Raw genomic sequence first — 60,948 nt, 5'->3', positions numbered from 1 at the left:
AAATCAGGTTTCCCTGCATGTGTTACTTATGTATACTCCCAAAAAACCACCTACTTCATCTTCTACTACATCCACGTCTTTTTTCTAAACTTAAAAAAGGAGAATTGCATTAAGTGTTTTCCATACAACTGAGCTGTTCTCATGCTTACTAGACAGCTGGAGATTAATAGGTAGAAATTTTAGGAACTTATGAGCCAGGAACCTACTCTGCAGTTGTTTTATTTATGTCATTACTTTTTCAAACATCAAAGTAGGACTCTCCTAAAGATAAAAACCTAAGAAACCCACAATTTCTCTTAGGTAACCTATAATTATGTTATTAAAGATTTGGATAATGACTCCAGCTCTCATCATTCTAGACTCCCCCTTTAACAAATAAAGAGCTTAGTGATTGGGATTTTGTATTTCCCACCCTTACCAGACTTATAAATTCTAGAAACACAGTTCACACAGGGGGAGGGGGGGGAGTAATTTAAGATTAACTCTATTTCCTTCTAAGAGGAACGTTTGAACGAATTTTACAGGTAGTTAACTCTTGTTCACATTGGGCACACATCAAATCTAGCATTATGGGAGTTTTATTTATTTGGAAGTGAACTTTTAACTATCAATACAAATGCCAAAATACTACACAAAACATCCACAGGAACTTTTTTTCATCGTTTTTTGAATTGTTCACAAACATTTCCTACATAATCCAACATACAACAGAGAAATGGTACATCTTTTTCCTTCAATTTGCATACAATGGAAAAAAACAAGAATATATATATATATATTACAAAGTTTAACTAATAGACACTAGCAGGCTGACAGTTTGTCTATAGGTGAGAAATCATCTAATAAAAAATAATAAGAATTTATTTAGCATCAGTCACTTCCATAACCAAGTATTATTTTGATTAATAAAACTTGCTGCCATTAGGCTTCTGGCATATACTTATACCATTACTCAATTTGTAGTATTGCTCCCCACCTTGGTTCTCCTTTACAATTACTAACATAGAAAACTGCTGCAGAGTAGGGGTAAGCATTTGCAAACAAACAAACAAAAAATCCCCAGCTTATTATAAGCATAAATGTGTATGACGGAATTTCTTCCCAAGCAATGGACTTTCAAATCAAGAAATCACCAGAATGGAATTAGCCAAGATATTATGCCTATTTCCAAGAAGAGATACATTTATTTATATCCAACAGAGGAGCTGAAAATCAAACTTAGTGTTTAGTTTGGGGTGGGTTGAGGATCCAGCCATTTGAAAAATGACTGTCTTTAAAAAAAAAAAAATGACCACCAAAAATAGGTTCACTAAATTTATTTTAAAAATCATAAAACGTTTCTTACAAAAGAGCATTACATTCTGCACACTGCTCTGAATAGATGCCAGGGACAAATGGACTATTGTTACTTTTCCTCCCTGTCCCACCCCCCCAAAATGTTACAGTGACCACAAAGCAAAGTGTTCACAATAATTACATGGGGGGAATTTTTTCTTTTAAACCACCAACAATGAACAAAAATTAAAATTCACTCACTCTGCTGCTGTTTCAAAATTTCAATGTTAGTTTTTGCACGCCCTTCCCCCCCCCACCCTGTTTTTAAGGAACTAAAACATTACATCTGGTGAACAGCAAAGATTTCACTACACCTCAAATGCAGAACACCTATGAAGCAGAGGAATGTTGGCTTTTTAAACAGAAGCAGATAAAAAAAAAAAGATGCAGGACTCCTTCAGTTCTTCACTAGTCTTAGAAAAACTTTCCAGAATACTGCTTCACACTATAAAAAAGAAAAAATATCTTGCATTAGAATCCTTCAACATCTGCATACTGCTTCACACTATAAAAGAAAAGAAAAAAAAGTACGAATTAGAATTTTTGTTCGTAACATCTTAATCAACATTAAGACAATTTCAATGCTAAATTCAAATGATAAACATGTCCATTACAATTAGAAATAAGAATTAAAACATTAGCAATTAAAAAATTAGAGCAATGTAAAATTCCAGAAAAATGATTAATAGTAAATCAGACATTAGTAGAGCAGAATTAGGAAAATGAAATTAAAAGTTGTTAATACTTGGTAGAAAAGACAAAGAAATGCCAGTAAGGTGTGAAATGCTGCATTTTACAGCACCAATCATTTGTCCTGTAGAGGCATGGCCTGTGCCATATGGCAGACTGTGATTTGTTGTCGATTTAGTTATCTAAAAACAACAAAATCACTAGTCTTCCACACAGAACTAGACCAACATCCACTGAATCTTCTATATTTTCTACAGGCTCTGTATAATTTATAACAAGTGGTTTTGGCAGCAGTTTTCACCAGAGAAATGAGAAGTTTGCTTGGTTAAGGCTTCTTCCAGCAAGATTAGTATTGAATGTCTTCATTTTTAGTAAGAAAGCAGAAGAAAATTAAAGCAAAGCTATTAGGATGTTTAGAAGTTAGGTCCCCAAAAGGTTGAGACACCATGGCTTCTAAAAGAAAAATCAATTGAGAAGAAAAGCTTTTTAAAGTTTTAGTATGGGTATGCTAACATAAAGCTAAACTCAAACTGACCTGTTCTGCAGCAAATACTGTGCATTCTGTATCTGGTCCTGTGTTCCTGTAATGGTAATGATCCGATCTTCAGACCCTTCTAGAGGTTCATCAATTTTGATCGAAGCTCCTGACTCATGACGGATTTGTTTAATCCGCTGACCACCTTTGCCAATAATAGATCCAGCCAACTGAAAGATTTTTAAAAACAAGTGTTTATGATATACTTTAATAATAACTGTATCACTGGTATTTTCAGTGAATATCAAATATTAACAATACACAGTCCATTCTAGGATTAAAGACCTCCAACCCATCAAGGTTTGAATTAAAATATATTTATGCTGCACATCCACGTTTCCTTTAATAAGCAAATCAGGGGCTCAGAACCCTCTGCTTCAAAAATAGTACAAGAGTCAAACCAGAGAAAGACACTTCACTGAAGTCTGTAAAACACAATTTTAATCCTAACATAAATTTTTAAGACCTTTTAGTTAAATGTCAGGGAATTTAAAGAAAATGATTCATTAAACATTCCTTGTAACATTACAAGAACGTAAAAATTTAAAGAATACTTACATCTTTGGGAATAGTTACTTGTGTAGTAATAATAGGTCCACCAAGATCACCATATGAGCCACGACCCCCTGCATAGGAATAATCTGATTTAAATAATGAGCATTAAGTTCATTTAGAAAGCATGAAATAATGTTTTCATTTTACAAAGGAAAAAACTTACCATATCCGGAGCCACCCTAAAAACAGAAAGAAAAAATAAAAAATTACTTTGCCTTCAAAACTATTCTCTAGGTCTCTTAATATTCCTAAAGTCTTAGTTTAGGAAACTAAAGTCCTCCCACATTCTCCCTAGTACGTTTTGGAAGACAATCCTTAAGGGAAGAAAACCCTTCAGGTACATAGCACAGAAGCAAGAACATTACATGAAGGGAAGTCAACACTTACTGGCAAGTAGGGAAGCATTTGTTACTGATATGAATACAAAAACACCCGTGATACTCAACCTGTGGTTCATAAGCCATCTGCCATTCTGATGGGCTCCATGTATCTATTGCAGAGTCCCAAGTTTCATCCGCACTGAAACCAACCTGTGTCAAAGATAGAACTATTAACATAACCCGCACTGTTTTGGCCACTGAGCTACCGATTTTTCTATGTCTGATTTCTACTTTCCATCATTAAAATATTGGCAGAAATAAAATATTCTCCAAAAACAAACAAAAAAAGGGCTAAATAAAGTCTTAACATTCCAGCTAACAACTGAAATGACTTAACTAGCTGTCTACGAAATTCATTTGTAAAGCAAACATTCCAATTAATAATCATCTTCAACAAAATGTCAGCCATGTGACATTAGACTCCTAGAAGCTTTCATGTATACACTGATAAATAAAATGTTCTTACCATGCCGTCGTAGCGGTCTCCGGGTCTTCCTCTTCTGTCATAGGCCATTAGATCTCTGCAAGCATAGTACTTGTTGTAATCTCAGTTTGCTTACATGTCACACACACCAAATAAAAACCTACTCTAACTACCCATAAAGTGAAGCCTCTTACAGATCAGCAATGTGTGTCAATGGAACAAACTTACCCTCCTCTAGGTGGTGGTGGTGGAGGAAGAGGAAGATTCCGAGCTCTGCTACCACCCCGGCCACCTCGTCCAGGAGGAGGAGGTGGAGGTCCCCGACGAGGGCTCATATCGTCATAATCTCTTCTAGATGGAGGCATAGGACGCCCACCCCGGCCAGGAGGCATTCTGTCAAAACCACCTCTTCCCCGCATGGGAAATCCCACAGGGCGCCCACGGCGGTCATCAAACATCATTGTAAAACCACCATAATCGTAGGTTTCATCGTAAAAATTGGGATCATAAGGCTGTGCACGTCCTTTGATGGGAGACTAAAACAAAAATGTAACAATGTTACAGAATGAAGGAAAAGAGCCTGGTTACATATCAAATGATAACAAGACAAACATTTCAAGTCCTTTATTTCTCCTGGGAGGTACTTATAGCAGGAAAAGGAATGCAGGCAAAGGTTAAAAGTAGGAAGAAAAGAATTTTAAAAAATGCATTATTTTTGCTGAGTCCTAAACAAAGTTTTAGCAGCCTGCTTTTACTGTTCCATCTCAAGAGACTAGAAACGCTGTTCACACATTTCACAATGGGGTCTATAAAGAACTTGTCCCCATCTCAAGGACTGGAGCTATCACTATCTTATGTAAGCATATAACTCATACTGAAGCATTATCGGTTGGGAAGCTGTGCAATGTGGTACTATAGAAAAACTTACAAAACTACACAAAACTTCATTTGAAGGATCAAAGGCTATTAAAAATCCTCACCAATGATCAAATGACCACTCTCCCAAAGAATTTTTAAATTACAGTGATAACTAAACAACTAGCTAAGGACAAATAAAAACCATGTCTCAACATTGTGAAACTAAGTTAAAATAAAATATGTCTGTTTCATGGAATTAAATAGTAAGTACAATATTCCAAAGGTACCTCTGATATAAGATCAAGGATGATCTTGATGCACTCTACCACCCTATCAGGTTTTCCTCCAATAAGCACGACTCTGTCAGTGGAATGAGGACAGCATTCCTGGAAAAGCTTGATTGTTGTCTGTGTGTTCTGTGGTAAGTTATAAAAAAGAGAAGCATTAATCAGAAGGGAAAAAACAAAGTTTCCTGGTTCACATTCAGAAACCTGCCCCCACTCCCAACATAAAAACCCTATTAAGAACTCCAGGACTTTGCCATGGTAGGTTAGGACAAAAACGAACTTGTCCTAACATGCCCAGGCCTTTCTGTTATATTTTAAAAGTGAACTAGATAAATATAAGTGATTAAGATTTTAGGGAAAGAACTCAAAAAGGGGGAATAAGAACACCACTGACCCAGCTCTATAGGAAACACTACTGTCTAGTAATATAGCAAACAAAACAAAACAAAAAACTGCCTTTACCTCTCGAAGTTCTTTGATTTTAGCACCTTTGACCCCAATAATTCCTCCTGCCAGACTCTGATGAATCAGCAGTCTCAACTCGCAGTCAAAGTCACTTCCTTTATAGTGTTGGTACTGCAGAGGGAGAATTATAAAATTTTAGTTCCGTATCAAGGAATCCCCAATAATACACTTATCTGCTATAAGCATGACAATATACTGTTGCAGTGAGCAACCTGAATTTATATTTCAATAACTTTACCAGTTATGTGCTTATTATCCTCAATAGCCAGGCCCAAAAAGGACATTCTGCACCACCTTAAAAAACTATTTTATTTTCAGGTCCTGCAACACCATACCCACACTGCAGCCATTTAGCATGTCGCTGTTACCACAAAATTATTAATAACATTCAAATAACACCATAATAAAAATGACTGCAAAGCACTTTGCAAATGTAGTTAATTCCCACTGCAGCATGGAGCAGGGTCAACAGTGAGTTGTAAGACCATTCACTTATCATGTTTTTAAGCCTTTTTCTATAGAGACGGGAAAAGTACACTATGTTAAAAATAAAATTGATCCTATGGGCCAGGCTCCATACTTCAGTGGGGTTCAATGGCACTATGACATACATTTAAGCATTCCACAGCATCAGATTCGAGCGGGAGCTGGCTGGTTGCAGTGGGTGATGGCAACTGCAGGCCCTGAAAGTAGAAAAATAAGAGTAATAGGTTAAGTGTCTAGTGTGATCAGGCTATTGTCGCATATATTGGTAAAGCTACTACAACATATTTCATTATCTATATCTATACCATAAAATGGAAAACTACATATCTACTCTTAAGAATCAACACGTAACCTTTTCCTATATACCCAGTAAATACAGGATTACACAGAATTCAAACAATCCTTGAACTAGATCATAGTCCTCTCCAACACAGCCCCACAACCAATATTCTAATAATAACAATAAAAAAACCCCCACACCCCCCCAAAACAGAAAAACAAACAAACAAACAAAAAAACAAAAAAACCCCCAAACCCTCCCCTGTAACCACAGCCCATAAAATACCTGCTAAACCCATGTGCATGACCACAGAGATAGTTCAGATTTACTCTGGAGTGGCCAGGCTACATTAAAAAAAAACTTAAAAAAAAAAAAAAAAGTTTTAAAACAAATGATGTCTAATTGTAACCATGCACATTATGTAGTGCAAGATGTTGCTGCTACAAACTGTTAGAGTCACTGTCTCTCCACCATCCCCATATTAAGCCCCAATAAAACACTTCCAACCATCCCCCCTCAATTGCCAAATACGTTAAGAACAAAAAGAGAGCCTACCTCTTCCAAGGTAGGGATGATTTTCTTCAGAATTTCTCCAATTGTTTCAATATCAGCACTGATACTCAATATGCTGTCAAACATCACAAATACCAGATAGTACAAAAAAGGTGGAAAAGAAAAATGAGTTTTGTGTTCATCATTAGTCATACAAACTTTTACAGAGAAGTAACATACAATTATTTAATCTCCCCATTTAAAGTAGCCTATTTATAGATTTTTCACATGCATTTTGTTTTATGCCCAATACAGACATGGTAACAGTATTAGGAGACTTGCAGAGAGACAGAGAGAATGGGCTCTTGGAAGGGCTCAGATTAAGTGGGCAATAAATTGACCAGAACTGAAGCAGAGTTGAATATTTATGTTCCCCGCCACCACTAAGTTAATTAAGGATACCCTCGCTGTTACATTGGTAAAACTGGCACACCTTCTCTTAGGCAAAAGTGGGGGAATATGCAAGTGGTGAACATTATATCTGGAGTAAGGTTATGGATACCAGTTAGAAATTAGATCACTAATGGGCTCTGCAAGAAAACAAATACAAATGCGAGACAAAACAAAGACAACACAAATGAGAAGTGAAAGAAAGTGAACCAGAGTTAGCATTTCATCAGAAAAAATTATGAACAGGCAATGTTGGGAAGCAAGGTGGGCCACAAAGACAGAGCGAGAGACTATTTTGGTAACAATCTGATTTACAATGCAGCAAATATGCAACACTTGAAGCTGTGCTCCTTCCATCGAAATAAAATTAGTGGATCGTTTGGGTGGGCAACTCACGGTAAAAGTTCAGTGACAAAAAGACTTAATGGGGAAAATAAGACAGAAACTTGAAAAACAATACACCGTCTAAAGGGGATACTATTTAATTATATAAAAGGCAGGTAATAAAATACATTTCTCTCTTTCTAATCAGGCAGTGAGGCATAAACTGTTGGGACATACCGCTCGGGGCCACTGCTGTCTGGGACTGAAACACTGGCATTGTACTGCATTGGTCATTGGCGTTCGTGGATGTTGGCATTGGGCATGGGCATTCAATCAGAAGTTGTCAAGTATGGTACCCGTTTGGCAACGAGCACATTTTTGGGCATAGCCAACCAGGGTTTTCACATGGGCGTTCAGGGGCGGATGGGCCAACGTCATGGTGGGCAACGCAGGGGTAAGTCGATCCAGTACATGGGCAACGGAGATATATGGCCAAAAAAACAAGGAGAGGGAAAAGGGGGAAAAGCAATAAATTTTAATTTAATACAAACTATACTCATACTCTCAATTAATGAAACAAGCTTAAGTTGTTCTGAAGACTAACACAATAATGGACTTCTCTATATCTGACTGTGGCTTAACATTTAAGGACCTTAAATGATGGTACTAGCTATTTTTTTTTTAAACAAACGATGTTTCAGTAGCAGGCTGGCTCATGAGGGTAGACACAAAACCTGTCATGACTCAGTTTACTGAAATTCTTGAGGAAATGGGGAAATTAATAACCCAGATAATTATATAAAACATCTGGATTAAGAGGAGAGAGGTTTATAAAAGACAAAACAAAAATTCCCACACCACCAAAAACCCTAACTCTTAAAAAAGACCAGTTTGGTTTCCTGGAGGTTTAAAACGCATTCCTAGATCCTAGCAAGGCAAGTAAAATTTTAAACAAAATTTCAAGTTCAGTTTACAAGAGGAACATACAAAGATCTGCGACCAAGAGAGAAATGAAATACTATCAAATAAGTATTCAACACAAAGTTATTATTTGCCTCAACTTCAGCAAGGAAACATTAAAAGAGTGTACACTATGAGAAAAAAAAAATTTAGGAATTTGGGTGTAGCCAAGTCCTAGAAATATGCTCACTTCTGGTGATACCAACATTTAGTGTGTCTAATCACAAGAGTCAACCCACTATAAAATATGAAGACTCAAACAAATCATTGGCATTGACAAATGGTTTCCCATGTCTACTCTATTCTTTACCCATATTTAAATCATGCAACCTCAACATTAATCTGTGTTCCATGTGCAAGCTGTTAAACAGATGGACGGATTAAAAAAAGAAAATAAAAATTTGAGTTTAATCAGCCACCTGCAATGTTTTTGATATACTGTAATTGACTCACACACAGTAAATGGTGCTATTAAGGGTTTTTACACTGTTATTTTCTAATTAAAATGTTATCTTGAAGTGAATAATTTGGTGGAAAGTTATCAGAAAGTGAAGAGGTTTAATACAGACCCTTCCCTCCCCAAACTCAATCTGGGCTTTGTTAAATCAGAATGGCAAACCTTGAAATCATCTATGTAATCGAATATTACAAATGGCTTGTATCTAGGCTATTAAATGATTTCTATGACACAAAATCTTTAAATTTCTACACACACATAAACTGAAGTTGCTCCAGTAGTAGTTTAAACTCGTTAATACTTACGTCTGTACGGAGAGCCTTAATATTCTTGCCTCCTTTTCCAATCACTGCCCCAGCATTCTGGAGGAGAGAAAAAGACAATAAGCTTACCTTCCCCTTTCCCTATGTTAAATGTCTTCCTACGCGCTCAAACCGTAGCAAAAAAAACCCTAAACTAAAAACGAAAACCCCTAACCTCTCTTTTTTGGGTCATAAAGCTAAAAATCAGAAATGATAAACTCAAAAAATCATCAGGTCAAAAAAAGAAAAGAAAAGAAAAGAAAAACGAAAAATCAGGGAATTTGTGCTTTGGGATATTCCGCATGGGAAGAAGTGCATGGAGCATGAAAGTTAAGCACTGATTAAATTTATAGTTTCCTTCTGAGAAACAACTTAAAACCTATCCGTTATCTTTACAAGGTGACATGTAATGGGATCCATCAAGTAAGCAGCCAACTAGATGTTTCCCCCACAATGCAATCAAGGTATAAACTTTTATCCATCAATGCTTTAAACATTACCTACACCCTCTCTGCTACTTTGACCTGCAATGACTCACTGTATTAAGTACTTTCATTTGATCAAAATAACCTGGCCTACAAATCTGTTTTGAAAGAGCCACACAAACCTTTTTTAACTCTTCAATCTGTAAGACTTAGAATGCTTCCCAGAGGGCCAAATCAGAACTCACTTTAATTTCTACCTTAGTTAAGAACCCCTTTTAAATTTTCAAGAATAAAATTTATACCTTGCTCTGAAGCAAAATGCGTAATTCAACCATCTCATCAGTGTTTCTAGATCTTTTAAAAGCTTGTTCCTCTTCCATATCTTCTGCAGGACGTTTACCTAGAAATTAACAGTTCAGATTTCAGAGCAAGCACCCGTTAACAAGAAAAAACACCTTTAATTAAATTACATTTTAGTTTCAACCCTTAGGTCAGAGGAAGTTAACTGTTGTTTGGAGATTTGTTGCTAAGTCAATTAGAGCATGTTCTCTTCCAATAATACTTTCTAAACACAAAACAATGTGACAAGATGCTTGCAAGGATTGAACTTATTAAAATGCAAAGAAACAATATATTTACTGTCAAGATATCTTAAGTTTAGAGTCACCAATGCAAATTAGTTATCTCTAGTTCATAAATGAAAGTAGAGAAAGCTGACAGGGATGTCAGACTAAACAGTTCCAAACAACGAAAGTAACAAAACGGAAAATCCAGAAATTGTTAAAATTAAAATGTCTTCTCACCAAATTCACCATTGGTTTCGGTGTTGGGGAAGGTTTCCTCTGGCTGTTCAGTTTCCATTTTCTTGTATTAAATAGACACACCAATCTGTTGAAAGATAAAGAGACTAGTACATTTGGTTTACTGGAAAGTAAGCGTTGTGTCTTGCTAATTAAAAAAAAAAAAAAAGAAAAAAAAGAAAAAAAAAAAAAAAGTCAAGGAAAATGACTCTGCTTCTAGAACGTACCAGGTATTATATATCCTTGCAGAGCAGAACTGAAGTTCTGGGCGGGACCAACTGACACCCTAGTGTTGCAGTAGCCTATAAAAACCAACATAAATTGAGTTTTGCTTTTTGGTTGCTTATTACTGAATAGTAATTTAACAGTGATGTAAATACAAACTAAACATCTCTAAAACTGGGTCTTACACTCTCAAACGACTGCTTTAGGAAAAACAAAAAACGAAAGGACCTATCTGATTTTTTGCAAAAAGAAAACCATGCAGTTTTTAGCCACTGGACGGAGTGCCCACCATGATAACTAATTGTTTTCTACAATACAATACAGACCAAAGGTCTGTAAAACATACATATGCCATAAAGCCTTCAATTTTGTCCTTAAAGGTACACATTTATAGATGTATAAAATTATACTGATTTTTAAATTGCGTGTGGGCTTCCTGCCGTTGGACTTGAAATGCCATTCTCTGAAATCTCTAGAAAGTTTACAAACATGAAGGCAAATTCAAGCTATATACAACAATAAGGTCAATGTACTTAAGATTAAACCGTAAAACCTCATACAGGAGCAGACCCCAACTGCCAATCATACCCGATTATTCCAACAGAGCTAATGAAGCCCTAGAATGCTAATACTGCCACCAAAAGAATATTTTAAGTTAGAAGTCTATAACCTAACAATTATACCTTTAACGCCGGAGTAATGGGACTGCAAACAGCCTTTCACCAGCCCTTACAGGTCTAGCAGAAAGAGCCGACAAGTGGCCTTTGGTAGACAGATGACGGAGAGCTATACAGCCCAGAGCTACCTTTATGGCCCCCGTTCTTCCGTAACGTCTGTCGATAAACCTTTTAACGACTAACTGAAACGCTACCTCAACGCCCATCACTCAGCTAAACGATTCAGGTAAATAACTTGAAGACAGCGGGCTCGGCTTTTAAGGAAAACGTTGCCGCGGTTCCCCGTTCAGGTCCTTTAGTCACCATTCCTCAAATCGCTAAATATGGGAGAGCAGCGGAACGCACACATGCCTCACCCCCCTCCCCCCGCCACAGTACCAGGGATCAGCAACAGCCGAATAACAAGAGCGGAAAAGCTGAAGGAGAGAGAAGCGCCGCGCCGCTCCTCACCCGGACCCGACAGGAAATGGCGGCCCGCGTAATGGCGACTACGTGCTACTAGGCGGAGCCGAGCGCGGACCCCCCCTCCCCCACCCACCACGCGGTCCCGAGATCTCATCCCCCGCACCCTCCCCCCACCGCGGGAGAGACAAAGCAACGGAGGCAGCCTCGACCATTCCATCTGCTCCGCTTTACCTCCGCTCCCGGGCCGGGAGGCCCCAAGTGCAGCGGGACCCAAACAAAGAGAGCGGCGGCGTTCTCCGCTGCCCTCGGGTCCCGCCCGCCGACCGCTTCTCCTTCGTACACCAGGCGTCTAGTTCTGAAGACTACAGAACTCCTGATCATCCTACAGTCACACACCTCGCAATTACCCGAAGCCTCTAGCACCACAACGCGGACTGCGGATATACGCTCAGGGAAATGGCGGAGGTGGGGGGAGGGGAAACCGGGCAACGTTCCCTGAGAATCCGCCAACCACCAAGCAGCCCCCAAACGCCTCCCTCAAGCGGCAAACTTCGTCTCTGACCCTCGCCCCCACGCGCCGTTCATCCAGCCCCACTCCTCACCCCGCGAATCCGCCGTCCCCGTGCCGCCGCGCCGCCTCAGCCGGTCACAGCTAGACAGAGAACGAGCGCAGGCCCCCGCCGCCTTCCCCCGCCTCCCCGCACTCTCCTACCCCGCCGCCGAGCCCAATTGGTTGCCCGGGGTTTAGCGGTGGCGCGAGGGCAAAGCGATTGGCCCAAGGCCGCGTCAATCAAAGCGCCGAAGGAGGCGACGCCACGCCTCGCGCCGGCGCCTCCCTTCAGATTGTGAGGCCGCTAAGGGCCTGAGAAAAGCCGGGCTTGATAGAAGTCAAGGCAGCCTTTAGGGAGGCCAAACCCATGCCTGAATCTATAGTATCCTAGCGCCGAAAACCCCAATTACCTATAGGCCGCAAGAAAGCGGGACGTAGGTAAGATGTCGAGGTTGCAGCAGCAGAGAAACAGAGGATAATGGCGTCTGCAGCTCTTTCGCCTGAAGCGCCCTCCTCCTTTCTCGTTCGCGCACTCACTAGCGGCAGAGGGGAGGGAGGGGAAAAACCTCTCGCGAGAACTGAAGGCTACCCCGTTCACGCGCACGGGGAGGGGGCGGGGAAGGGGCGTTTTCAGGGCCGAGAGAGTCTTTTAGGTTTGGAGGAGGGGCGTCAGCGCGCGGGAAATCGGGCGGGAAGAGGCAAAAAAAAAAAAAAAAAAAAAAAAAAAAAAAAAGGATTAGGGCGCGCAGCGGGGCGGTTCCCGTTCTTACAGTCGCGTGGCCCAGGAACCGCTGTTGCGCGAGGGAAGGCGGGACGCCCAGGTTGGTGCTAGGTCCAGAGGAATGCCCCGTTTCCTCAGTCCACAACTCGCGTCTCCCTCTCGCCCCACCTCGCTTCCCGCCGGGCCTGCGGGGCGAGCTGCGCGTCGGTGAGTGCAGCCCGGCGGGGAAACCCGCTGTTTGTAACGGGTGGCGGCGCCCATTAGGCGCGGCCCGGGTTCGGGGCGCAGCTGGCAATTTGCAGCCCGCCATCCTCCGTCGGCTCGGGCAGGATCCCGGGAAACGCGGGCCGGTCCGCTGGCCTGTGGCGGGTCCGTCTCGGAGCCTAGAGAACCGTACCCCTTGTTTCCGACCGTCAGCCGGCGCTTCCTGGAGATCCCAAGCGTCTTCACCGACGTTCCGAGGAGACTACTCTTTTTTTTTTTGGTCTCTTTTTCTTCTCCCCCCTCCTCACCCCCATTTTTGTTAATGGGGCCTAGGAGAAGAGTGCCTTGTAGTGTTGTCGCTGCATTTTATCTGTGAAAAATTTTCTGAAAGTGTTGCATTCAGTCTCCTCAAATGAATGCAAATCGCACAAGTTGTAGACGTCCGCGTTCTGTTCATTCAGCTGTCTGAAGCTCCGAGTGAGTCGGTATTCGGCAGTGATGAAAACAGACCCAAAACCTCGTCCTCAAATATGTTACTGCTGTAGCGCGTTCAAGTTTGTACTTGCTTTGCGTTCGGTTCCTTCAGAGGCCCTTGTGCCAAGCTTTGATGATTTCTTTTGTTAAGGCCCTTAAGGTCGCTTCGAGTCGGTGACGACCCTGGGAAAGCGCCTGGCCTGGTAGTAGCCCGTATCCAGGTCCTTCCTCTTCGACCATCTAGCCTGCGCTCACACCCCCAGATACGTGTTTGAAGCATAAAGATGTTACAATTTACGTAGAAAGCGAAGTCCACCATTAGCACAACACACACACATAATATATCTTGTAATGATGAATTTGTGCTGATTCATCCTATTGTAGCTTGAATAATTCGGAAAATGGATGTAACCAGCATCGTTTATTGTATGATTGCGTTCATCCATTATATTTTACTTGCCTAATTAGGAAGAAACTCTTGTTCGAGGGAACTGAAGACTTCAGGAAGCGTGAACATTTACTGCCAAGGAGAGTTAAATACTCGTAGAGCATAGCACCTGGGATTGTGGAGTTTGGAGGTGCCTTTAAGTGATAATGTAATTTTTGGCGAATGTCCCCCTCCATGAAGAGTGTATCTCATCAAGAGTCTTGTTAGGAGGTAAAGCTTAGTTTATGTTTTGGTTCTGTGTTACATGGTTCAGGTCTTTATTAAATATTCAACCAAGAATTGATGCCTGTAGGTAAGGGGGAATACTTGGATTATAGAGATTTAATATGCAAGTCCGGATTTGGAACATTTAATTGCTGTTTAAAACATGAGACATTTTACTAACACTAACAGGCACATATGGGATATTGTACTACTACTGCTGCTTTCTTTTAAGCTAGTACTTCTGGTATAGCCATTACTTTCTACCTTGATAAAGGGGAGAGAAGGCATACAAAGTAAACAGCCCTATCTAAGAACTTCCTCCTTCCAGTTTTGCATTCTTCTGACTGGACCTTAACTGGTGAAAGCCGTTATGACCTTTTTTAGATGCCAGGGCCTGATAGGGTGTTTTTTTTTTTTCTTTTTCCTTTTTCCATGTGTTTCTTCCTTAACCTGTTTTAATTTACTTTTTTAGGGTTACTCTTTAAATAACAGGAAAGTCTATCTTTTCACCATATTTTTCATCTGTTGTTTTCAGCTAAACTATCAAATTGCACTTTTGCTTATTCAAGGACTTGCCAACCTGATGAATACATTTAGTGGCTCCTGTCTTGTATAATTAATTTTATGGTCATTTTGAACTCTCAGTGAATTTAGAGCTAGTATTTACTTAACGTTAGATAAGCTAACGTAATTGAGATTGCACACTAGCCAGCTGGATGTTTCAAAATATAACTACTATTTCCTGAGTTCCAAACTATGTGTCCTACCTTGTACTGGCAGTTTAATGCTTATTATAGTTCTGTGAGTAAGTTATGGTTATCTTTGTTTTATGGATAAGAAAATTAAGATTGAGAAGTTAAAGAATGTGTCTGAAGTTACATAGCAGAGGTGGGATTCAAGCTCCTAAACCTTTTTCTGTTTTTTCCTTATAATAGGTTATGGGGGATCCATAAACAGCCCTACTGATAACTTCGTTCTAATTTCAGTCATTAAATATAACTTTCCCCTCTAATTTTCAGAGAATTCTGTCTCAGAATTTTGAAGTTATGCTCAATGAGTTACGACACACTTTTTAGATAAAGCTAGTGTGAACATGGAATGATTATGATTTCAATATTTGTTAATGCTTTTAAATCTCAGCTGTTTGTTGAATGCCACATACAATGTCCAAAAAGATGGTACTTTTACCATTTGTTCAGTTTTTTAGAAATGGAATAGGTAAGGCTTATTGAAAACTAACTTACAAATCCACCATGTCTGTGTGTCTTTGTGGTGAATGATAGGATTTTCCTACTTAATTCTTTCCTGGTCGGTTTCTGCAGTTAAGAAATTTAAGTGTTAATTTTTGTGTGTATAAAATCAGTTTTTTAGAAAACATTTTTTTCATGATTATGAAATTAATGAGGATTAAGATGTGTGTAATTTTGTATCTGGCCTTTTTCCTAACAAAGTAAAATGCGAACATATTTTCATGTTATTAAATAGGGTTTTAGGAATTTTTTTTAAAGATCATAACCTTTCATTTCATGGATCCAGTGTAGTGTAATCCACCCCCGCCACCGTTGTTGAACATTTAGTTTGTTTCTCTTTTTTTTCCATACTATACAAGCAGTGATAAACACTTTGGGTGCATAGATCTTTGTCCTCCTTGTTTTCTTAGGATTCATTTTGGAGAGTAAAAGAAGTGATGGTACGAACATTTCTTAATGTTCAATTTAAAAAACATTTCTATTTTTTTTTCTTTTCTTGGGCAGTGATGTTCATGAGAATCGGGCTGTTCATTTTGTATGAGCAGTTGGGAAATAGTGCTCTCCAGCTCACACCTCCCCTGTAAGTTATTTCTGCCTGCAGTGACTGTGATTGCTCAATTTCTCCAGAAAGAGAGGAAGGAAAACCTTAAGAATTCTCAGGAGTAGATGCAGGTAATACAGTTTATTAAATTATTAAGGGACTTGGTTATTGAAACCCAGTCTTGAACTTCATAATAAATACAGATCTCATGTGATAATACCTTTTCCATTTAATTAAATGTTTATTTATTTTTAAAAAATATTTTATTTATTTATTTGTCAGAGAGAGAAAGAGAGAGTGCACATGCATGGGGAATGGCAGGCAGAGGGCGAAGCAGGTTCCCTGTTGAGCAAGGAGCCCGATGTGGGACTAGATCTCAGGACCCTGGGATTATGACCAGAACTGAAGGCAGATGCTTAACCGACTGTTAGCACTGACACCACCCAGGTGTCCCTCCATTTGGTTAAATTTTAAAATAAAATTTTCTTTCTAACCTGCAGAAGAAAACCCATTTTATATATATAGAATCATCTTTTTATTATATTTGTTATAACATGCAGTTGTGGGGGGTATACTCTGCAGTATACTCTGATCAGTATAACCCTACACTTAATTTGCTTTTAAATGAAGAATTTTGTGTAACAATGTTCATTTAGTAGTCAGTTTTTTCCCCCAAAGTTCTTTTTTTTTTTAAGATTTTATTTATTTATTTGACAGAGATCACAAGTAGTCAGAGAGGCAGGCAAAGAGAGAGAGAAGGAAGCAGGCTCCCTGCTGAGCAGAGAGCCTTATGCAGGGCTCAATCCCAGGACCCTGGGATCATGACCTGAGCCACCCAAATTCCCCTCCCCCAAAGTTCTTGACTGTTTTGGTAAAATATTTGAAATTAGCTATATTTGAGTGCTTGGCCCAATGTTAAGTATCTTTTATCACATTTACTTGTGTTTTAAATATGTCTTGGTTATCTTTTGGGGTTTTAGTCAGAGTTTTTTCCTTTGCCTACTTATGGTAACATCATAAAATTATACTATCTCAGTTAGCTTGAGAAGTGGAGATTTAAATCCAAGAAGATAGCACTTGGAGAGAATTACTAATTAGGACTGCCAAACATTAATAGAAACAATTAAGTTGTGCTTCACTGAGCAGTGTTTCTCAGAATTTGTCCCAACTGTCATTGGAAAGGAGTTGTTACTTGTCATGTTAACAGCAATAACAAGGAAGTGCATGTTTGAAGTAAAGGAAAAAAAAAGGATAAATGTTTTAAAATATTTGTTTGTAATTTTTAAAAAATTTGAAATTGTTTTATGTGGTATTTTTGCAGAGTTATAGCAGAGGAAAAGTAGTAATTAACCATGGCACTGTTGTTTTGAAGCTGTTACAGATAGATGCAGTGGGTGATGTTAAGTTTTTCTTTCACTTGACATTGCAAATGAAATAATTTAGAATGCACTAGATGAGCTTATTTAAATGAGATCTGAGAAAAGTCTGTTCATTATAATAGCAGTGTAGTGCTCTTATAGAATGACTTTTTATGATTGTCTTTTGTATGTAAGTGGGTTTTGTATGTAAATGAGGGACTGGCTATACTTCCTCTTTTCAGAGAAGTCAGCAGGGTCTAGCCGAAGGCCTAGGAATGGATATTAGAAGAACTTACGTTCCAGTCCTGGGTCTGTTACTACATATGATCTTTATGTTTTAATCTTCAAACCTTAGTTTCATTATCTTCAATAGATGACAATACTTATTCTTTCATGTTACTATTTTGAGGTTTAGGTGTAATATTACAGATGTACAAGTATTTTGAAAAAAGCTAAAAATCTTACAGATAAAAAGTTTTGTTTTTATTTTCAGCAAACCCTTATCTCCATCTGTTTATACAGCTGTACCTGCTGGGATATAGGATGGGTATCTCTGAAACTCATCCTCCTTTATTTCATTTTCTGTCTAGCCTTGACCTTTTCAATTCACAGTCGATCTTTCTTCCTTTCTCATTTGTTCCTTTCTCCTCCTAGAAGTATCCATGGTGTTGTCTCCTAGTATTTAACAGATACAGCTAGAAAGTAACATTTGTATTTATGTGGCTGCATGTCATAATTTTAGGTATATATACTGTATCCAGAGTGATTTATAGTACAGAACATTCTGCAACAACTTAATTGTAATTGTGGCATTTACACTTGATAATTTACTTAAAACAGTTTATAACTCAACTGAAAGTACGCTTTGTCCTAATTTCCGTTTACTTAATGACTGTAATTATATTCCTACCACACCTTTGCAAATTATACTAGGTCCATCTGCTAATGGATTTACATTTTAGTGAAGAATATAGGTAACTTATTGAATGAACACACCTAGGAGCCATGGATCTGGCTTAATTTTTGAGATTAAAAAAATGACAACAGATGCAGTAAAACAGCACTTTGTAATCTTAGGTTATGTAAGTACAATTGACCCTTGAACAGAGCTGGGGTTAGGGATGCTGACCCCACGTTGTTGAAAATCCCCTTATAACTTTTGACTCATGTAACTAATAATAGCTTACTATTGATCAGAAGCTTTGCTGATAACATAAGTAGGCAATTAGCACATATTTTGTGTTACATGTACTATATACTGTTTTTTTTTTTTTTTTTTTTTACATTTTCTTTATCTGAGATGGAGAGAGAGAGCATGAGGAGAGGTGTAGGTGAGGTGGAGAAGAGGGAGCGGGAGAAGCAGGCACCTCACTGAGTAGGGAGCCTGTCATGGGGCCAGATCCCAGGACCCTGAGACCTTGACCTTAGCCAAAGGCAGACACTTAACTGACAGAGCCACCCAGGCTCCCATATATATTGTATTCTTACAATAAAGGAAGACGGTAAAAATACTAAGAAAATCATAAGAGAAGTACATTTACAGTACTATAATTATTGAAAAAAATCTGCATAAAAGTGGGCCTGTGCAGTTCAAACCTGTGTTTAGGAGTCAACTGTACAGATCTTTTAGTCTTGAGGATAAAATGTCACTAAACTATGGCTTCTTGGAATCTTGCTTGGAAGTTTTAACAAGCTTTTAATTAATTTCATATTTGATGTTATTTTTGTTTTAGGTCTATCTTTTAACCATACAGCTGGGTTTGGTTTATTCATTTTGAGAGTATCTCTTAACAGGTGAGTTAATCTATATTTATTATGATTGCTGATCTATTTAGACATGTTTCTACCATTTTATTGTTTCTATTTATAGTAGTTGGCCATTGCTTTGTGCCTTCTTTTGGGTTGTTTTTTATTGAGATATAATTTATATACAGTAACATTCATGGTTTTCTTGGTGTATAGCTCTTTGTGTTTTAGCACACACAGCTGTGTCACTATTACCACCACCATCATGATATAGAAGAGTTTCATCATCCCCTCCTCCCCTCTTATATTGGCAACCATTGAACTGTTTTTCATTGCTAATTTTACTTTTTCTAGAATGTCATGTAAATGGAATTTTGCAGTCTTTGTCTTGTCTGGCCTCTTTCACTTCAAATACTACAATTGACTCTTGTCTTAGTCTAGTTCAGGCTGCCATAACAAAATACCTTAAGTTGGGTGGCTTAGAAACAACAGAAATTTACTTCATAGAGGCTGGTAAGTCCAAGATCAGGATGTCAGCAGTTTCAGTGTTTGGTGAGGAGGACCTACTTCTGTGTTCGTGGATGGCCATCTTTTCACTGTAATCTCCCATGGTGAAAGGGGCAAGATAGCTCTGAGTTGTTGGTGATGATGGTGGTGGGGTTTCTTATAAAAGCCATAATCTCTTTCATCAGAGTTCCCACCTCATCATCTAAGCATATCCCAAAAGTCCTACTCCTAACACCATCACATTGGGCATTAGGATTTCAACATATGAATTTTGGGAGAGTTATATTCTAGTAGCATTCACCCAGGTTTTTGTTTCTGTTAGTAGTTCATTCATTTTTATTACTAAATGCTGTTCCATTATAATGAAGTACCATAATTTATTTATCCATTCACCAGTTGAAGGACATCTGGCTTGTTTTTGGCGATTATGAGTAAAGCTACTATAAGCATTCATAGAAAAGGTTTTTAATTAGTGTAGGTTTTCATTTCTCTGGAGTAATTGCTTGGTAATGCAATTGTTGGGTTGTTAAGTTTATGTTTTTCTTTCTAAGAAACTGTGTATCTGTTTTCCAAAATGGCTGTGCCATTTTGTATTCCTACCAGCAATGTATGAAAATTCTGATATTTGGTGTTCTCAGCTATTTTTTATTTTAGCTATGCTAATAGATGTGTAGTGCCACACTGTGATTTTAATTATGCATTTCCTTAAGGTCTGATAATATTGAGCATCTTTTAATGTATTTATTTGCCATCTGCATATCTTATTTGGTGAAGTGCCTATTCAGATGTTTTATTCATGTTATAATAAGTTTGTTTTCTTATTGAATTTTAAGTATAGATTCTTTGTGTATTCTGGATAGAAGTCTTTTGTCAATTTCTCTCAGTCTGTGGTATGTCTGTGTGTGTGCGCATGCGCGTCTTTATATTTTTTATAGTGTCTTTCACAGAGCAGAATTTAAAAATTTGTTTAAGTCCAGTTTATTTCTTTCTTTTTGATAGTTTTTTTGATTATAGTTTTTTTTTAAAGATTTTATTTATTTATTTATTTATTTGACAGAGAGAGAGAGAGAGAGAGAGAGATCACAAGTAGGCAGAGAGTCAGGCAGAGAGAGAGAGAGAGGAGGAAGCAGGCTCCCCGCAGAGCAGAGAGCCCGATGCGGGGCTTGATCCCAGGACCCTGGGATCATGACCTGAGCTGAAGCAGAGGCTCAACCCACTGAGCCACCCAGGTGCCCCTTGATTATAGTTTTGATGTTGTTCCTAAGAAAACTTTTAAGAAACCAAGGTTACAAAGATTTTTCTCTTAACTTTTCTTACAGCTTTAATATAGTTGCAGTTTTCACATTTAGGTCTATGATTCATTTAGAGTTAATTTTTATAAAAGGTATGAGGTATTGGTTCAGGTTCATGTTTTGCAAAAGAATGTCCAGTTGTTTCAGCACCATTTGTTCAAGACCGTCCTGTTTCCATTGAATTGCAACTTTGTATAAGTTGAATCTGCAACTTTGTAGAAAATCAGTTGGTTATATTATGTGTGGGTCTATTTCTAAGCTGTCTTCTCTTTCCATTGATTTACATGATAATCCTTTTATTTATTTTTTTTAAAGATATGATTTATTTGACAGACAGAGATCACAAGTAGGCAGAGAGACAGGCGGGGGCGGGGGAAGCAGGTTCCCTGCTGAGCAGAGAGCCCAATGCAGAGCTCGATCCCAGGACCCTAAGACCATGACCCGAGCTGAAGGCAGAGGCTTTAACCCACTGAGCTACCCAGGCACCCCTTATATGTTAATCCTTTTGCCAATACCTCATTCTCCTGATTGTGAAATTTTATTTTTATTTTATTTTATTTAAAAAAAATTTTTTTTTTTTAAAGATTTTATTTATTTGACAGAGAGAGATTACAAGTAGACAGAGAGGCAGGCAGAGAGAGAGAGGAGGAAGCAGACTCCCTGCCGAGCAGAGAGCCCGATGCGGGACTCGATCCCAGGACCCTGAGATCATGACCTGAGCCGAAGGCAGCGGCTTAACCCACTGAGCCACCCAGGCGCCCCAAAAATATTTTATTTATTTGACAGAGGGAGAGATCACAAGTAGGTAGAGAGGCAGGTAGAGTGATGGGAGAAGCAGGCTCCCCGCTGAGCAGAGAGCCCTATCCCAGGACCCTGAGATCATAACCTGAGCCAAAGACAGAGGCTTAACCCACTGAGCCACTCAGGTGCCCTTGATTGTGAAATTTTATACCAAGTCTTTTTTTTTTTTTTTTAAGATTTTATTTATTTATTTGACAGAGAGAGATCACAAGTAGGCAGAGAGGCAGGCAGAGAGAGGAGGAAGCAGGCTCCCCGCGGAGCTGAGAGCCCGATGCGGGATTCGATCCCAGGACCCTGAGATCATGACCCGAGCCGAAGGCAGTGGCCCAACCCATTGAGCCACCCAGGCACCCTATACCAAGTCTTGAAGTCAGATAGTGTGAGTCCTTTAACTTTGTATTTTGCTTTCGAAATTACTGTGACTATTCCAGTTCCTTTGCCTTTCCTTATAAATTTTATTGTTACTTTATAATTTTTTCCTTATAAATTTTTTTTAATCAGCTTGTCATTTTTTATGAGAAACATATTATATTATATTATTCCATTTTCAATTCTTTGGGGTATATACCTAGAACTTGGTTTGCTGGATCATATAGTAGTTCTATTTTTCATTTTTTTGAGGTACCTCCATACTGTTTTCCGTAGCTGCTGCATCATTTTATAATCCCACCAACAGTGGGTAGGTGTTCCAATTTCTCGACACCTCACCAACACTTGTTATTTTCTTTGGTTTTGGTTTTGCCCATTGTAAGGGGTCTGAAGTGGTATCTCATTATAGGTTTTTTTTGTTTTTGTTTTTGTTTTTAAAGGTTTTATTTATTTATTTGACACAGAGAGAGAGAGAGATCACAAGTAGGCAGAGAGGCAGGCAAAGAGAGGGGGGAAGCAGGCTCCCTGCTGAGCAGAGAGCCTGATGCGGGGCTCAATCCAAGGACCCTGAGATCATGACCTGAGCCGAAGGCAGAGGCTTAACCCACTGAGACACCCAGGTGCCCCCTCATTGCAGTTTTTTTTTTTTTTAAATATTTAATTTATTTATTTGACAGAGAGAAATCACAAGTAGACGGAGAGGCAGGTAGAGAGAGAGAGAGGAAAGCAGGCTCCCTGCTTAGCAGAGAGCCCGATGTGGGACTTGATCCCAGGACCCTGAGATCATGACCTGAGCTGAAGGCAGTGGCTTAACCCACTGAGCCACCCAGGCGCCCCCCTCATTGCAGTTTTGATTTTCATTTGTCATGATGATGATGGTGGGCATCTTTTCTTTTTTTCTTTTTCTTTTTTTTAAAGATTTTATTTGTTTATTTAACAGAGATTACAAGTAAGCAGAGAGGCAGGCAGTGGGGTGGGGCGGAAGCAGGCTCCCTGCCATGCAGAGAGCCCGATGTAGGGCTCAATCCCAGGACTCTGGGATCATGACCTGAGGTGAACGCAGAGGCTTTAACCTGCTGAGCCACCCAGGCACCCCAGTGGTGGGCATCTTTTCATATGCTTATTTACCATTGGTATATCTTTAGAAAAACATGTATTTTTTGCCCATTAAAATTTCTTTTATTATTGAGTTGAGTTCATATATTCTGAATATTAATCCCTTATCAGATAATGGTTTGCAAATATTTCTCCCATATTCTAGGTTGCTTTTTCACTCTTTTGTTTCCTTTGCTGTCTTTCGTTTTTTACTATCATTTTTAAATTTCTAAGAGTTGTTTTTTATCCTATAAATATTTCTTGTTATAGAATCCTTTTCTTACTACACAGATATTATCTTTTTACAATAATAATGATAGCTTTTTTGAAGTTCTTGTCTTTCTCCGTAGTTGCTTCATTGCATTTTTTTTTTTTTGTTTGTTTGCTTGCTGTTCCTTATTGTTAGAAGCTTTTCTCATGTATCTTGTTATAGTAAAGAGAGGGGAAATAGAACTAGAAAGCTGGTTGAAACTCTGAGTCTCTGTCTGCAGTCTCAAATGGGCAGTTTAATTGGAGAAACTCTTGGGTTAATAATATCTTTAGGTCTTTTCTGTTAAGGTAGTAAGATTTCTCAGAGAAAGATTTTCTAGTCTTCTTTCTGGGAGAGTATAGGCCTAGTTGTTGGTATTTCTGGGTGCTTTATAGGGGAAGAGAATAGTATTTGTTCAGCATTTAGGAATTAGGAATTAGGAATTAGGAATTTATATGTTCCCCCTATTTTCAGTATGTCATCTCCATTTCAGCTGTACTCTGGTATCCCTCAGTCCAGAGATTTTTTTTGCCTTCTCTAGAAGCAGTCTCTCTGAGGTACAATAGGGGAAAAAACCATATATCTGTATTCTTATTTTTTTCACTCTGAAAATTCAGGAGTTCTGTAATTATAATGACCTTCTTAGCCCCTCCTTTAAAATGTTATTCATGTAAAACTCACAACTATAACTTCTTTAAATTGTAAGCATTTGTTAAATTAATATTGTGATCACTTGTTTAGGGTCACAAAGTTTATTAAGTGTGAGACAGTTTGGCAGTTATACTCTGAACTCCACTAGGTTATATACTGGCCCTCCTGTTTTGTTTTGTTTGTTTTGTTTTATTTTTGTGCATGATAGTCTTTACTTTTAAATGATTATCAGTATACCCAGTAATAACATGTAATAACATGTAACCAGTTCTTGAATTCTGTCATCTAGTAATTTTTATTAAGAGGAACTTAAAGCAGCCCAAACAATTATACTAGTATGTATGTATGTATGCATTTTAGAGAGAGAGAGAGAGCGCATGCATGTGTGCAAGGGCAGAGGGGAGAGGGAGAGAGAGAATCCCAAGCAGGCTCTACACACACATCATGGAGCCCAAGGCGGGCTCAGTCCCGTGACCACAAGATCACCACCTGAGCCAAAATCAAGAGTCAGGTCCTCAACTGACTGAGCCACCCAGATGCCCTTATTGTTCTAACCCACAGCCAGAAAAGACTATTTTAAGGCTGTCTGCTGCTTAACACAGTTTACAAATATTTTTTTATTACTTTCTCATAGATAAAGCCACAGAACCTCAAGAAAGCTTTAGGGGGAATAAAAATCCATTTAATCCCTTTTCTTTTTTTCAGAACATTTATTTTACATCTAATAAATAAAAAGTCACTCTTGATATATATGTTGTTGAGTTAAAAGATGGGGAACCCATTAAATTTCTAAGAAATACAAGGTAAAAAAATGAAATCTTTAGGTAGGTTCTTTTTTTTGGTGTTATTAAAAAATTGAGGTGTAATTGATATATAGCATTCTAATAGTTTTAGTGGTTCAACATAGTGATTTGATATTTGTATACATTGTGGAATGATGACCACAAGAAGTCTAGTTAACATTCATCACCATATATAGTCACAGAATTTTTTTTCTTGTGATAAGAACTTTTAAGATTTGCTCTTGTAGCAGTTTTCAAGTAAGAAGTACAGTATTATTTGCTATAGACTGCATGTACATGAGGATAAGTTTTGTTTTGTTTTTTTTTAAAGATTTTATTTATTTATTTATTTGACAAGAGTGAGAGATCACAGGTAGGCAGAGAGGCAGGCAAAGAGAGAAGGGGAAGCAGGCTCCCTGCTGAGCAAAGAGCCCAATGTGGGGCTCGATCCTAGGACCCTGAGACAATGACCTGACAGGCTTAACCCACTGAGCCACCCAGGTACCCCTAGGATAAGTTTTAAGTTCAGACAAAGAAGGTAGATTTGTTATTCTCCAAAAAGTGAAAGGACCTACTATATAATACAGAAATAATTTACTGCCTTTTCACAAGAATATAATTCAAGCTTTACTAAAATTTCATATTCCATGAAGGCATCTAAAATTCTAAGCCTTGGAACAGGCACTTCTTTCTTCTTCCCGTGTCCACTTATGTGGTACTTTTTATGGATTTCTGGTTGATGTCTCAAAGTCCAAGAGGTTATCTAGGACTTAATCCCTGTTTACTGGAATTAGGTCTGAAGGATGGTCATTATCTCTCGAGTCTCCTCCATTTCAGTACTGCCCCTGCCATGGGATCTCAGGGCTGCAGTTTCATCAAGCTTGGACACTTTTTTCTCTTTGTAGATTGTACTATTCTATTTCTGCTTGAGCTGCTTTGGCCTGCTTCAGCTTCCATTTCTTTTTGCATGTGGACCTTGGACACTTTCTGGGTACCCACTTCTCAGTCTACAGAAGCTGCTGTAAACCCTGTGACTGACTGGCCATGGTGGTGGGGTTGCTGAGGCTAGCTGGATCACCCCCTCGGGTCACCTGACCCAGCTGCCCAAGATATGTGCCTGTGCTAGTGTCTTGTGGGCCATCCTCTCTCGTATCTTTTTAAACTTTGACCAGTAATCCTATGAGGTTAAGCATATAGACAAGGAAACACACTTAAGAGGGACTGTATAAATTTCTCACGGTCCCTTGCTTCTGTTTCGCTCACTTCAAACCTCAAGTTTTTATTATTTTACCTCCACTCTGCCCTGATTAATAATAGGAACTCCCAAAACCATACCACCAAACTCTTAACACTCATGCAAGTAGACCAGTGAGTCTTTCTGCAGCTTTGCCTTGTAACCCTTACCGCTTCTTGTCCCAGGGCCATTTCTGAACAGTAGAGGTAACAGTGACTCCACTGAACAACCAGTTCCAAATCCTGTCATCAAATCTATGTTCCTGTTCCAAATGGTAAGTTTTCTTGTGGTCATATTAAAACTTTTATGTATTTTAACTTTAGATATTTTCATCTGTGGGAGGAAAAAATAATCTTATGAACACAGGGTTAATTAGTATTTAGTGTTTTGAGACCACTTTTATGTGGAGGGAATCAGAAGTATAGGACTGTTGAGATTTATTTAGCCAAACAAAAAAGATACTGTACATCAGCTCCGATTCTATTGTTACTTGTTATATTTTTATCATAGGACACGTATTTATTTATTTATTTATTAAAGATTTTATTTATTTGACAGAGAGAGATCACAAGTAGGCAGAGAGGTAGGCAGAGTGAGGAGGAAGCAGGCACCCTGCCAAGCAGAGAGCCCAATGCGGGACTCCATACCAGGACCCTGAGGTCGTGACCTGAGCTGAAGGCAGAGGCTTAACCCACTGAGCCACCCAGGTGCCCAGGGCCACATATTTAAGTGCTAGACAGACAAACACAGTTGTAAAAGTTTTAATAGAATATGAATTATGATAGGAAGAGAATCTTATTGACTACTTTTTTTGGACTAAATTTTAAGTGACTTAATCTGATTATTAATTAAACAATAACTGTCATATACCAACTATCTTTCATAGGTTTGACATTAAGCTTCACAAATGTTAATCATATAATCTTGAAAATAACCCTTGAATGTATATTAGTGGTATTGACACTTTACAGTTGAAAAAACTGGGTTAGAGAGGTTAAGAAATTTATATTAGATCACAGAGCTTGTAATTTGACAGAGTTCGCTTTCAAACCTGAATATATCTGTCTCAAACCTTTTGCTTTTCTCATTGTATCTGATGACTTGTGGTATTTGAATTTTGGCCATGTAGAAAGTCAAAGAATTTTAAGATGCTAAAGAGAGAAAAATCTAATGGGTGTGGTTATGCCTGTGGATTGTAGAAAATTGTAGAAACTATATTTAAATGTACTGAACTATTATAATTTGTTTTTGGTTTTTTTTTGTTTTCAGGTAATACATGCATATTATTTCTTTTATTTTAAAAGAAATGAGTGTAACTAATATTGCATTAAGAGTTGAAACCTGGCTTTTAGCTACATGGCATGTTAAAGTACCTCTAATGTGGCTGGAAGCTTGTATTAACTGGATCCAAGAAGAAAATGGTAATGTTAATTTGAGTCAGGCACAAATGAATAAACAAGTGTTTGAGCAATGGCTTCTTACTGATTTGAGAGATTTGGAACATCCTCTTTTACCTGATGGCATTTTAGAAGTTCCAAAAGGAGAACTGAATGGATTTTTTGCTCTGCAGATTAATTCATTGGTTGATGTCAGTCAACCTGCGTATTCCCAGATACAGAAGTTGAGAGGAAAGAATACAACAAATGAGTTAATTACAGCTGAAACACAAGTAACCCCAAAACCTTGGGAAGCAAAGCCTTCACGAATGTTGATGCTGCAGCTAACTGATGGAATTGTACAAATGCAGGGAATGGAATATCAGTCTATTCCAGCTCTTCATAGTGATCTTCCCCCAGGTACAAAAATTTTGATTTATGGGAACATTTCTTTCCGTCTTGGTGTTCTCTTACTGAAACCAGAAAATGTAAAGGTGTTGGGAGGGGAAGTAGATGCTCTCTTAGAGGAATATGCCCAAGAAAAAGTACTTGCAAGATTAATTGGGGAACCTGATCCTATAGTTTCAGTAATACCAAATAATTCTAATCAGAGCATCCCTGGAATTACAGATGTTCTAGATTCTGCATTAGGACCTTCTGATGAAGAACTCTTGGCAAGTCTTGATGAAAATGATGAACTTATAGCAAATAGTGACACCTCCTTAGAAAGAAGATGTTTCAATACAGGTAGTTCCTCAAATACTATTCCCACAAAGCAGTCAAGTTTTGAACCACAACAAATTATTTCTCCAAAACCTAAGGAGGAAGCACCAAATCAATCTATGTATTTCAGTGATGGGGAATTAGATGACTTTTCACTGGAGGAGGCTTTGCTTTTAGAAGAAACTGTCCAGAAAGAGCAAATAAAGCCTAAAGAATTGCAGCCATTGACTTTGAACAGAACCCCAGATGAAAGTATAGAGAGATTTTCACATAAACCTAATGCTAAGGATAATTTTTCTTCGATATGCAAAAATGGAAACAATATTTGGAATGAGAAAAATTTATCTGAACAAATGACTAATGAAGGTAAATCTTGTCCATCTGCTGGAGACCAAGACAGTAGTATTTTTTCAGTTCATAATGTACCCCTTCCCCATGACTTTACAAATAAAGACTCAGAGACAGATAATGAAACAGAACAAACCTTCAATAGTGCTGATGGACATTCCTTAAATAATAAAATGTCAATATCAAATGGAGAGCTGGTAAATTATTTACCAAAAAGGAGTTCACACATTTCTAATGAAAATGATCACCATTTACAGACTTGTTCTTTAAGATCATCAGAGAACAGCACCAACCTTTCTATTGCCATGGATTTATATTCTCCACCCTTTATCTATTTGTCTGTTTTAATGGCCAGCAAACCAAAGGAAGTTACAGTAGTGAAGGTCAAAGCATTTATTGTAACTTTAACTGGAAATCTTTCAAGTTCTGGTGGCATTTGGAGTATAACAGCAAAGATTTCTGATGGCACTGCATATCTAGATGTAGACTTTGTGGATGAAATACTTACTAGTTTGATAGGGTTTTCAGTACTAGAAATGAAACAGTTAAAAAAGGATCCTCTTCAGTACCAAAAGTTCCTGGATGGTTTGCAGAAGTGTCAGAGAGATTTAATAGATTTGTGCTGTCTAATGACTATTTCATTTAATCCCTCCTTGTCTAAAGCAATGGTACTGGCATTACAAGATGTTGAAATGGAGCACCTTGAGAACCTGAAGAAGCGACTGAATAAATAATTTACCAAAATTGTATTAGAAAACAATTAACCAAGAAAATATTTAGAATTAAATTTGACCTTTTATGTTTGAAACTTTTTTGTAAAAAGGAGAAAGGAAGTATTATACCTTATTTTGGTTTAATTTTAAACTGTTTAACTATGTTTGTATATTTAGGTTTTTTTAATAAAATTTTTTATTGTAATGGTTAGACGAAAGAATTTGGTGACCCATTGTTATCGAGAATTTTGTTTTCTGCTTGTCATTCCACATAAGACGATTGCTAAAGTATTGTGTTGGTGTTTACTGATGAGTCATATTGTTGGAAGTTAGCAATTATAAATAGGTAGTTGTACTTCTCATATGTTGAGTTACGCAGAAGGATTTTTTTTTAATATTATTATACTTAGGAAAAAATCTAAATCCAGTGGATCAGAATGTCAGGCTTTCAGATGCAAAAATGCTTTGTTGGTTTTTATTTTACTGATAGTAAATATTTGGTATACTTTTTAAAAAATTTTTTATTTTTTATAAACATATATTTTTATCCCCAGGGGTACAGGTCTGTGAATCGCCAGGTTTATACACTTCACAGCACTCTCCAAAGCACATACCCTCCCCAATGTTGTTTGGTATACTTAAGGCACATATAATGTCATCCTGATATGTTTCAGAGATTATATTGAATGGTTTAATTATTTTCAAGGATAGTTTATTTCAAATAGCATATTGAAAACTTGAATATAAGATTCAGTAAATACTTTTTTTTGGATCAAAATAAGAAGTTTTGTTCATATCTTAGGTATTATGTCCCCCTTCCCCCCTTCTAAAAAAGATTTTATTTATTTATGACAGCACAAACAGGGGGAGCAACAGGCATAAGGAGAGGGAGGAGCAGGCTCCCTGCTGAGCGGAAGCCTGATGGGGGGCTCAGTCCCAGGACCCTGGGATCATGACCTGAGCTGTAGGCAGATACTTACTTGACTGAGACATCCAGGTGACCCTGTCCCCTTCTGAATTAGTTCTACATGTAGACCTACCTTTAGTTTTGTTGGGAGTACTGATTTTTTTTTTTTAATGGAGACTGTTTACCACTTTTCCACTTTGCTGTTAAAAAGTCACATTTGAAAGGTAAAGTTACTTTTATTAATCTTTTGCCTTTAGAAATTTAGAGTGTCTTAAATTTTTTTTAAAAGATTTTATTTATTTATTTGACAGACAGAGATCACAAGTAGGCAGAGAGGCAGGCAGAGACAGAGAGAGAGGGAAGCAGGCTCCCTGCTGAGCAGAGAGCCCGATGTGGGGCTCCATCCCAGGACCCTGGGATCATGACCTGAGCCTAAGGCAGAGGCTTTCACTGAGCCACCCAGGACCCCAATTTTTTTTTTTTTTTAAAGTAACTTCTACAGCCAATGTGGGGCTTGGACTCCTGACCCATGAGATCAGGAGTTGTATGCTCTATGGACTGAGCCAGACACGTGCCCTAAAGTATCTTAAGTTTTTAAACCATTACATAAATACTTAAGTAAGAGAAGACATGGTGTTTCTTTGAGTTAAAGTAACAACAGGAAAATATCTGGACGAGAAATACATATTTACAATTATAGATGTAAAAAATATTTTAAAAATCTTTGCCATTGTGTTTGAAGGATGATGATCAGAATTCAAGGTACAACACAGATTTTACTTCTGTATACTTGCATAATTCTCTTACTACAAGAGATCTAGGTGAGATGGCATTATCTTTTGTGATCTTTTAAATGTTCCTTACCTCTGTGACTAGTGCTTGAAAGCTGGGATTGGACCTTATTTTCTCTTCATATTCAGTCACTAAAGACTGGGTATATCCTTCTATATTGGTGCTATGATTCTGGCTCTGGTCTTCTTTGGCCTTGATTATTCCAGTAGGTTTACTTATTGATCTGTGACTTATTTTGTCCTGAAACTTTTGCCCATAATTCTGCCTGAATGGTTTTTCTAGAATGAATTTATTGTTTTCTCTTTGTTAATTTTTTTTTTAAATATTTTATTTATTTATTTGACAGAGAGAAATCACAAGTAGATGGAGAGGCAGGCAGAGAGAGAGAGAGGGAAGCGGGCTTCGCGCTGAGCAGAGAGCCCCATGCGGGACTCGATCCCAGGACCCTGAGATCACGACCTGAGCCGAAGGCAGCGGCTTAACCCACTGAGCCACCCAGGCGCCCCTTTGTTAATATATTTTTTTAAAGATTTTATTTATTTATTTGACAGAGAGAGATCACAAGTAGCCAGAGAGGCAGGCAGAGAGAGAAGGGGAAGCAGGGTTCCCACTGAGCAGAGAGCCCAAGGCGGGCCTTGATTCCAGGACCCTTGATTCCAGGAACCTGAGCCGAAGGCAGAGGCTTAACCCACTGAGCCACCCAGGCGCCCTCTCTTTGTTAATCTTTAAATTAACCTCCTCCTTCCCCCTACTTACAAAGTGAAGTACAAACTCTTCATCTAGTGTATAAGGTCTTTTGTGATCTGGCTCTTGCCTTCTTTTTCGGCTTCATCTTGCTCCGTTACTCTGCACCTACCTAGTCTGTCCTGAAATTTTAGTCATATCAATTCGAAATTCCCCAAACACGGGGGAATATACCTTATGTTTTCATACTGAAGCTCATAGTGATCCCCCTCCCTCCCAGATTCATTCATACAGATTTCGAGCTCAATGTAAGCTTTAGTTGCCCATTAAAATATTTCCCTGTTTACTTTCATGCTGTTTTATACATTGTAGAGAATAATATTATGTATGTTTTGCTGTACTTATTTGCTTCTCTCATTCTGTTAAATTTTTGAACAAAATTCAGTAGGAAGGGGCACCTGGCTGGCTCAGTGGGTTAAGCCGCTGCCTTCGGCTCAGGTCATGATCTCAGGGTCCTGGGATCAAGTCCCGCATTGGGCTCTCTGCTCAGCAGGGAGCCTGCTTCCTCCTCTCTCTCTCTGCCTGCCTCTCCATCTACTTGTGATTTCTCTCTGTCAAATAAATAAAATCTTTAAAAAAAATTTTTTTTAATTTATTTATTTATTTATTTTTTATTTCCAGCATAACAGTATTCATTATTTTTGCACCACACCCCGTGCTCCATGCAATCCATGCCCTCTATAATACCCACCACCTGGTACCCCAACCTCCCACCCCCCGTCCCTTCAAAACCCTCAGATTGTTTAAAAAAAAATTTTTTTTAAACAAAAAAATTCAGTAGGAAATTAGGAATTTAAAAATAAAAAAATGCTAAAATTAAGAATTTAGTGAATGAGTTTAACATCAGGTGAACTCTAGCTGTAGGAATAGTGAATTGAGTTTGGTCAGAAGAAAAAAATTCAGAATGATGGAGAATCCAAAGGATGGAAAAGAACCAGAAAAGAATATAACAGAGAGATGGGCCATTAATGTAACTGTAGTCCCAGAAAGAGAAGAAAGAATATTTGTGGAGTTACTGCTTAAGAAATAGCTAAAATTTACGAAAATCATCAAGCTGCAGGTTTTGGAAGTCCCACAAACCTCAAACAAAATATATTCAGAAAATCATACTTATGCAAATATTACTATTATTGAAAACTAGAAAAAAAAGTCTAGAGCAGTGAAAGGAAGAAAGCATGTTTCAAAAGACTAAATATTTGGCAGCTAACTGCTCAGTAAAAAACAATGGCAATCAGAAGACAATGGAATGGGCTCTTCAAAGTGATGGAATAAAATAACTGCTAATCTAGAATTCTTAAAGCAAAAATGTCCTTAATAAGAGTTGGAAAGGTAAAATTAAGAAATGTCACACAAAAATAATTTTTTCCCAAAAAACTACACAAGAATGAAGTCATTAAGCAGAAGGCAAATGATAACTAGGTAGAAGCTTGGAGATGTGAGAAGAAATGATGAACAACAGGATAAATACGGGGATTTAAGTTAATAGTGAATTTGAAACAAAAATTTTTAAAAAGTCGAGGACTAAAGTACATGAAAACAATTGCATGTAAGTTGAGAGGAGGATAAATGTTTAAGTGATAAATGTTTAGAGAGACAAAATGTAAGGATACAGAAAGGTAAAAAGTGAAAGGACGTAGAAAGATACATAAACAGTAAGTGAAAGATACTGAATGTGGCTATATTAATAACATCAGTTTGAGGCAAAAAAAACTAGTAGTAAAGAGAGACAGTTGATAATGAGAAAAGGTCTAATTCACCAGTAAAGTTTAGCAATTTTAAATTTATAGAAGTCAGTAGCTTCTAAATTTATAAGAAAACAAGGAGAAATAGAGAAATGCACAATCATAGACAATTACAGTAAAAAAATAGTTGGTAGAGTTATAGAAAATACAATAGGTCTAACCACCATGTAGAGGCTACTGTACTTGGGGTGCCTGGGTGGCTCAGTGGGTTAAGCCGCTGCCTTCGGCTTGGGTCATGATCTCGGGGTCCTGGGATCGAGTCCCGCGTCGGGCTTTCTGCTCAGCAGGGAGCCTGCTTCCTTCTCTCTCTCTCTCTCTCTCTGCCTGCCTCTCTGCCTCCTTGTGATCTCTCTGTCAAATAAATAAATAAAATCTTTAAAAAAAATAGAGGTTACTGTACTCAATCAATACATAATACATGTTTTTCTCATGTACATGTTGGATATTTCAAAAGTTGACCACATGCTTAATAGAAAGCAAATCTAAAGTGTCAAAAAATTATTAACCATACAGAGTATATTCTGTGACCATAAATAAATGGTAGGGGAGGGGTTGCCTGGATCCATCAGTAGAGCATGGGATTCACTATCTCAGGGTTGTAAGTTTAAGTTCCATGTTGGGCATAAAGCTTACTTTAAGAAAAAAAAAAAAAAGGAAAATAAGCTAGGAAAAAAAGTTTTTAAAAAAACCCTCATGTTTAGAAACTACAAAACATACTCCAAAGTAACTTTGGGTTAAGGAAGAAATCACAGTGGAAGTTAGAAAAAATTTTATTATGAAAATAGGACATCAGATGTTGCGAGGAATAGATGAAGCTGTGGTAGAGGGGACTTAATATTTTAATTTATTAGAAAAGAATAAGGCTAAAAATGAATTTATCTCAAGTTATAAAAACTAAGACAAAAAATAAAGAGCTTAATTTATTGGAATAGAAAGCAAACATGACAGGATTAACAAAGAATTGCTTCTTTGAGAAAACAAATCTTCAGTAAGACAAATGAAGAAAGTGTGCAGGCACAAATACTAGAAATGGAGACCTCACTGCTTCTGCATTCGTTAAAAATCTTTCAAGAAGGTATTATGAATAACTTCATGCTAATGCATTTGAAATTTTAGATGAAGTGGGGTGCCTAGGTGGCTCATTTGGTTAATCATCTGTTTTCTGCTCAGGTCATGGTCTGGAGATGTGGGATTGAGCCCTGCATGGGACTCCCTGCTCAGTGGGGAGCCTGCTTTTCCCTCTCCCTCTGTCTTCTGCTCTCCTTGCTTGTGCTGTCTGTCAAATAAACAAAATCTTAAAAAAAATTTTTTTTTTTAGGTGAAGTGGTCAAATACCTGAAGAAATGCAGCTTATGAAAAAAATCCTGGGGTGCCTGTCTGGCTTAGTCAGAAGAGCATGTGACTCTTGATCTAGAGTTGTGAGTTTGAGCCTCCAGGTTGGGTGTAGGGATTACTTAAGGGAAAAAAAGGGGGAAGATGAAGAAGGGGAAGAGAATAGAAATCTGAATAGTTCCATATTTGTTAAAGTAGTCGCATCTATTTGATGAGCAGAAATAATAGTCTTTTTAATAAATGGGGTTGGGACAACTGCATAGCCACATGCCAAAGAATGAACTTGAACCCCTACCTCACACTTTATCCAAAAATTTACTCAAAATGGATCAAATACCTAAGTGTAAGAGCTATAACCATAAAACTCTGGAAGAAAACAGTTGTAAGTAGTCTTTGTGACCCTGGGTGAGGCAGTCATTTCCTAGATATGTCATGTGAAGTACAAGCAACCAAATAAAAAATAGATAAATTGGATTTTATCAAAATTTTAAAAAGATGTGCTTCAAAAGACAAGAAAGTGAAAAGACAGCCTTCAGAATGGGAGACTGAAAGAATGGAGCAATGGGAGCAAGTCACATATATGTAAGAAACTAGTATCTGGAATATATAAACAAGTCTTCAACTCAACAGTAAAAAGACAATGTAAAAACAGGCAAAATATGAGTAGATAAAGATATCTTTCCAAAGGAGATATACAAATTGCCAATAAATACATGAGATGATGCTCAACATCATTAGTCATTAGGGAAATACAAGTGAAACCACAATATGATACTATTTCATACCCACTAGGATGACTGTAATTGAAAAGACAGACAATGGCAGTTGTTGGCAAGGGTGTAGGGAAATTGGAACCCTCGTGTTACTGATGGGACTGTAAAATGGTACAGCCACTTTGGCAAACAGTCTGGCAGTTCCTTAAAAAGTTAAACATAGTTACCATATGACTTGGCAATTCCATTCATATCCAAGAAATTGAAAGCATATGTGTTCACACACATGTTTGTACATGAACATAAAAACATTAGTCATAATAACCCCCAAATTGAAACATCCCAAATGTCTATCAACTGAAGAATGGATAAACAAAATGTGTGTGTGTGTGTGTGTGTGTGTGTGTATTATATACATATGCATCACATATGTATGTAAAACATATAATGGAATGTTGTTCATCCATAACAAGGAATAAAATTCTGATACATTCAACAATGTGGATGAATCTTGAAAAACCTTATTCTGAGTGAAAGAAGCAACGCAAAAGACCACATAGTTTATGGTCCCACTTACATGAAATAATCCGTAATAGTTAAATCCATAGAGACCGAAAGTAACTGGTGGTTAGCAGGGGTAGGAAGGAAGATGATTGGTGAGTAACTGCTAATGGATATAGAGTTTCTTTTTGGGGTGATTTAACTGTTCTAGACTTAGTGGTCATTGTATAAAATATACCAAGTGCCACACAATTTTACATTTTAAAAGGGTGAATTTTATAGTATGTGAAAATATCTAAAAAAGTAATCAAATCTGTTATTTAAAATCTTCCCACTAATTCCAGGCCTTGATGGCATCCCCATGGAATTCTTCCTAAAATGTACGAAGTCTACATAAATTCTTCTGGAGATTAGAAAGTGAGAGAACATTTCCTAACTTTACCACGCTGACATAACTTTGAACATACATTGGAGATTAAAAGAAAGAATTACAGGGGCACCTGGGTGGCTCAGTCGGTTAAGCCTCTTTCTTTGGCTCAGGTCATGATCTCAGGGTCCTAGGATCGAGTCCCACATCGGGCTCTCTGCTCAGCAAGGAGCCTGCTTCTGCTGTTCCTCTCTCTCTGCCTGGCTCTCTGCCTACTTGTGATCTCTGTCAAATGAATAAATAAAATCTTAAAAAAAAATTAAAAGAATTACAGACCAACCCTTTCATGAATATAATTTCAAAATACAAGTTTAACCTAAATACAACATTAGTAAATTAAATACAAAAATATGAAAATGTGAATACATGACAAAGTGGGGTTTTTGTCAGGAAGGCAGGGATAGTTTAACCAATCAGTGTAATTCACATCAAAAGAAAAAAGCTGTATGGTCATATCAATAGGTACAGAAAAAGCATTTCGTAAAATTTATTTGTAATAAAAACTCACCAAACTAATAAAGGATAATTTATTCTAATTAAGAGTGTCTACATAAAACCTGCAGCGGACATCAGACTTGAGATTGGGAATAAGATCAGGATGTCTGCTATTACTCTTTCTATTCAGTACTCTTCTGAAGGTCCTAGCCATAGGGAATGGCAAGAAAAAACAAAAAACAAACAAGCATTGTTGAGGAAGAAAAAAACCTCCTTATTTGTAAATGACAAGAGTGTGTATGTAGAAAATTAAAATCTATAAACTATTAGAAGTATTAGGTGTACTTGGCAAGGTTCCTATATATAGAATAATATAGAAAGAGTTGTGTTTAAAAAAGTGGTCCATCTGGGTGGCTTAGTCCTTAAGTGTCTTACTTCGGCTCAGGTCATGATCACAGGGTCCTGGGATCAAGCCCCAACAGAGTAAGGCTCCCTGCTTAGCAGGGAGTCTGGTTCTTCCTCTACCCCTCTCCCTGCTCATGCTTGCTTGCTCTCTCTATCACAAATAAATCTTTAAAAAAATTTTTTAGGAAAGTTGTGTTTTTATATACCAAAAACAAAAATGAAAAGAGAAACTACTATTTATAGCATCATTAAAAAAAAAATCAAGTTTTGGAATAGGTATAGTGAAAGATATTCAAGGCTTATACACGAAAAACTACCAAACACTGAAAAGCACTAACAATCTGAGTAAATTCAGTTATGCACTGAATACTCAATTGGAATACTTAATATTTTAAAGATGTCAATTCTCCCCAAATTGATGTATGGATTCAAAGCAATATCAAATTCTCAGCAGGAGGTTTTAGTGTATATCAAACTGATTCTAAAATTTATATGGAAATGTAAACTCAAGTTATGTTACCTTCAAATTGTTTAGCAGGCACTGTACATAATCAGAATAGCACCATCAAAATCAGGAAATACTGTTATAATAAATGTACATAATCAGAATAGCACCATCAAAATCAGGAAATACTGTTATTGCCATTTAACTCTCAGACTTCTTTCCAGTTTTTTTTTTTAAGATTTTTTTTTTTTTTCATTTATTAGAGCAAAGTGAGCAAGAACTTGAGCAGGGTGGGAGGCTGGGGAGAGGCAGAGCAAGAGGAAGAAGCAGGCTCCTTGCTCAACCGGGATTGTTGCAGGGCTCAATCCCAGGACTCTGGGATCATGATCCTAGTGGAAGGCAGACACTTAACCGACTGAGTCACCCAGGTGCTCCAGACATCATTCCAGTTTTGCTAGATGTTTCAATAACGGGGTTTTTGTTTTTTGGGGTTTTTTTTTTGTAGCATATAGATCCTTCCCTAGTTAAGCCTCAAATGCAACAAGCCCTGACCAGCATCTTGATTGCAGTCTTATGATTCTAAGCATAGAACACAGCTAATCTGTGCTTTACTCTTCCACATAGAGATGGTGGGATAATAAATGTGTTTTTTTAAGTCACTAAGTTTAAGTGTTAATTTGTTACAGAATAGAAAATTAATACTCATCTCTTTCCAATTGATTTTAGTGTTGTTTTTAAAGTTTACTTATTTTAGTAATCTCTACACCCAACATGGGGGTCGAATTTACAACCCCAAGATCAAGAGTCACATGCTTTTCCAATTTAGCCAGCCAGGCACCCAGATTTTAATTGGGTCATTACTTCCTGTCTTGATCCCTCTAGCCCCAAGGTTAAAGCTTCCTGCTTTCTTTGCTCATCTCTGGGTTGCCTCACGATTCCCTCAGGCTTGTCAGCATTTTTAACTCCTTTGTAACAAAGTTTTCCGTATTTGAGTTTTTCTGATGAATTACCTGCCTTGAGTTTTGTTTTCTTGATCAGTTTTGACTAATACCTGTGGTTAGAATTGCTATTCTCTTGGGGTGCCTGGGTGGTCAGTCAGTTGAGCACCCAACTCTTGATTTTTGGCTTAGGTCATGATCTCAGAGTTGTGAGATCAAGCCCTGTTTTGGGCTCTGTGCTGGGTGTGGAGCTTGCTTAAGATTTTCTCTCTCTCCCTCTGCCACCCCTAACTATACCCCCACCCCTGTTTGTGCTCTCATTCTCTCTCTCTCTCTCAAAAAAAAAAAAAAATTGCTATTCTCTTACCACAATTAAAAGTTTAAAAGTGGGGAAGGGAGGGAGGAATAGTATTATCTGCATATCTATAGTAGTGGTTTGATAATAGGCAATATTCTTTTAAGTTTTACCTCTAGAACACAGCTCTAATATATTTACTGTTCTCCACGTTTGAATCATTCTAATCCTAAGCCATCATTATCTCTTGATCAGGGATGGTCAGGTAATGGTCTTCTAACAGATGTTCTCTTCACCTTGTACTTTGCAAGTCTGTTCTTTTTCAGCCAGTACAATGATGCCAAGTAACGTGGAAGGGTTTGGAGAGAGGTACAGAATTTTAAATATTCTGTGTTGGATATGCTTCATTTAATTCAGTTACTGGTACAGACCTGTCTTTATATAATAGATTAAAATTCTTTTTGACTATGTTGACGAATCGTGTGTTTTAATTATTTAATGAGTATGAACTATAATATCAATTTATTTCCAAGATCAGTTGTAGCTCAGAGAAGAAATTAAAGTAGAATACAGACTGAACTGTATCCTAAAGAGATAACAGAACTAGTAAGAACTACCTGTGATTCTATTCTCCAGTGTTGATTACCTTAAGTCATTTTCAAGTAGCTCTTTCTAGGACTTATTTTTTTACATATTTTTTACATCAACATATTTACATATGTTGCTGATATAAATCTTTATAAACTCAGAGATACAAGAAATCTTACACTTACTACTTTCTGTGAAAAGATAATTTTTTAAAAAGTAAATTCAGGCTCCCATACAGATATAAAATTGGACACTTTATAGATAATTTAACTCAAGCAATGAAAGAACCAGGCAGATGGTATAACTGGTTGAGAGGAAAAGTTAGAAAAAAAGCACAGATTTATATGTAGTTAAAGAATGGTGGAATTAAGGTACAAATGGAGGCAACACTGATCTTCCCACAGTGCAGGAGGAGGGGGAATGCGTCTGAACTTCTGTCAGGGAGGACAGAATTTGGCAGGTCTGTAGACAAGAATTATTTTGCATTGCTATCAGTTATCTACAACTTACAGGCTTGTAACAAGGAGGGGTGTTCTCCAAACAAGTCAATTTTCTATTGTTGCACACATTTTCTCCTATATCTTTAATTTGAGTTTAAGCCCCTGTCCTTGAGCTGGTAGAAGACTCAAACACAGATAATAGTTGGATTTCCATTCCTTTAATTCATGTGGCATTTCCAGATGGCTTTAGAAAGAGCTGAACGCTTGGTGAGACCCTCCTGGGCCCTTATACTGTTTACTGCTGATATATTTATGGTAAATCCAAATGATTTCTTTTGTGCTCTGTGAGTTACATCCGGGTTTGCCAAGGATAGAAGCTCCAGCAATAGCTTAGGACATATCAATGGTGCAGGAAGATGAAGGAGAATGTAGTGGTTTTTGTTTTCACCAGAATTTTTAAAGTCTTGCTTTTTTTCAGCTTCCCCACAGATTGGCCATTAGGCTGTTTGATCCTGTACTCTGGTTTCTTTAGGTGTTTGAGCCCACTGTCAAGTCCAGCTTTCCTAGGTGGTCCAAGCAGTCATTCTTCTTGAGTCCTATCACCTCTTAGGGCAGGAAGAGGCACATTGTCTCATTATCTGGGGTTCTGTAGCCCACCACCTGCTTTCCAGTCTCCGGGGATTCTCCTCCTCCCCTTTCTAATTTCTCGTTGCTCTCCTCTACTTCCCTCTAACCTAATTCTCTGAATGATTCCAGGCACACACTTAACAAAAACTAGGAAGGGAAGCTGAAGCAAGGGAAAGCTTTCCTGGTTACTCAGGGGATCTAAAAGGGGAAAAATGCAGAAAACAAAATAAAATTATTATTTCATTTTTAAAATTCTTTAACAAGAGTATCTTTCTACCATATATCCTCATTTATTCACTCAAACATTTAGCATTTATTGAACATTTCCTGTATTAGCTGCTGGAATTATAATGAATGCTTCATCTAGGGATCTTATAGTCTGGGAGATAGTCAAAGGAGTAATCAAAGTGACAATGCAATATTTTAAAATAGACATATAGTTAGATCATTGTAAGGAAATTTAGCTGTTTAAGAGTTAAAAGTATAATTACAAACATGACAAAGTCCGTTTATATATCACAGAATCTCTGCTATCTGGGTAGGTTATAAATAAGTTCAAACCTAATTCCTAAGACCAATTTGTCATTTTTTAAAAAAAGATTTTATTTATTTATTTGACAGACAGAGATCACAAGTAGGCAGAGAGGCAGACAGAGAGAGAGGGGGAAGCAGGCTCCCTGCTGAGTAGAGACCCCGATGTGGGCCTCCATCCCAGGACCCTGAGATCATGACCTGAGCCAAAGGCAGAGGCTTAACCCACTGAGCCACCCAGGTGCCCCCAATTTGTCATTTTTTAAGAGACAACCCAAGTTCTAGTTTTGTATTAATATAATTTTGGACAGAACTCCCACTTGTTGCAGGTATGAATCTTACTCCACAAACGTGAGTGTGTAAGATGTCACATTTTTGTGTGTTGTTGAAATCAAATTAAATTTTGACTGTGAACCTAGCAGAGTCAACTACATGAGTGTGTGACTACCCAGCAGGGCTCCCTCCACACTTGGTTCAGTGCTCTACTGTTGCTGTCTTGAAATTCGTGATAATTTTATCTTTGGACTTGTGCTTTGTAACTGAATCCAACAGGACTGCAGAGTGTGTGCTGGAACAGAGGGGATAGGCACAATACACGTTTCTGATGCTGTTCCTTGCTGCCCTGTTGGCACATAGCATTTGTGTGCATTGAGGTGCCCGTGAATTCCATTGAACACACAATGCATGAGTCAGCAAGTCTCAAAGGAGTACAAAGAGTGTTTGGTCTCGCTGAGTCAGAGGTGAGGTGGGGTGGCTGACAGTTCTAGAGCCCATGCTTTCTTTTTGAACCAGTACTTCCTTGGCAGAAAGAAGACATAGTAAACACAAATAACCTAGGAATGCTATCATCCTTTCTTACTTGTGTCACTTCCCTATTTTAGGGAAGTGACACTTCCCTAAAACCACTTACCCTGAGAAAGATGGTACAGAAGGAGAGGGAAAGATAGGGCAACCATAGTTCTTTTTTCTATCAGTTCTTCCTTATTCAGCAGTAAACTGAGGGTAAAGTATTGATAGAATGTGTGCATATTGAACGAAATAAAAACCATTTGCAGTGTTTCCACTGTTCTGGTAAGAATAAAGTACATATACATCAATGAGCTACAAAATAAGGACTCAGTAATTTTGGTGATTCCACAGATGAGTTGCATGTTCTTATATTTGCATTTATTTTTTTTTTTTTAAGATTTTATTTATTTATTTGACAGAGAGAAATCACAAGTACACTGAGAGGCAGGCAGAGAGAGAGAGAGAAGGAAGCAGGCTCCCTGCTGAGCAGAGAGCCCGATGCGGGACTCGATCCCAGGACCCTGAGATCATGACCTGAGCCACCCAGGCGCCCCTTATATTTGCATTTAAAACTGTCCTTGAGGACACCTGTGTTGCTCAACGGGTTAAGCGTCTGCCTTCGGCTCAGGTCATGATCCTGGGGTCCTGGGATGGGGCCCCACATGGGGCCTGTTGCCCAGTGAGAAATCGATTCTCCCTTTCCCTCTGCTGCTTCCCCCTGCTCCTGTCATTCCCCTCTCCACCCTGCTTGTGCTCTCTCTCTCTCTAATAAGTAAAATCTTTACTAAAAAAATGTAAGAGAAGTTGAGAGAAAGGAAACAGCTTTGTATTTTAGTACCATTGACAGTATTTAAAAGTATGACCAGCACTTTTTCTCCTGCATTTTCATTTCTTACTGAGCCCCAGTGAAAGGTCCTGAGAGGTCTTACTTTGAGCAGAATATTTGGAAGAGTTGGTTAACAGAATATACTCTATTGTTCCACCGTAGAGGTAGGTAGGATTTGAAGATTTTGTGCCGCACTGTATGTATGAAGAATACATACAAGAAAATTTGCCCAGGCTGTAAGCTCCTTGCTGAATGCCCGGCACTGTGCTGAATGCTTTACAAAGATTATTACATTAAAAGCTTTTCAGAACATTACCAATCCTTTTACTAAGGTAGTACATAAACATATTTAACAAAATTACATGGTATAGAAAGACCCATAATGAAAAGCAACAATCCTATTTTCATTCTTTTCCACCCCCACTCCCTTCAATTTCCTCACTCCTAAACTCTGTTTTTAGTATATCTGTTGATTTTTCCCTACTCTGTAAATAATATGAGATTTTCCACCATTTAGACATCTATCTAGGATATTCCAACTCTGATGAAGTTTTAACTTATTTGAGTTCCCAATCTCCCCCTCCCTCCCTCTGTATAACTGTTATCTATCACTATTAGTTTCTCAGTTGGTTATTGTCGGGGAGGAAAAACTTCTCCCCTCCTAGGTAATGTGGTTGGGGCTCAGAATTAAACTGACATTAGACAGATTAACAGGAGAAAACCATACAAATTTTGTTTAATATTTTTAATGTGTACCCAGGAATCTTCTAAAGGAAAATGAAGACCTGAGGAAGCTGTTAGGCCGCAAAGCTTATATACCTTTTTTAAAAAAAATTTATTTTTTATTTTCAGCATAACAGTATTCATTATTTTTGCACCACACCCAGTGCTCCATGCAATCCATGCCCTCTATAATACCCACCACCTGATACCCCGACCTCCCACCCCCCCCTTCAAAATGCTCAGATTATTTTTCAGAGTCCATAGTCTTTCATGGTTCACCTCCCCTTCCAATTTCCCCCAACTTCCTTCTCCTCTCCATCTCCGCATGTCCTCCATGTTATTTGTTATGCTCCACAAATAAGTGAAACCATATGATAATTGACTCTCTCTGCTTGACTTATTTCACTCAGCATAATCTCTTCCAGTCCCGTCCATGTTGCTACAAAAGTTGGGTATTCATCCTTTCTGATGGAGGCATAATACTCCCTAGTGTATATGGACCACATCTTCCCTACCCATTCGTCCGTTGAAGGGCATCTTGGTTCTTTCCACAGTTTGGAGACCGTGGGCATTGCTGCTATAAACATTGGGGTACAGATGGCCCTTCTTTTCACGACATCTGTATCTTTGGGGTAAATACCCAGGATTGCAATGGCAGGGTCATAGGGAAGTTCTATTTTTAATTTCTTGAGGAATCTCCACACTGTTCTCCAAAGAGGCTGCACCAACTTACATTCCCAGCAACAGTGTAAGAGGGTTCCCCTTTCTCCACATCCTCTCCAACACATGTTGTTTCCTGTCTTGCTAATTTTGGCCATTCTAACTGGTGTAAGGTGATATCTCAATGTGGTTTTAATTTGAATCTCCCTGATGGCTAGTGATGATGAACGTTTTTTCATGTGTCTGATAGCCATTTGTATGTCTTCATTGGAGAAGTGTCTGTTCATATCTTCTGCCCATTTTTTGATATGATTGTCTGTTTTGTGTGTGTTGAGTTTGAGGAGTTCTTTATAGATCCTGGATATCAACCTTTTGTCTGTACTGTCCTTTGCAAATATCTTCTCCCATTCCGTGGGTTGCCTCTTTGTTTTGTTGACTGTTTCCTTGGCTGTGCAGAAGCTTTTGATTTTGATGAAGTCCCAAAAGTTCATTTTCGCTTTTGTTTCCTTTGCCTTTGGAGACATATCTTGAAAGAAGTTGCTGTGGCTGATATCGAAGAGATTACTGCCTATGTTCTCCTCTAGGATTCTGATGGATTCCTTATATACCTTTTAAAACAAAAAACAATAATTTGTGGATTAGGGACAAGATAGGGGCTTAGGCTAGGAGCTAGGAAATTGTGGAACAGTGACTAGGAAATACATCTGGGAAACTAGTGGGAGATAAGGGTCATTTTAGTAGGTTTGTTTGTACAGGTCCATTTTGGTGTCTACTCTCATGGTGACAACAAACTTCTCTTCCTGGGACAGGGAGGGCACTTCTCTTGTGGGAAATTGCAAGACCTGCTTTTAAGTAGAAAAGGGGAGTTAGGGAGTCTTTCCTGTATCTGTGGTTTCTCACATACCTTAGGTCAAAATAATCAATATGCCAAAGTGGCATATTTTGGGGTAGCATGTTCTGAATTCCTTCATTATCTTTTAAAACATGAAATGATGGACTTACTCCTTGATTTCTTCTTTCAACTATAGACCATTTCTTCTAACTCCTCATTACACAGTAGGTTCATTTGTACTTACAACTTTCCCTTCCATTTCATATTTCCCCATTCCACCTCTCAGCTTTGGGCAGTTATACCTCTACTTACCATTATGAGACCGATAGCATTTGTATTCTGTTGATTAATCAGATTTATGATATCTGTTTTTGTCTAGAAACTTACTATAAAACTTAAAAATCATTAAGCAGGGGCACCTGAGTGGGTCAGTGGGTTAAGCCTCTGCCTTTGGCTCAGGTCATGATCCCAGGGTCCTGGGATCAAGCCTTGCATTGGGCTCTCAGCTCAGCAGGGAGCCTGCTCCCCTCAACCCCATCCCATCTCTGCCTGTCTCTCTGCCTGCTTGTGATCTCTCTCTCTGTCAAATAAAAAAAAAAAATCTTAAATCATTAAGCAGTAATCACATTATTATAGCTATGTAAGTATGGTATATCATTGCATGGGTATATGTACTATATTGGAATTGCCACTCTTTTTATAGAGTTGGGGAGTTTAATTGTCTTTCCATTTTTAGGGAAGTTTTTCACCTTTATCTCATTATTACATTCTTTCAACTTATTAGGGACAGTATCAAATCTTTTGAATATTCCCTTTTCCTAAATACCTCTTTTTTTTAAAAAAATAGGCATTTATTAAGTTAAAGATTTTATTTAGTTGTCAGAGGGAGAGAGAGAGGGAGAGTGTGCACAAGCAGGGGGAGGGGCAGAGGGAGAGGGAGAAGCAGGCCCCCTGCTGAGCAGGGAGCAGATGAGGAGCTCAATTTCAGGACCCTGGGGTCATGACCTGGGCTGAAGGCAGCTGCTTAACCAACTGAGCCACCTAGGCATCCCAATATTAGACATTTACATTCACAGAAAAATTGAAAAGATAGCACAGTGTTAAACATCCTACGCTTAGTTTTCCTATTAACCTCTTACATTATTAGGATGGTACATTTGTTACAATTAATGAACCAACACTGCTACATTTTTCCTAACTATGAGTCCATATTTTATTCAGATTTTTTAGCTTTACTGAATGTCTTTTACTCCTCCAGGATGCCACTTTATGTTTAGTTGTCATGTCTCCTTAGGCTTTTCTTGGCTGTAACAGTTTCTACCACTTTCCTTGTTTTTGATAACATTGACAGTTCTGAAGAGTGCTGGTCAAGTGTTTTGTCAGATACTCTTCCAGTGGAGTTTTTGTAATGTTTTTTTTTTTCCTGATTATACTGAGCCTAGAGGAGTTGGGGAAAAAGACCACAGAGACAAAGTGTCATTTTCATCACACCATATTAAGGATGCCTACTACCAGCATGATTCATCCCTGCTCACATTCACCTTGATCATCTGGCGGAGATAGTGTTTGTCAATTTCTCCACTATAGAGGTATTCTTTCTCTCTCCCCACAACGTCCCATGCTGTATGCTTTGGAAAGAAGTCCACTATGTGTAACCTACATGTAAGAAGTGGGGATTTATGATCTCTTTCTTGAGAGCAGAGTATCTGTATAAATTATTCAAAATTCTTCTGAATGGAGATTTATCTCTTCTCTCTCATTAATTTATTCAACCATATCAGTACAAACTTATGGATATTCATTTTATACCGTGGGTTATAATTCAGTATTACTTTATTTTGTTGTTCAAATTGTTCCAGCTTTGGCTACTGGGAGCTCTTTCTCTTAGCTCCTGTGCCCCTTTGACAAATCCCAACTTTAAAAAAAAATACTTCTGTACTTTCTGATACTATGAGCTGCTCTAAACTCGTATAGTTCCTGCTCTAGACCTAGGATCAGCCATTTCTCAAAAAGCTCTGTTTCTTTTTATTAGAGAGTGGTATTAGGAGCAAAGATTGAGACACTGGGTGTTAGGTACCTCTTTTCAGTGTCATTGCTTGAATCTATTCAGTATTTTCTAAGCCTGCCTTTCAGCTTTCATCCTAGATTATCTCCCATTTATCTCCTGACTTGGATCTATTCTTTCCGAGATCTGATTTTATATGCTCTAATGTTCGTGGGAGTACATCCTCAAGTAGCTTTCTAAAAATGAGGTATTTGAGGTAAATTTTCTAAGTCTGGCATATTTTAAAACTTCATATTCTATCTACACTTATTCTTTTTTATTCTTCCAAATTTTTATTTAAATTCTAGTTAGTTAACATATAGTGAAATACTGATTTCAGGAATAGAATTTAGTGAGTGTTCACTTACATATAACACCCAGCGCTCATGATCACAAGTGCCTTCCTTAATACCCATTGCCCATTTAACTCATCCCCACCCAACTCCCTCCGTCAACCCTCAGTTCTCTGTGATTAAGGGTCTCTTATGGTTTCCTCTCTCTCTCTCTCCTTCTCTTTTTTTCCTCTTCCCACATGTTCATCTGTTTTGTTTCCTAAATTCCACATATGAGTGAAATCATATGGTATTTGTCTTTCTCTGACTGACTTATTTCACTTAGCATGATATATACTCTAGCTCCCTTCACGTCACTGCAAATGGCAAGATTTCATTCTTTTTGATGGCTGAGTGGTAGTCCATTCCATATATATACATATATATATGTACACACACACACACACACGCACATACCACATCTTCTTTATCCATTTATTAGTCAATGGACTCTTTCCATAGTTTGGCTATTTCTATAATTTGGCTCTTGTCAAAAGTGCCACTATAAACATTGGGGTACTTGTACTCTTTGACTCTATATTTTTTATGCTTTGGGAAAATACCTAGTAGTGCAACCGCTGGATTGTAAGGTAGTTCTATTTTTAACTTTTTGAGGGACCACTGTACCATTTTCCAGAGTGGCTGCCTCAGTTTGCATTCCCACCAACGGTGTAAGAGAGTTCCCCTTTCTCTGCATCCTCACCAACACCTCTTGTTTCCTGGTGTTGTTAATTTTAGCCATTCTGACTAGCGTGAGGTTGTAGCTTATTGGGGTTTTGATTTGTATTTCCTGGATGATGAGTGATGCTGAACATCTTTTCATGTCTGTTAGCCATCTGCATGTCTTCTTTGGAAAAGTGTCTATTCATATCTTCCCCTTCCTTCCTGCCTGCTTTCCTTCCTTCCTTCCAAGATTTTACTTATTTAGTTGTCAGAGAGAGAAAGATAGCACAAGCAGGGGGAGTGGCAGACAGAGGGAGAAGCAGGTTCCCTGCTGAGCGAGCTTCTGCCCATTTCTTAACTGGAGTATATGTATTTTGGGTGTTGAGTTTGATAAGTTCTTTATAGATTTTAGATACTAACCCTTTACCAGATAAGTAATTAGCAAATATCTTCTCCCATTCTTTAGGCTGCCTTCTAGTTTTATTGATTATTTCCTTTACATTACAGATTTTCCTTAAGTCTAGCAATCCTTGTATCCACTTACTTTTTTAAGAATGAGGCAGTAGAAAGATTGACTTTGAACTTTGTATACCTGGGTGGACTTCTAGGACAACAGTGCCCAGTTCAGCTGCCCTAGTTCTTCTTAGGTGGTCCGATAAATTTCTTCATAGAAAACAGCTTTTTAATTTATTATTATTATTGTTTTTTGCCTAGAAGATAATCACCTGCCTGATAAATATTTTGCTCTCTGGATTTTGAGAGGAGAGTAGGTGCTTTCTATATGCTGGCTTTACGTAATACCCCTGCTTTCAGACCCCACTCTTTCTCCTGTGTCCTTCCTAACTAGAATTTCCTAGTTCTAAACATTTTGGGTTTCTCTAGATAAAGTTGATGCTCTCTTTCATGATCATTTTTTTCTGGTCAAAATATATTCTAAGTAGTGGTTCCTCCTGCTCTCTTCATCAGTTATTAATCCTCCATCCTCTTTCCCTTTCCTAGAAATTTGTTAAAATCACTTGTTTGCTGGTGGGTTTCCTTCCTTTCTCTTCAATGTTGTGGACTTTTACCCCAAACATAAATCTTACTGTTATTTAAATAAGGTCTTAGGAGGGACTAATAAAAAGCGTACAGCTCATCATCTTGGAGAGGAACAAATAATCTCATTTAAATCTTAGAACAACCCTATGCCTCTATTTTACAGTTTTAGAAACATTGGCACAAGCAAATAACCTATTTAACAATGGAGTGGGGATTAAATCCCAGAAAATCCACTCCAAAGCTTCCTGCTCTTGTTTTCTCTTTAAATTCACTACAGTGAAATCCTAAGGCATTTAGGAACATCCTAGGAGATAACAGAAATATTGTATTTTGGACTATTTCATTTAAAAGACCCAGAAGATATCTGGTTAAGTACATGGCTGCTAATTAACTAGTTTGGCAGATGATTCTGAAATGTATCAGGTTATTTCTGGTCTGGATTATTCCACTTTGCATTGTCTTATTCAATCATTAATTACTATATATTATTTGACTTATTTAGGATCTGTTTTTATCTGTTTTGGGTTTTTTAAAAAAAGACTATTTATTTATTTATTTATTTATTTTAGAGAGAGCGAGAGAGAGAGCTTGAGTGGGGGAAGGGGCAGAGGGGAAAGACAGGGAGGAGAAAAGAATCTCAAGCAGACTCTGCACTGAGCGCAAGCCCATCGCTGGGCTTGATCTCAAGACCATGAGATCATGACCTGAGCTGAAACTAAGAATTGGAGGCTTAATCAACTGAACCACCCCGGTGCCACTAAAAATGTTTTTTCAGAGAAGTGCAATGAAAAAGAACAATATCATTTGGAGAAATAAACAGTAATAAGAAAGTGAGGTGATTTAATGTGGCATCGTAAAATGTTTGTTCTTTCATGCTTTTCCCTCAAAGGGTTATTCTTTTTTTTTTTTTATTAAATTTGACAGAGAGAGCAGATGTTGGGGGTGGCAGAGGGAGAAGGAGAAACAGGTTCCCTGCTGAGCTGGGAACCCTAGGTGGGGCTCAATCCCAGGACCTTGGGATGATGACCTGAACCAAAGGAAAGCCCATTAACCTACTGAGCCACGCAGACATCCCCTGAAGAATTATTCTTAAGGGACTTCTATAAATGGAATGAATAAGATGGCTATACTGATAGCTGGTTAACACTTTCCAGCAAATACTTCTTTGTAAACTCTTAGCTGAGACCTATATGTTTGAATATTGTAATCTATATATTAAAAACCAGAAACCTGATTTTGAATATTCAGCATATATCCTGTCAACGGACCATTGAGTAAAGTCCTTGATTTTCTGTCCAGTTTTGCCATTGAGAATGAACAAGTCATATTCTTCAGAACCTCAGTTTCCTCATTTCTACAGTGAAGAGGCCAGACCAGATCATCTTTAAGACCTTATCCTTCCAATAAGTTTTGGTTCTATCATCCAGCCCTTCCTATTTTATTTTCAGTAGTTCTTAATATGTCTTTTGATCATTATTTTATAGGTATCTGATTTACATATGGTTAAATACACAAATTTTAAATATATTCCTTGATGACAACCCAGCTTTCTTGAGATATAACTAACATATGATGAGATTCACCTGTTAATGTGTACAGTTCAGTGGTTTCTATTCTGTTTGTAACTTTTACCATAATCAAATTTAGAAAAACTCCATCCCCACAAAAAAAGAAAACTTGTACCCATTAGCAGCCACTCCCGGTTCTCTTCCTCCCTCCTTCCCTCTCAGTCCTTGACAACCTCTAATCTATTTTCTATCTTTATGTATTTGTTTATTCTGGATCTTTTATATAAACGAAATCTCATAATATGTAGTTTTTTGTGACTACCACTGCTATGGTACATGTGACTCTTGATCTTGGGTGACTGGCTTTTTTTCATTTAGTGTAATGTTTTTAAGGTACAGACATGTTATAGAAAGTACCCAAGGGTGCCTGGGTGGCTCATTCAGTTAAGTATCCGACTCTTGGTTTTGGCCCAGGTCATGATCTCATGGTTGTGGGACTGAGTTCTGAGTTGGGTTCTGAGCTGAGTTGGGTTCTGGGAGTCTGCTTGAAGGTTCTCTCCATCTGCTCCTGTCCCCACTTCCATGTGTATGTTCTCTTTCTCCCTCAAATAAATACATAAATCTTCAAAAAAAAAAAGTATTGTTACGTTGTTCTTTTTTGTTGCCAAATAGTGTTCCATTTTATGTGTATATTACAGTTTTACTTTACCCATTCATTAGTTGATGGTCATTTAGGCTGATTCCACTTTTAAGTTATGAATCATGCTGCCATGAACACTTATGTGGACATATATTTTTCTTGATTAGATACCTATGATTGCAGGGTCATATGGTAGATTTGCTTAACATTTTGCGGCCTTGCCAAATTATTTTCCAAAGTGGTTTTAACATTTTACATTTCCATCAGCAATGTTTGAAGGTTTCCATTTCTCTACATCTTTGCTAACCTTTTTTTGTATTTTGGTTATAGCTTTCCTATTATGTGTGAAGTGGCATCTCATTGTTTGATGATTTTTAAAAAGATTTCTTTCTTTATTTGAGAGAGAGTGAGAGAGCACGCACAGCTGGACGGGAAAAAGGGAGAGAGGAACCCCAGCAGACTCTGCATCTAGCAGAGAGTTCAACACAGGGCTCGACCTCACACCCCTGAAATCACAACCTGAGCTGAAACCCAGAGTGAGACACTCAACCAACTGTGCCACCCTGCTGCTGTTCAGTGATTTTTTACACATCTATACCTTTGTGACCTCCACCCAGATAAAGATATCTGACATTTTCATTGTCCCTGAAAGTGTTTTTGCACCTTTTTTCAGTAAACAGCAGTTGTCTGTCCCTAAGTAACCACACTTTTGACTTCTACTGCCATAGATTAGTTTTGGCTGTTCTTGAACTTAATAGAAATGGAGTCAAACAGTATATACAACTTATGCATCAAAGTACATGAATGTTCATAGCAGCATTATTCATAATAGTTAAAAAGTAGAGGAAACTTAAATGTCTATTAACTGATGAATAGATAGATGACATATAGTAGATCTATAGAATGGAATACTCTTTGTCCATAAAAAGGAAAGAAGTACTCACACATACTTTTGTATATGACTGCTTTTTACCAATGTAATGATTTTGAGATGTATCCATGTGTGTGTCAACAGTGGATACTATTCCAGTGGATATTGGAGCAGCATTCCTTTTTATTGCTGAGCAGTATTCTGCTGCAAGTAGACTCTTCACAGATCTTGACAAAAATGACACTCAAGAAGTATCTATGATTGTTTATAAAATCTCTTAGCAATCTAAGAATGGAAGGAATTTACCCAAAGTGATGAAAAGGATGTGCCAGAGGACTTTGGTAAGTATTAACACTGACTAGTAAAAACTTGAAAAGCATTCTCATTTATGTCAGGGGTGGGCCTTAGTTTGAATTACATTCATGGCTGTAAGAAACCAAACTCAAAATTTCAGTGGCTTAACAAAATAGAATTTTATTTCTTGCTAATCGAACAGTACAATGTGGATATTCCTTATTAGCAGGGTGCTGTTCTGGAGCTCATTCAGAGACCCAGGCTTTTTTTTTTTTTTTCTTCATTTTTTTTAGGTTTTATTTATTACCAGAGAGAGAGAGAGGGAGAGAGAGAGAACAAGCAGAAAAAGGGGATGGCAGAAGGAGAAGATAGGGACTCAATCCCAGGACCCTGGAATCATGACCTGAAGGCAGATGCTTAACCAACAGTGCCACTGAGATGCCCCTTCACAATTATTCTTTTTTTTTTTTTTTTTCAGCATAACAGTATTCATTATTTTTGCACCACACCCAGTGCTCCATGCAATCCGTGCCCTCTATAATACCCACCACCTGGTACCCCAACCTCCCACCCCCCTCCCCTTTAAATCCTCAGATTGTTTTTCAGAGTCCATGGTCTCTCATGGTTCACCTCCCCTTCCAATTTCCTCCAACTGCCTTCTCCTCTCTAACTCCCCAGGTCCTCCATGCTATTTGTTATGCTCCACAAATAAGTGAAACCATATGATAATTATCATATCTCTCTGCTTGACTTATTTCACTCAGCATAATCTCTTCCAGTCCCGTCCATGTTGCTACAAAAGTTGGGTATTCATCCTTTCTGATGGAGGCATGATACTCCATAGTGTATATGGATCACATCTTCCTTATCCATTCGTCCGTTGAAGGGCATCTTGGTTCTTTCCACAGTTTGGCGACCGTGGCCGTTGCTGCTATAAACATTGGGGTACAGATGGCCCTTCTTTGCACTACATCTGTATCTTTGGGGTAAATACCCAGGAGTGCAATGGCAGGGTCATAGGGAAGTTCTATTTTTAATTTCTTGAGGAATCTCCACACTGTTCTCCAAAGAGGCTGCACCAACTTGCATTCCCACCAACAGTGTAAGAGGGTTCCCCTTTCTCCACATCCTCTCCAACACATGTTGTTTCCTGTCTTGCTAATTTTGGCCATTCTAACTGGTGTAAGGTGATATCTCAATGTGGTTTTAATTTGAATCTCCCTGATGGCTAGTGATGATGAATGTTTTTTCATGTGTCTGATAGCCATTTGTATGTCTTCATTGGAGAAGTGTCTGTCCATATCTTCTGCCCATTTTTTGATATGATTGTCTGTTTTGTGTGTGTTGAGTTTGAGGAGTTCTTTATAGATCCTGGATATCAACCTTTTGTCTGTACTGTCCTTTGCAAATATCTTCTCCCATTCCGTGGGTTGCCTCTTTGTTTTGTTGACTGTTTCCTTGGCTGTGCAGAAGCTTTTGATTTTGATGAAGTCCCAAAAGTTCATTTTCGCTTTTGTTTCCTTTGCCTTTGGAGACATATCTTGAAAGAAGTTGCTGTGGCTGATATTGAAGCGAGTACTGCCTATGTTCTCCTCTAGGATTCTGATGGATTCCTGTCTCACATTGAGGTCTTTTTCTGTGGGGAGCCATGCAGCAGGAGCTGGGAGTCACGTAGATGGATATGCCTGAGGAGGAGGGGCTGTGAATGTTTAACCCAAAGATAATGGGTGCGCTCATGGACGACGCACGTTCAATGCCTGGAGTCACAAGGAGGGTATAGGATTAACTTGTAGTTTTGGGAAGGGCACAAGATCTGTAGAACAATAGAAACCTATGGAGTCACGTAGGTGCTCACGAGCATCTCACATGCTCATGGATAAGGTCACTAGTAGTCCTTCTGATTGGTGTTTAGGTGAATCGCGTGATATGGTGATTGGGCATTTGTAACTACTGATACTATAATAAGGGGCTTAATTTGAGGAGCGGGGTTCCCGGATCAAGATATGTAGAAGACTGACAATAAAGAAGTTTGCCACTCAACCTCGTCTGCGGGTCGTTCTTGCGGGTCGAGAACGACATTTTTCCATATTGTGTTTCTTCTAGCCTTTAAGACACCAGAGTTCTCTGCAACTGGCCACCACAGCAAGAAAGAGTGGTGAAAGCATTCCTCTTTTTAATTAACTTTGCCTAGAAGTGACACAAATCATTTCTGTTTACAACTGCAATTAGACCTAATGGACTTTTGAATTTAAATTATCAACTAAATTTAAATTTAAATTATAAACTAAAATCCTGAGTACATTTAATACTAGCTCAACCAATAGTTCCTTACTGAAGCTGTCTTGTAGAATAGTGAACCAAGTATAGTTTTGCTGAATTTCGAAGAAGAAAATAGAATACTTCAGTTCATGAGTTGGAAGGCCAAGCCAAAGACTGAGCAGCACAATTTAACATTATAGTCAGAAGATATCCCATATTATAGTAGCAACATTAAAACTGTGACTATAGCTTCTAAAAGCCTCACAGTTTTTAGACAAGTCCTAAACCTTGATATAATTTAGTATGAGTTGTTACATTCATTCTCACTTTACATTTATTCCCTATTCTTTTTTTTTTTTTTTAAAGATTTTATTTATTTATTTGACAGAGAGAAATCACAAGTAGATGGAGAGGCAGGCAGAGAGAGAGAGAGGGAAGCAGGCTCCCTGCTGAGCAGAGAGCCCAATGCGGGACCGATCCCAGGACCCTAAGATCATGACCTGAGCCGAAGGCAGTGGCTTAACCCACTGAGCCACCCAGGCGCCCCATTTCTTCCCTATTCTTAATGATTAGCTATATCCATGGTTCCCAAATTGTTTGCTGAAATATGCCAAGCATTCCGTTGAACTAATGTTGAGAATATTTTTCATTTTCAAGATGGACACAATTTATCTGTGGGGATTCCACACAAACTATGATATTAAGTTCTGAGCCTAACAATAGTAAACAGTAATTGTTGGGTATTTCTTTTAACCTGTGATGATTAGTTATGTTGAGCATCTTTTCTTGTGCCTGTTGGCCATTTGTACATCTTCTTCAGAGAAATGTCTATTCAAGTCTTTTGTTGATTTTAATTTGGGTTTCGTTGTCGTTGTTGAATTGCTGGAGTTCTTTATATATCCTGGATATTAATCTCTTATTAGATATGTGATTTCTAAGTATTTTCTCCCTTTTTTGTGGGTTGCCTTTTCACTTTATTGGTTGTGTCCTTTGATGCCCTGAAGTTTTTAATTTTGATGTAGTCCCATTTATTTTTTTCTTCTGTTGCCCGTGTTTCTGGTGTCATATCTAAGAAATCATTCTTGAACTCCATGTCCAATAATGTTTTCTTTTAAGATGTTACATTTAGGTCTTTGATTTAAATTTTTCCATATGGTATGTATGTATGGTATATGAGGGTCCAACTTCATTCTTCTGCATGTGAATATCTGGTTTTCTTTCTTTTAAGATTTTATTTATTTATTTTAGAGAGAGAGAGAGAGAGAGAGAGAGAGCACAAGTGGGAGGGAGAGGTATAGGGGGAGGGAAAGAGACAAACAAACTCTGTGCTGAGCTCAGAGCACCAGGTGGGGCTCACTCCCAGGACCCTGAGATCAGGACCTGAGCAGAGGCCAAGAGATAGACTCTTCACCAACTGAGCCACTGAGGCACCCCACCTGGTTTTCTCAACACCATTTATTGGAACAGTGCTGAATGGTCTTTGGCACTCTTGTCAAAAATCATTTGACTATGTATGCAAGGGGTTGTTTCTGAGCTGTTTATTTTGTGTCATTGTTCTACATGTCTATCTTTATGACCATACCACTCTGTTTTGGTTACTGCAGTTTGGTAATAAATTTTGAAATCAGGAACTGTGAAACCTCTGATTTTGTTATTCTTTTTCAAGATTGTTTTGGCTATTTGGGGTCTTTTGAAATTCCAAATGAATTTTAGGATGGATTTTTCTCTTTCCACAAAAACGCCATTGGGATTTTAATAGAATAGTTCCTGGAATATTATAAATGTTAACTGCAATTATTACTGTCATTGTTACTATTATTAAGTTTAAAACTAATCTGGTGACCTGGAATTCCTATATACAGAACTTGAGGAAAAAATTACTGAAACAAACAAATAAATAAAATATATGACTTAAGCTCTTGTAAACTTTTTAAAAACTTAATTTTATTGAAGAATAATGTATGGTATATGTACATTATTATGTACAGAATATGTACAGTAAGTTGCATTCTTTTAAAGGATAATTTGTTGAGTTTAGATAGTTATATATACCTGTGAAAACACCACATAATTAAGATACTGAACACTTACATCATCACCCTTCCCCTTAAATTTCCTCATGCCTCTGTGTGGTCTATCCCTCCTGCTCCTGGCTTCAGGTAATCACTGGTCTGTTTTACGTCACTATATAGTAGTGTGCATTCTCTTGCATTTTATGTAAATGGCATCATATAATGTGTTCTCTTTTTTGTGTCTGGCTTCTTTTACTCAGCATAATAGTTTGGAGGTTTATCCATGTTCTTTATCCAGACATATATTGAGATTTCATTAATTTTTGTTGTGAACATTTGAAGAGTATTTTTCTTGCCTTTTTTATACCTATACTATATGTAGTATATTTTGCCTTTACCACTTAACATGGGACTTTTCGTTTTAGTAAGTATAGAGTTACACCATCATTTTAGACAGCTATATAGTATTCTGTTGCATCAATGCACAATACACTGAAACTGGCCATTTAGCTCTAGGTGGTTTCCACTTTTGCTTTTTATGATTAATAGTACAGTGGACATTATTGTTCTAGTATCATTACACATTTCTCTAGTTATTTCTTTATGATAAACTCCAAGGAAAATTGCTGGCTCTTAAAAAAAACTAAGTTTTAAAGACTTTTGATACTTGTTGCCAAATCGCCTTCTAGCTCTTTTTTGTTTGTTTGTTTGTTTTACCAACTTTGTTTCTTAAGCATGTTACTTACACTGTTTGAACACCAGTTTCGTCATCCATTAGATGGAGATAATGTGAAATATATTATTTTAAAACAGCTATTATTCCTGGAAAAAAAAAGTTTTTCCAGTTCATGTTCCTACCTGGAGTGTTTAAGAGTTTGTGGCTTCTCAACCTCTATGAGAGGTTATGCTTACATAAGTTACTCCCATTAACGAAAGTCTTTGCTGATCAAGCTGAGCAAAAGAAAAAATACATCTTTCCTGAACTGTCTTTCATGATTATGGTCTTAAATAGTTTTCAAACACTGGCATGAACGATAGGACACCAAGTTTTTAGAGCATACTCTAAGAATTAGAAGTGAAAGACAGGTGATTATGAGAAGTAAATTCAATAAATTTGGTATATCTTTCTTTATGTATCTGAGAATTCATGCTGTTGGTATTCATTGTAACTTTGAAATTCAGGGCATCAGAGTCAGTGTATTTAAAAGATACAACACAAATCAAGTTTAAAGATGTATTTTGCCATTTTTACTTTTCCATAATGGCCTGGCTCTTTATGGAACCTGGATGCTAATGAAGTGAAGCTGAGTTGCAGAAGCCAGATTTATTTAATCTCTGTGTGTGTGTGTGTGTGTGTGTGTGTGTGTGTGTGCGCGCGCGTCTGTGCTCGCGCGCGCAGAGCTAAGATGTTTTCATTAGGTTATATTTCCAGGAAATACACATTGTCAGATGGCCCCTGGTAATTTTACATTATCAGCATCACTAAATGTAATCAAGCTATTTACTCAAGAGCTTTTAAACATTTTAACACTTAACTATGAATGGAGGTAGGGGAAGTAGGAGTAGAAGGTGGAAAGAGAATGGGAAAGAAGTGTATTGAGTGTTTCTGTTTTGGCTTTATTCTTGGAGTTCAAAGACTTTCTGAAGGGAGAACGAGTTCCTGACTCCTCTCTTCCTGTGATGGAATAGAAATGGGTACCATTTCCATGTTGGGGCACCAAGAAGGAAGCTCCGGGCTATCTTCATCTTACCCCACCATCATGTATGTGACAAAAACAAAACAAAACAAAACAAAACAAAACAAAAACAAAAAGCAATCCTTCTCTCTCCTCCGCCATTCTGCAGACTTAAGAAGTTGTTCTATTAAAATGCCTTTACATCTTAATGTGAGTGACAGTAATAAGGCATTCAATTTTCAACTCCTTAATAAAGTTGTTTACTGACTGGTGACCCAGTACTGATAATGGAGCAAATATTCTTTTGAAAGAGGAAAAGTCTGATTCAGTGTCACAGGGGAGAGAGAACTTTGAGCTTTGAAGTGGTAGTATTAGGGCATGTGTCCTTGGCAATTCTCTAATGTCTTTGATCCCCAGTTTTCCCATATATATTACATATATATATGTTTATGAATTTTACTTAAGAAAGAGATGCATTGAGTCGGGGTGGGGGGGGGAGAGAAAAAAAGAAAGAGATGCATTGCACACAGTTTTTAAATTATAATAAAATAAAAATACTCTTAAAAAAGATTTTATTTATTTATTGGAGAGAGAGAGGTTTAAAAAAAGATTGTATTTATTCATTGGAGAGAGAGAGGTTGGGGGTGGTGCAGAGGGAGAGGGAGAAGCAGACCCTCCACTGAGCAGGGATCCTGATTCCAGGCTCCATCCCAGGACCCTGGTAACATAACCTGAGCCAAAGGCAGATGCTTAACTGACTGAGCCACCCAGGTGCCCCAGAAAATACTCTTTATTTTAAATTCCTTATAGCCAACTGATTCTCACAAGATGCTGATTTTTGTTAAATGCATGCATCCATAACCAACCTATGGTTGCAACTCAACCATGATTTGACAATTTTTGTGCTATTTGTAATCTAACAGCTACAGATAGATATGACACACTTTTAAGTCTAGTCTGTGTTTTTAACATTTTATGCAACACTTCTAAATTCTAGACAGACAACAAACACAATAAGGACAGACCTGATTTGCCAGTTTCCATGGTCTAAATATTTTCATTGTGGTTCATTTAAGCTACTGACATGATGGCACTGAATATGGAATTGGGAAGGGATATAAAAGAGTACACTATATTGTTTTTAGCAAACAGATAAAATAGATATAAATAACTTCCCAAAGCATAGATAATAGTAAAAATAATTAGGAATTGAAGAGTTTTGGATCTTTGTTATTTTTATTTTTAAATATAATTTAACTGTAAATTTATATAAATTAACTTTTTAAAAGATATTATTTATTTTAGAGAGAGAGGGAGAAGGGGGAAAGAGTAGAGGAGCAGGAAATGGGGCAGAGGGAAGGAGAGAGAATCTCAAGCAGACTCCTCGCTGAGCTCAGAGCCTGACCTGGGGCTCGATCTCATGACTCTGAGATCATGACCTTGGTTGAAACCAAGAGTTGGTCCTTTAAACAACTAAGCCACCCAGGCGTCCCTATATAAATTAATTTTTAATAATGGTATGTTAAATAACTGACTTATAATATTCCTGAAAGTTACAATGAGCTCTTGTGAGCTGGTAAGAGTTGGCCATAGCAAACCACTGACTCCTTCCCAGAGGCCTCCATGTTCTTGCTCCAGTCTGGACTGGTTGATTTCTAGGATTATTGCAGGGTTATCATTTCAGGATTTCCCTTTTTAATATTCCTCTTATTTTCCTTTTTGCTTTATTACTTCCTCATCTTGCTGGAGAACACCTGCAAGTAACTTGCAAAGAAGTTACCTTTACATATGAAGTGGTTAAATTTTCTGAGTCCTTGCATGCTTGCTGACATCCTTATTTTCTTCTCATATATATATATATATATATATATATATATATTTTAAATTATTTTATTTGTTTATTTATTTGACAGACAGACATCACAGGTAGGCAGAGAGTCAGGCACAGAGAGAGGAGGAAGCAGGCTCCCTGCTGAGCAGAGAGCCCGATATGGGGCTCGATCCCAGGAGCCTGGGATCATGACCTGAGCCTAAGGCAGAGGCTTTAACCCACTGAGCCACCCAGGCGCCCCTATTTTCTCCCCTTATATTTAACTGAAAGTTTCAGTTGAAAATAATTTTCCCTCAAAAATTTGAAGGGCTTTCCCTGTTGACTTTTAGAAAGTTGGGCTTGCTGTTAAGCAAGTGGGTGCATACTTTCTCGCACTCTGGAAGATTTTAGAATCTTTTCTTCATCTTGGCGTTCTGAAATTACATAGAGATGTGTGTAGGCCTATGTCTTTTTTCATTTATTTTGTAAGATACTTGGTGGGGCTTTTCAAAATGAAGATCAATGTCCCTCTTTTTACATAGGATCTTTGATAATCTTCTCTCCTCTGTTTTTCTCTTTTTTTTCCCAGAGCCTTATCAATCAATCAAATGTGAGGCTTCTCAGATTGACTCTCTCTCTCTCTTTTACACGTCTCATATT

General features: G+C 38.0%; 2 protein-coding genes across 18 annotated transcripts; one reads left to right on the top strand and one right to left on the bottom strand.

Annotated features, from left to right (window-relative positions):
• Positions 1–562: 562 nt before the first annotated feature.
• HNRNPK (heterogeneous nuclear ribonucleoprotein K) lies at positions 563–12,904 on the bottom strand. 8 transcript variants are annotated; one of them, XM_032306864.1, is made up of 17 exons: positions 12,773–12,904; positions 10,733–10,807; positions 10,509–10,593; positions 10,008–10,105; positions 9,284–9,340; positions 7,799–7,842; positions 6,851–6,923; positions 6,141–6,212; positions 5,527–5,640; positions 5,065–5,193; positions 4,148–4,455; positions 3,962–4,016; positions 3,562–3,645; positions 3,279–3,294; positions 3,119–3,201; positions 2,561–2,730; positions 563–1,840 (listed from the first exon to the last, which is right to left on the bottom strand). In XM_032306864.1, exons 3-17 carry the CDS (start codon positions 10,564–10,566, stop codon positions 1,807–1,809), a joined length of 1,395 nt encoding a protein of 464 aa, XP_032162755.1. In that variant the 5' UTR covers positions 10,567–10,593; positions 10,733–10,807; positions 12,773–12,904; the 3' UTR covers positions 563–1,806. The 8 variants fall into 8 exon arrangements, with proteins under 8 accessions (XP_032162755.1, XP_032162760.1, XP_032162756.1 ...); XM_032306869.1 differs by having other exon boundaries at positions 563–1,780; XM_032306865.1 differs by lacking the exon at positions 12,773–12,904 and adding an exon at positions 12,415–12,525.
• Positions 12,905–13,091: 187 nt separating this feature from the next.
• On the top strand, positions 13,092–29,960 carry RMI1 (RecQ mediated genome instability 1). Of its 10 annotated transcripts, none has more exons than XM_032306861.1 (6): positions 13,208–13,290; positions 16,168–16,335; positions 19,296–19,356; positions 26,475–26,563; positions 27,559–28,085; positions 28,296–29,960. In XM_032306861.1, exons 5-6 carry the CDS (start codon positions 27,566–27,568, stop codon positions 29,468–29,470), a joined length of 1,695 nt encoding a protein of 564 aa, XP_032162752.1. In that variant the 5' UTR covers positions 13,208–13,290; positions 16,168–16,335; positions 19,296–19,356; positions 26,475–26,563; positions 27,559–27,565; the 3' UTR covers positions 29,471–29,960. The 10 variants fall into 10 exon arrangements, with proteins under 10 accessions (XP_032162745.1, XP_032162749.1, XP_032162748.1 ...); XM_032306855.1 differs by adding an exon at positions 17,805–17,871 and having other exon boundaries at positions 27,559–29,959; XM_032306854.1 differs by lacking the exon at positions 13,208–13,290 and adding an exon at positions 13,092–13,183 and having other exon boundaries at positions 27,559–29,959.
• Positions 29,961–60,948: the final 30,988 nt, after the last annotated feature.

Source organism: Mustela erminea, chromosome 12 (genome assembly GCF_009829155.1).
Source record: "Mustela erminea isolate mMusErm1 chromosome 12, mMusErm1.Pri, whole genome shotgun sequence".
NCBI classification, from domain to species: Eukaryota; Metazoa; Chordata; class Mammalia; order Carnivora; family Mustelidae; genus Mustela; species Mustela erminea.
The sequence above is the reverse complement of the archived record's forward strand: the minus strand, read 5'-3'. Positions and strand labels throughout refer to the sequence as shown.

Bases quoted from the DNA above. Each gene is read 5' to 3' on its own strand.
- HNRNPK (XM_032306864.1), bottom strand. From the start codon at position 10,566: ATGGAAACTGAACAGCCAGAGGAAACCTTCCCCAACACCGAAACCAAT. The intron at 6,213-6,850 runs GTAGGCTCTCTT...TTCTACTTTCAG, and splicing joins TCATCCCTACCTTGGAAGAG to GGCCTGCAGTTGCCATCACC. The intron at 3,646-3,961 runs GTAAGAACATTT...TCTTTGACACAG, and splicing joins GAGACCGCTACGACGGCATG to GTTGGTTTCAGTGCGGATGA.
- RMI1 (XM_032306854.1), top strand. From the start codon at position 27,566: ATGCATATTATTTCTTTTATTTTAAAAGAAATGAGTGTAACTAATATT.